Here is a 72089-nt window from a genome sequence, read left to right on the forward strand (position 1 = left end):
ACAACCGGCGAGCTGAAACAAAAACCACACATAGCCGCCACCGTGCGTTATTTATCCCAAAGAGGGAAAGGAAACGCTCAGAGTAAACCTGGGAAAAGCATGGCCTCGCGACCAAAGAGAAAGGGTAAGGGAGTCGGTTACGCAAGGGGAAGGTATTAGCACCCCTCACGTCCGTCGTACTCGACGGGATCCACGCTCAAAAGAAAGAAAAGGTTGCTAAACAAACATCACACACACACACACACCGAAGACAACACAGGTGGGGGAAAGGAGGAGAGGGCTCGCTAGGACATCGCGTCCTATGCCTACGTATCTCGTCTGGAACGAGAATCAGAGCTGCCGCAGTTCGGCTCACGCACGCCAAACAAGACACACACAAACACAGGCAAACCTGGAACCCGAATGCCAATCGCTGGACTTACATCGGCTTCCGAACCAAACAAACACCATCAGGATACGGACAGCCAATCGCTGGACTTACATCCATATCCTGACACACAAGAGAATACAAACAACAAGCTACTAGGGAGTCGGGAACTCGAGCCTAGCAACTGTCAAGCAAACACACACAAGAAAGAAAAAAGGTGCCCGGAGAGACCTCGCACGGTCTCCTGCCTACGTACCTCATCTGGTATGAGGATCAGGGCGACGTAGTTCCCCTGAACGGGAAAGAAATTCTAACCAGATACAAAGGGAGACACACTACTAGGGAGCTGTACTCGAGCCTAGGTGTTATCATGCATCATTGCCCTATGTTATGGTTTCTATCTACTTGCACAACAGCAAGCTAATCCTAACCAGGAAAAAGCACAGCATGCAAGCATAAGCAAAATAAAGCAAACATTTCACATTTAGCACACACTATATCCAGTCAAGTGAGGCTCAAACAAGGGTCAGACTGCCAAGGCAAGTCATCTGTACAAGGGTGGTGTTTAGCTCTTAACCCTGACATTGAGAGTCAGGGTGAAGCCAGATGAAAGGTGAGTGAAGAAGAGACTTCACAGCTCTTATCCCTGACCAGGGAGAGCTTCAGACAAAGGAGTGTGGGTTCAGAATGGAGGAACCCTTCTACACTCAAGACTCAGACTCGACTGTACAAATGTACAAGATCTTGGGTTAATGTCCCAATGCATCAACACAGTGGTGTGAGCAGAGGGACGACTCAACAGAATAGCGGGGTATGGATTGCACATCTCTTTGATCCGCCAATTGCCTCATAGAGGTCTTTACCTGCTTGGGGACAAAGTTAAACAATCACAAACATCGCCTCTTAAGGAGGACTTCAGACAGTTGCCTGGCTAAATAACAAGCCAGGTCTTCCAGACTACATGGAGACAAGAGAGTCTACCTCAACTGGTTTATACAACCAAGCAGCAGCGCAGCAAGTTCTTAAAGAACTAAAGCGACTATGGTACCTGAAATCAATCTAGTACAGTCAGTATTCAAGTCACAAAGTCAAACAGCAAAGTTAACAGTTAATATGTACAGTCAATGCCATGTGCAAAGCACAATCAACTCAATTGAGCCAAGCATCCTACAAAACACACAAATTAGTTCACAACAAGCAACCAAACTCAATTTAATCAACTTGCATTTCTCCTTAAAGCCTTTGCATCTCTTCCTGAAACACAATTCAAAAGTGAGAAACAAGACCACTAGGCCAAGCCTAGGGTCCAAAGGGGATGAAAAATCCAAAACAGCAATGAAAATTAATCAAAATCACAATCAAACAAATTAGAAACAAAGCCAATTGGTCCCATGCTCATACCATTCACCATTATCATTTTATGAAAGAAAAGGCATCAAACATGCAATTTGCAACCTCAAAGGACCAAACAGAATGATCATCATCAAAAGCATACCAAAACACTTCAATAAATTCCACAAAAATTCAAGTCTAAACAGAACATATCCAATGAATAGCATATCAATTTTCAGCTCATTTGGACACGTGGAAGTAGGGAAATTAAATTCATAAAGTTCAGACAATTTCAAACAAACCAACACAAAGCATCCACACAAGCAACAACTTCCAAAAATCATAAAACAGTGACAATACATGATAAATGAATGGGATCAAAACCACAATGACCTATAATGTGTCTACAATGCTCATACCAAATTTCACACTCATACAATCAATAACCAGAATTTCACAAATCAAATGCCAACATGTGTCACAAAAAATCACAAAATGACCAAACAGAGGGAAAAATTCCAATCAAATAGGAAATGCCATCAATAAATCCAGAAAAATTCACATGGATTCTCAACATACATATGCTCATTCATGCAAAATTTTGGCTCAATCCAATGTCCCTAAGCACCTCAAATAAAATAATGAAATGCATTAAGCTTGGTGTGACACAAATTGTCACACCTCTAATCAAAAATTCATATCTCCTCAACCAGAGATCCAAAAATTACAAACTACATACCAAAATTACCATCAAAGAGTCCATAATAAGCACAAAAAATTTCATGACTTTATTTGGAAGCATCATCATTTCATGAGTGAAAAGGCAAAGCATGTACAAATTGCATACATCCAAACAATCCTTAAGCATTTTATTTTTTCACACGTGCAAAAAAATCATAAAAATCACCATTAAAAACTACACATCATAAGGAGAACAATGCAAAAAACCTCACCAAATTTGGACAAGAAATGAATTAGTTATGGATTTTCTAAGATCATGTATCAAAGTGAAATGAAATTGAAAAAGAAAATGAAATGAATTATGAATTAATTGCTGAAAATGGCATTTGCGTAATTTTTAACCACAAGAGCAAAACGACGTCGTTGGCATTAATTTAGTGGCGCGCTCTGATTGTCTCTGAGGCACGGGAAACAACTATTTCGAATGCAGGCAAAGGAATTTTGGATCAAACGCGCCTCTGAACACGTTCTTCGTCCAGAACGTCAACAACAATGTCCAGAAATCCGTTACGAGCATTTCTCAACCAAAACGCACATGCCATACATCAAAATCACCATCTCTCAACCTAGATCATGGACATGCATTCCATTTTTCCTAATTCTGAACCTATCAACGGGATCGATCGGAAGAAACTTCCTAGGTCAAAGTTCAAATCACGATATCTCTCTCTACACTCAACCAAATCAAAAACCACGAGCATCATGATAATCTACATTGGAAGATCTACACAAACCACCTAACAATTCATGCAATTAAGAATTTCGAAGAATTACCTCTTGAAGATGGCAGTGCTCGATTCTTGCTTTTCCAGGTGTAAGAAGGTGAAACAGATGAAGATTATTGATGAGGAAGATGATTGGAGTGATTAGGTTAGCTCGAAACAGCACCAGTTGCAAGAATCTTCAAAACTCCATTGATGAGCAAGCTTCCAACAGTTGCAATTTGGCAAGGTTATGGCATGGATTTGATGAAACAGATCTTCAATAAGCCTTATAGAAGATGAATCCAAAGAGCACGAGCAAGATTGATGAAGAATTGTGATGAAATTGATGAAAAATGTTGAAGAAGCTTTGGAGAATTTTGAGAGGATTTGGATGAAAAAGTTTGTTAGATCTTGGAATGTGCAATGTAATTAGCAATTTCTGTTACAGTTAAGGCTTTATACCACTGCTTAATCAACTTCTTAATCCAAATTATCAAAATCAAAGTGATTAGCAAAAATGAGTTTTCAAGTGAAAGTCCAAAAAGTCCTTTTGCATTTTAGGCCAATATGACAGCAAATGACAGTCCACACAACTTCTAAATGGTATTTGTGAAGTGTTAGAAAAGGCCTTGTGTGCAAAATCCCTGTATTTCACAAAGTCACTTATTTTCCCACCAATTTTCAAAGTGATCACTTGAAAAATGACTTTTTGCCATGCTTATTTTTGATGAATTTTGACCATGCATCATGAAAGTACATGTGAAATGGGGTTTGCTCAAAGAAAGATCACCCAAATTGGCCATTCCATGTGAAAGTTATGCCACTTTGATTTTAGGCATTTTTGGAAAATGATTTGATCATATCTTGCCAACCATTCATGAGAAATTCAAGTTCTTGGACTTTTTGGAAAGGTGAGAGCAAGATCTACAACTTTCATGTTGAACAAAATTTCATTTGAATCATTTTTGGACATGTAATTTTGAGGTGAAAAACTTTCCATTTTTGGAAACTTTCATTACAAGTCACTTTCTATTTTTGGAAACTTTTCTCCTGACTTTATTTTCTTCATTCTTGATGTTTGAGATGTCAAATGAAACTTGTTTCAACATGAATGAAGTGTATCCAACCTTCTCCCACCTCCAAAACCATCAATTCAAGCCCAGTTGACCATAGTTGACTTTTCTGATTGATAGATGAATCTGGCTGTGCACTGATCAAGCTGAGCCTCAAACTCCTGATGAAATGGCTCAATGATGAAACCCTAGCTTCCATAAGCTCAATATAATCATGAAATGATCCCCATATCCATTGTAGACCCCATCTCCTTGTCATGCCCTGATTGGCCCAATGCAACTGATTCAACTGATTAGGGTTGACCAGTGGTCAAAACCCTAATCTCAAGGTATCTGATCAATCACTTGGTGATGACAAAACCATGATGATGATGATGTACCATTTCAACCAAGATAAATACCAATCTCCTTGAGAAATCATGAAACCCTAATTTGAATCACCACCCTCAGATAGTTAGTGATCAGTCCATGAACCCTCAGCTTGCATATTTCAACCTCTTTATCTCCTGATCAAGACTTAGGAGGATGAATTGCACAAAGTTTCCATATGATATGCAATTATGCAATGCCTAATGACCTAAAAAAAATGAAATGCAATATGTTAAGCTAGTCCCAAGAGAGGAGGGCAAATTTTGAGGTGTTACAATGATTGATTGAGAAACAATGATTCCCTCCAGACAAAAAGAGAGTCTGGAGTCTTAAAGAATTCACTATATTGTTGTGGTTGTTGGCCAACAAATTATACATGGGAGAAAGATTCACAAACAAAAACTAACAAAAAGAAAAAAGTCCTTTCCAAAAACCTAAAAACTTCATATCAAGAGAAGGAATTATCCACTGAACACTTTTTAAATGCAGACCAGACAAACAGTTATTTTTTACAGATAAAATCCCCCTTAATAAAATGCAATTTGGGTACCAAAGGTGAAACCTTAGTATGTTTTTACAGGGATGCTTTACAACTTTTATAAAGCCTTAGTGAATATTAAATGAAATTTTGTAAATAAAAAAGTTTACTCTAGAGTATACATTAGTTTGAATTGAAGTTTATGATCCCATGTTGTTCATGGACGGTGTATATCAATGATCGTGCTCAATGAAAGCCTTTGCTGAGGATGGTCTCAACATCTTTGATCTATGATGATCATCTAACCTCCTAGTAGGTTGAGAAAATAACATTGTGGTGGACATATTTATCTCGTATTTTAACCAAATCTTGTATCCAATTATCTTTAGAGAATAAAATTCCATATTATGTTGGAATTCTCTCCAAAGAGGGAGTTTTTATCAAGAAAATTTGGTAATCAATGCAGTATATTATTTAAAGATTGAATGATCAGAAAATTTAGATTAAGCCCTTAACATAGTGCCTTTAATAATTTGACCTTCCTTAAAATATATTTCCTCTAACTAGATAAATGACTTTTTAAGTATTTGGCAAGAAAAGGGGTGCAAATAGTGAACATAGGTGCAAAAAGTTAGAAAGACAAAGCATAATCCAACTCAAGGCCCAAAAGAGCACCAAGGAGACTGAATTGCAAAATCCTAATCGATTGGGGCCACAAGCCAATTGATTGTATTACCTTCACGTCTTAATTTTTAAATCAATATAGATAGAAACATCACTTCTAAGTGAATCAAATTCGTTCGTTATTGGAAAACACGCGAGATCCTTGAAAATATCAGGATCCAATTGATTGGAGCCTTAATCCAGTTGATTAGATAGGCCAGTTTGGGAAGATTTGGCTCTAATCTTTATTCAAAAAAAAATCCTATAAATAGGTAACTTTTTTTTATTCTCTTGTATCTCATATTTTCTCCTTTATTGTTTTATGAATTTGTCTCCTTGCAGTAAGTATCATTATAGCCTCATTAAAAAGCCACCAATTTGTAGGGAATAATAACAAGAACTCAATAAAGAAAGATGATGATCAACCGAAGAGTGATTCAACCATATTTTATGGAGGAAAGCTTCATGAGGAGCCACAAACCATGCATTCATATTTATCAAGGATCTCTAAGAGAATTCTTCATTAAGGTACATGGTAGAATATTTCCAAACCTTATGAAACAAGTTTACTCAAACCTAATGATTGTTGGTACATCTTTAAAGTCAACCATAAAAGGAGTTGAAATAAATATCCATAGAGATAATTTTGGAAAGATGTTTGAGTTTCCCATACAAGGGACATCCTACACCTACGAATCACCAAAAAAAGTTTAAAAAGTTTAAGCACTTTATTCTTGTATACTCTTTTGTTATGAATCCCATGGAGGAAAGGAAACTTCCTATTAAGGTGAGCTTCCTAAAATAAAAGGGCAGTGTTGCTCACTATCTACTCACAAGGATACTCCTACCAAGGAACATCAACCTCAATATTATCATCAAGAATGATATTATTTCTCTTTGTACTATAACCTAAGAGTTTCAAACTAATTGGGTTAAGGGAATGTTTCTTCACATGAACCACTATAAACAGACTCGGGCAACAGGACTTTCGTATGGGCCTTAATCAAATAAGTTATAGCTTCCTTTGGAATCATCACTATGGGAGAAGAAATAGATTCATCAAGCAATAAGATAGATCACTCCTCGATTAGAAAAATTAATATATGTCTATATCATGGAGAATTGTGGAGGAAAAATACACAACACAACTAGACGTAGAAAACACAATAATAAACAGTATTATAGAGATGTGCCAACTGAATGTTCTATCCATAAAGAACACGACCAAAGAAGAACACATCAAGGAATGATGATTTATTTCAACGAGTAATTCTGCCTATGTGTCTTAGTCTTTAAGTGTGTTAGATTTCCAGTTTCCTTTTGCATTACTTAAATTCATGCAATTTCCATTTTTTTATACTTTGAATGATGCTATAATTTGATTCAATGAAGTATTTTCTTTTACCTTTCTAAATTCTTATTTGACTATGTTCTTTCATATTTAAATTTCCGTGAGAGAAGTGTCGTCATCATCAAAAAAAGGGGAGAATGTAGAACTATGTGCTTGTAGGTTTAATGAGTAAGTGGTTAAAGCTAAGCAAGACGTTCCTAGACCCATTGTGGTTTTGATGATGAGAAATCATGAAGATGAAAAATGAATTTGATATCAACAAATCATAAATACAATTAATCTCTAAAATCATCTCAAGCATACAAATATGCATTAGGTTATTTGATCAAGCTCTTCCTCCAAATAAAGCCGAAGAGTTAAGGTTTAATGATCACCCATGATATTCTCTAATGAATGTGTCTGAATTGAAGATATCTCAAGCCTCATATCAAATAATATTTAATTGAAGTGCTTGTGTAATTGGTGTATTGTACAAAAGACTTGAAGCTTTAGAGTGTGAAAGAGAGGAAATGTGAAATCTCGTCTGATCATTTCTGAGTGATCTATGTTTTTTTAAAAATACAAGGAAATTTTCGTAAAGTAATATGGATAAATTACTCGCTAGCAAAAAATATTTTTAAAGGCTCTATTTCTCAAATAAAATCACCTAAAATTGTATTGGAGCCTGGTCGGATGAGTTGGAAATTCTCAAAATGATTATGACATGTTTTGAACTGTCTAATCGATTGGACCATATACCTAAGATCAGAGAAGGGGAAATGAGTATATATTAACTGTGACACTGTCTTATTGAAGGGTAAGAACTCTTGATATAATCCTTCCAAAATGGGCACACATAATCGATTATTTAGGTCATCTAATCGATTGGATCATTTTCTTTTATGAACCAACCTTTGGCCTATAAATAGAGGTATTCTCCTTAACATTTTCACATCCATAAGTGTCTGATATCTCACCTTCCTATTTCTATCTCTTTCTGTCCAAACTATTTTTTCTTTTTCTCACATAAATTTGGTTGTAGTGCTTTGGGAAAGGTTTTTGTGTTTAATTGAGGATGTTGTTTAGAAAGGGTTAAAGGTGAGAAAAACAAAAGAAGATGGGGGTTGAATTGTGTTAGAATTTTTCATTATTTTTAAAGCTCTAGTTATATTCTAAACACAAAGTATAGAATCTTAATCAGAGGTAAGTGATAGGAAGAAGATAAGAAATGAAAGAAAGAAGAGAGACACACAAAGTTATCTTGGTTCCTCTAACAAATCGAGAGTAATACGATCCCGTTATACATACAAGAGATTTTCACTATAATCACACAAGATTACAATTTGTTCAAGCACACAAACAAGAGACTTCCAATGCTCAAACACTAAGTCAGATACTTCTATGCTTAAGAACACAAGCAAGAGACTTTCAATGCTCAAGCACACAAGCAAGAGACTTTTATGCTCAATCACACAAGAAAGAGACTTCATATGGTCAAACACAAAGTAATAGACTTTAAAAAAACAACCTAACATATAAAAGATTGTTTGGGATAATACATTTGATATACTATCATATGTGTGGACAAAATACAAGACATGGAGACTCTTTAAGACTTAGGGATTTCTAGAATATACAAGGATAATGAATCTGAAGTTAAACTTTTGATTTTGTTTTGAAAGAATAACTGCTTTTTGAATGTCAATAGTTGATTGTTTATTCTTCATATATTCAGTTCCTTGTATATATGAGGAAAAGAGTCATTGTAGAGTTTGCACAAAAGAGCCTTTGAGAAGCTTGAATAGAGACGTTGAGATGTTTCATTAAATGGTTAATATCAATGAAAGCCTATTTGAAATTCCTTTACAACAAAAGGAATTATCAGTTATATCCCAACTGACTCTAAAAAAAGCTTAGGTCTTCACTTGATCAGAAGAAGACAAACTAGCCACAGAGTGTGACAGTGACCTATCATAGTCACCTTGGTATTTGCGCTTTGATTGGCTTCAGGTTCTAATCATCGGGGGAAGACTTCTTAAGACTCCAGTCTTCAGGTGTTGACCTCTTTAGAGTCTGGTCTTCAAATGTTGACTTATGATCCTTCAGATTATGATCTTTAAGCTTCTCTTTAGATGTTCACTATCAGAACCAATACTTAGATTATTCTTGAAATTTTTGTATATGGTTCTCCACACTTGAGCAAATATTAGTATACCCAATTATTCTTTAAATACTTTGTTATCATCAAAATCCTAAGGGATAAGGTACAAAGTAATTTTTTTCTGAATAATCTCCCTCTTTTTTATGATGACAAACACAAGTATTTAGAAACAATGGTTGTTAACTTAATTAACAAGTTGACTTTAGGGTCTGGGGTTTATAAGCTCCCCCCAAGTCTAGTAGTCCAAAGGGTGAGGTTTTTAAGATCTCACTAAGTCTAATAGTACTAAGGGTGAGATTTGTAAGCTCCCCATAAGTTATATCCATGTTAATTAAGTTTAAGCTTTAAAGCTCAGTTAATAATTCTTCAAAATTTAAGCATTATTAATAATTGTCAGATTTTTAGGTGCTTAAATACTTCTATATCTACTCCCCCTTTTGTCATCAACAAAAATAAAGGAAATAGAAAAGATAATAAATAAAATATTTTATTAACCACAAAAGAAGAGAGTCAGTCCAAAAACATGTTCGGAAAAAAATGAGAAGACAAAAAATGGTTTGCTTAATCCTAAAGCCTGAGTTTTATGCTTTAGAAGCTCCAGGATAGCTTTGAGATCAGAACCCATGATATCTTGCCTAGTAATCACAACCTTCATCTAAACATATGTCTCTTATTGATTAGAAGTCATAACCTCTTGTGTGGCAACACCATATGCCAATTTCTCTTTTAAGTGTTAATGCTTCTGACTGGAAGAAGCTACAGATTCAAATGAGGAAGACTTCAGATTTTATATAACTATTGATAACCATGAAACTTACAGCATTTTCCTACTCGATACACATGCATTTTCATCCATTTTATATTTGTATATAGTGTTATGTTGGTATTTTGTTTGTGTTACAAATATTCTCCAAGTAGGAGTTAGCACAAGGGAAAATGAAGCCAAATCGGCCAAAAGTGGAGAAAAGGATACATCAGCATGAAGAAAGTAAAAACAAGAGACATTTTTAGCTTATGGCATTTTCCACAAGGGCATGACGCTCGTCATGGCCCCCTTGCCACCCATGTTCCCCATATTGGACTCATGGCATTCACCATGAAGTGTGACGCTCGCCATGGCCTTCATACCCAGAATCTCAGGAACATAAATTGCCCAGTGTTCTCCCACTCCCACATATTTATATCAACTGAACTCTACAAGATTTCAGTCCATATTCAACATATGGAACACTATATATAAACTTAGTTTTTAGGTGTTTAGCATCCAATTTTTCTAGCATTAAGTAGGCATATAATATCACTGTGTAAAAAGTACTGAATTGTTCACACCAGGCAATAAGTACATCATTGCTTTAAGTATTCTAAAGTTCTCTGCTTGTACTTGGATCATTTGCTGTGTAAGGTGCTGTTATTTTAATTCCAGAAGTTTTCTTTCAAATTTTATGGTTTTCAAGTTTTGCATTGCGTTTATTTTCTATAAGCATTTTCTCCTTTAATTTTTATGCACTTATTTACTTTAAATCTTAATATTGTTATTATTGTTGTTAATTGGTTAATCCGTTCCAATTGATGGTACTCACATCTGAGTTGGAAAATATAAATTAAATTGGGATTCGTTTTTGGGGCTGATCTTTATACTATTTTAAATTAGATAAATTTACTGCAAAAGCGTTAAATTTAAAGATATTGGTTCCGTTTCAAAAGAGAGGAACTTGTATCATAGATGAAAAATATAAAAATTAGATTTTAATTAAATCAAGAGCGACAACAAAGGTTATTTAAAATTGCAAAACCAATCATTTTCAAAAATAGAGTTTATAGGAATAGATGTGCTGCGACAACACGCAACTGTAACTTTGAACTCCGGTGCTACGCGAGCGAAAACCAGTATCACCTTTAAATATGTTTTTCACCCGAAATGACTTTTTAATTAATTAGAAGTTCTTAATTTTCAAAATATAAGTTTTATACTTTAACAAGCTAAACCGCGATAGCGGTAGTGTAGAATTTAGAATAAAACTAGGTTCCCATTTAGCGAAAGCAAATTGTTCATTTAAATTAAGCTTCTTCCTATTAAAGAAAAATATTGTCCTAATTCAATTAATTAATCTAACTTAGGTGTGAGTACTATTGATTGACGCAAGCCATATTCCGATCTCGCTTTTAATTGCTTTTATAAAAAAACTTGTTTTATTTTCCATTTTAATTCCCCTTCTCATCAAAAATCCGATCAACCTTAAATTTACATAGCAACAGTAGATAGTGGTTAAGTTGACTATAATTTCCCTATGTTTTTGACAACCTTTTATACCCTAAGAGAAGGAAAATAAGAAGCACATCAAGTTTTTGGCGCCGTTGTCGAGGAAATTTATTAGTCAACATCGTAACTCCATTGTTGCGCCGTATAAATTAAGGCATTTTATTTTATTTTTACTGATTGTATTCCTAACACTCACTATAACACATAGGAGTTAGAATAACTGATCCTTGAAGTCGAGCATTATATTCATATCAAACTCCGAATACATGAACTTAGAGCCATATGTGAACCTATGGCTGAAACCGATAACCGTCCACTCAAGGATTTTGCAGTTCTGTCTCAGGAAAAACCACACTCAAGCATCGTTCCACCTGCAATCCAAGTGAACACCTTTGAATTGAAACCATCTCTGGTGCAAATCGTGCAACAGAACCAGTTCTCTGAAAATCCCACCGAGGACCCAAATCTTCATTCATCAGTGTTTGTATAGAATGCAGACACATTAAAGAGTAGTGAAGCTAATCCAGAAGCCATTAGACTACGTTTATTTCCATTTTCCCTGAGAGATACAGCCATATCATAGCTACAATATGTACCCATGAACTCAAGCATCACATGGAATGAACCCAAGAGGGTATTCATAGCCAGATATTTCCCACCAAGCAAAATAGTTGTATTCATAAATCATAAAACTACGCTTAAAAAACCCGAAGAAGAATCATTTTTGGATGCATGGGAAAGATATAAAGATATGATAAGACTATCTCATCATCACAGTTTAGAGCAATGTCTTATCGTTCATACTTTCTACAATGGTATATTATACAATACCAGAATGACCATAGATACTGCTGCTGGCGGAGGCTGAATGAATAAACCCTTCGAGGAAGCCTACCAACTTATCAAAAACATGACCCTAAATCATTAATAATGGAGGTGACCTTTGGCAGCGGAGGAGCTCATATGACCTTCCTAATCACATCACCAAAATATAATTCTTGCCCATAATCACAAATACACCTCAATTCTAACCAAAACTCAACCAACAATTCAGATTTCATAACCATCAATAAGAACCCTAAGATTCCTAAACAAAATTAAATGGAAGTCACTCATGGATTCAAATTGAACGCTCGGGGCTATTGATCCCTAGGATGTCAGCTACGTAGTGGTAACAAGTTTGAGAGGAACTGAGACAGAAAGAATTACCTCCGAAGTGAAGATTTTCTTCGGCGATGGTTGAATCGGAGAAGAAGCTTACAACGATAGAAAATCACTTGAATCAGGTAATTCTTTCTCATATCCTCTTCTTCTTTCTTACGTTTCACTTCTTCTTCTTCCACCTTCTGAGATCGAGTGAGATTGAAGAGATTCCGAGTGACGAACGTGTGAGGTTGAAGAAATTGCATAAGAGAATTTCGAGTGATGAGATTTCTCTGAGACTCGTGAATGAAAGCATGAGATTTTGAGGTTGAGCTCTACTCCATTGAAGCTTCAATGTGGAGTTTTAATGGAGTATTTCAAAGAAGCTTTGTGTGAGCGTGAGGAGAGGTTCTGAGATGGAGAGGGAGAATGAAGTGTTGAATCTGAGTTGATGAAGTTGAGAATGAATGAAAATCCATGAGATTATGAAGGTTGAACTGTACTTATAGGGGAGGAGTTAATAGATGGATTAAACTATGTTAACTCAGTTAGATGGAAATGATCCAAAGTTTTTTGAAGTTAAATCACGGTGTTAGTTTAAGCTATAAGTTTGTTGAAAGTTAGTTATGTTTTTTTTAGTTAGTTATGTGAACTGTTAAAATGATTTATGAATGAAGTTGGTTAAAAACTCGATTTCTGTTATTGAAAAGTGAAATGTTAAACCTGTTAGTGAAAACATGATTTGTTAGTTGGTTAAATGATGAGAAACAATTATGAAAGTTAATTGTTATATGAAATGATTTGGATTGTTATGCCTTTGGTATGTATGCATTGCTCTACTGCTGATGTGTGTTGAACTAGAAGCAATGAGTGTGTTTGTGTATCCATGCTATGTTGAATTGTTTTGTATGTGATGATATTTACCTATTATTGTTATTGCATTGCCTTTCTATTTGGTCTACTTATGTTATGAATGATGTATAATTGTGATGTCATTGTGAATTAGTATGCATAGGCTGATGCGACCATGTTTTTGATGCTTTGGCTATGATGTAATGCATTGGTTAATTTGCTGCTAGCTAATATGATGATGATGCATGATGTATGCGGGTTGCTTTTATGGTGTAAGTTGACTCGTGGCCTTCTCGTGCTCATAGGATAATTTCTCTGGATGGTCATGGTGTATATTGAGGCAAGGCAATGTTTTGTTGATGTTGCAATGTTAGGTATGCAACTGCTAGTTGTTGTGAAGCATGCTTGGTGCAGGTTTGTTCATGTATGTGCAACTGTTTGTATGCATGTTTCAGGCTTGTTCATGATGCCATTGTTTGATGCAGGTCATGTGATGTTGCAACTGTTTGTAGGGAAATGCTACAGGCTTGTCATGGTTGCCCTATGATTTGTGGTTTGCAACTGTTTGTAGTGTATTTGCAATAGGCATGCTCATTTTTTTCAATGGTATCATGAAAATTTGAATAGTCAGTGGTTTGTTAGGGCTGTAAGCTTTGTTTGGTCATGAAGGTATGTGGCTGCAATTGATGATATGCCATGCTTGAGATATTTACACTTGCCTAGTAAATGATAATTTTGTATAAGGTATGATGTATGTGTATGCTAGGTCATGACATGTTTGGATTCATGGTTCTTTGGTTAACATGGTTACTTATGAATGTTGATTTTGTGTTAAGTGTAGGGCTATTGGCTTGGATTGAACATTGTTGCAAGGCAAGGCAACACATGGCAAGGTTTCAAAGCATGACCAAAACCAACTTTGGCATAAATTGAAGTTTCTTATTCATGAAGCAAGTTAATGATGGAACCACATGAAAGAATGAAGATGCAATGTACATTAGGGTTTAAAGGATGAAAAAATATTAGTTGACTTTGATCAATTGGTTGACCAAAAAACCAACAGTTGGCCAAAAGTCAACTTTTGCAAAAGTTGTATTTTTTGTATTTTTTTTGCATGGACAATGTATGATGAATGAACCTTTATTTTGAATAAAAATGATCTTTATGATTGAATGAAAACATGCTTGATCTTCAATTTGAACTTTCCCCAAAATCCATGTTTAGGTTATAGCTTGAAATGAATGATCCATGGCCATTAATACACTTGAATCAAAAGGATGTGGAATGCATGATAATACATGAACGAATGGACTAAAACAAGTGGACTATGAATCAATAACAATAGAATAGACAACAAGATCCAATGCACTAAGAATATCCCATAGAGTATGAAGCAATGAATGCAAGAAATACTTGACTCAATGGACTTGGATATTTGAATGAGACATTCCCCTTAGAATGAGGACTTTGAATGAATTATGAACCATGAACTAATGAATATGAAGCATGGACCTTAGGACTTGAATGCACCATAGGCCTAGAATTAATGGACTAGAAATGGAAAAATAGAATGCACATGACATGGGCGAAAGCTTGAAAGAGTCCTTGAATTAGATGAATCATCAAGCATATAGGCATGTAGATCCAATGATCAAATTGATGAATGACTTCCATGAACAAAAGAAAACTTTATGATTGATGATGAATGACACGGTAATCAAGTACCTACCTCCAATGAATTAGGGTCTTTGTGCACAGGTGAACACCATGATTGCAATCTTCATGAATGAAGGCCCCAAGCAACAAGAAATTAGGGTTTCACCCCTTTTGATTCCAAATTATGAGCATCACAACAATCCTCAGGACTTGATCCTCAAGAAAACCCTAGATTTTGTTAGGAATAAATAACCATAAAATTTGAATCTATGATGATTATTTGAAAGTGTCAACATGAAATGAATGATGCACATGCACGAGGCATGAATGAACACAGATGAACCCCAAGACAAAAGTTAGATGAAAAGTGAAAAGGGGAGGGAAAATTTTAGGGAATAACAGTTATCCCTATTTAATCATCTTAAACCTGAATGCACGAATTGGGAAGGCTTTTCAGGTGTTTAAGGTAGAAGAGGATTAAATACCAAAATATCCAAATATTTACCCCTTGAGAATGGTTGTAATGTGAGAAAGGTAAGTGTATTGGGAATACGAAATGACATGTAGACTTTTATAGGTTCGTCTACTGGGGATTGATTGAAATACTCTGTGGGGAAATATGTCAATCATAAAGGAAAATCATGATATGTATGCCATATGCGATGTATGTTTGATTTTTATGAGGCATGAAGCCATGTATGCTATGTAGCAATGTGGTTGGATATAGACTTTGGCTTTGGTATAGTAGTGAACTGAATCAAGGAGCCCATAAATTGAGAAAGTTTTAGAATACCCTTACAGTTGGAAGTTTCAATTGAATCCTTTCTGATAGGGATGTCAAATTATTGTAAGTAAATCATCAATATAAAAATTAGAAACAAGGTTATCAACCATGGAGGTTAAAAAAAAGATTACCAATCATGAAGGCTGGAAATAAAGATCATCAACCATGAAGGTTGGAAACAACAAGATCATCAACCACGAAGGCTGGAAACAAAAGGGTCTTCAATCATGAAGGTTGGAAACAAAGAATCATCAACCATGAAGGATGGAAATAAAAGGTCATCAACCATGGAGGTTGGAAATAGAGGTCATCAACCATGAAGTTTAGAAAAAGGATTACCAACCATGAAGGTTGGAAATAAAAGATCATCAACCATGGGGGTTGGAAACAAAAGTCATCAACCATGAAGGTTGGAAATAAATGGTCATCAACCATGGGGGTTGGAAATAAAAGTCATCAACCATGAAGGTTGGAAACAAAAGGTCATTAACCATGGGGGTTAGAAACAGAAGTCATTAACCATGAAGGTTGAAAACAAAAGGTCATTAACCATGAAGGTTAGAAAAGAGGATCATCAACCATGACGGTTGGAACCAATATTACTAACCATTGAGGTTATACCAAGCCAACTTGGCTTTAAAAGATGCTAAGCAAGTTGGGTTTTAAGAGAGGTGCCAAACAACACTAGGTTTTAAAAGGTACCAAGCAAGTTTGGGGTTTGGAAGTGCCAATAAATATTGGGCTTTAGCTTCTCTGGTTGGTATGACAAGGCTTCATGATATCCTAGATGAATGATATGCATGAGTGAAGCGATGTGATTAATGCATGATGATGATTTATGCAATGGTTAACCAGATGCTCATATGGTGGGAAGTGAGAGCTTTAAGGCTAGGATAAGGGTCATAAATGCGTGATTCTCCGACACCTATTTTAGGCTCAACAGTTGTTGTCTCACTTATGCATTTGATTTGAAACATGGAGAGAGTTTTTATCTTCGTAGCCTGCCTCTGCCCTAGCCTGTTGGGTATCTGCATGAATTGCCCCGGTCACCAGTTATGAAGCAGGCTTGTTATTGAAAGATCTCAATTTGGCTTCCCCCTAGTATCTTGAAATTGTATTCTCCCGATTAACCGTTTCCGGGAGTAATTGACTTCTCATGCTCTTGAGGTGACCTGCCTCATAATGAGCCTTGAAGTGATTTTGCCTATGTCTGGCTGGTCTCAGAGAGATTTCTCAAATATCTACGTGATTGCCCCAGATTTACTGAATTTTGAAGAGATTTGGGCTTCAGAGTGATTAATCTTCCCATTTTGTAAGCTTTCTTGATGTCAAGTACCCGTTCGCAAGTAAAAATGCTCATTTTGAAAATGATAATTATAATTTTTTGCTCATGTCAATTTTGAAATTCAAGTATGTTCCTTGAGATTATGACATATAGTGAATGAATCACTAGTTAGAATGCCATATCAGTACCAATACAAATGACAAGCAAATCTTTAAGAGTCAGCTTTAACGTGATCTTACCGTAGTATGCTTTCTAAATAAATCATGCTTCAATTCTGTAAAATATCTCAGTTTATTTGGAGACTAACCGCTCGAAGTTGTCTGTTGTTTGGCATGAAAACTAACTTCTTCATTTTGTTGTTCGTTGTTTGGTTAAAAGTAAACTTGAGACTTCATTTTTCCTTGTATAAGGGGGTTCGTGAGCTAAACCTTCTAAAATATCATAATCATTATTGGGAACTCTCAAGATCAATTCTTCGAGAGAGGAGTAGTTCACTTCATTTAGATCAAGTCTCTATAAATCTTTGGTGTCATCTCTTTTCCCTTATCTATTTACTTTCCGCATATTTTCCTTACATTATTTTTTTTATAAATATTTTTAAGTTCTGATTTAGAAAAATAATAATTTAAGCTAACATTTTTCAAACCCTCACAATTCACACTCATCCAGTTGTTTGTGGATTCACATGTTCAACGGACATGACTATTCAATTTCTTCTTATTATTGAAAACTTTAATATGCGGTCAACTTGGTATCTCATTTTTATTTAAGGAAGTCCGTTAATTTGATAGAATAAAACCACCAGAGAACCTTGAAATAAAAGCTTTCACTTTAGCATTGTTGGATGGCAATGTTGACTTCAAAATAATATATTGATAAAAAATTATGGTACCGAAAGCTTCTTCGACCGCATGAGCTATCTTTAAGAGATAAGGACTTTCCTAGACATAGTTGGATATTAGATGTTGTCATTATCAAAACTAAACAATTGATTGTAACTTTGCTATCAGCAAACTTCACCACAGTGGACCCCCTTAAATATACCTGGTAGCACGTAAATCCACAAGATGGACATGTGTGAATGAATCTCTGGTTGACATGCAAGTTGGCATATGTGGGGTTAGAATGGACATTAGGGGTCCCTATAAACATTTTGACACTAAAGTTTGTAAGAAAAGAAAGAGTAAGAGGTGAGATGTGAAAAATTGTGTACCTTAAACTATGATTAAGAGGATTTATAAAGTTATTCTAGGGAGACCATAGTTATGGGTGAAATTATGAGCATTGATGGCCTGTAAGATTATTGTCATTGTTTGAGGCGATGTCTATGCCCCGACCTTGTGTTGTTCGTTGAGGATTGGTCCATCCATGGGCTTGTTATCATGATGGATTGGGTTTCACTTTTTTTTTTTGCATTGATTCCTTGGTTGATAATAAAGTGCAATTAGTTTTTATTTCCTAACAAATATAAAATAATAGATCTTTTATTTTATCGTATGAGTGCGACATTATTTTGTTCTTCGTTTTGGCGAGACATTGTTTGATTTCTCTTTTTGTCATGATGTATATTTTGGTTCAGGTTTTCAAATCCACTCCCATCAATTACATATTCAATAATTAACATCGGCATCAGCGTTACTATAATAATGATAAACATTACCCTTAGCATCATTGAATCGATTTCTAAAAAGAGATTAAAGATAGTGCACTGTCAGTGTAAATTTTATTTAAATCATCATCCAATAGAATTATAACGTTCTACCATGTCATATCAATATTTTAAAATTAAATATAAGATTCGGCGGGATGCACGTCTCTCATTAGTTTACAGTTTAAAAATATTTTACACTCTAAATGCATAATGGATAGTCTTTTTTCTTTTCTAAAAAATGTTTTTCTAGTTTTCTATATAAATTGATTTGAATCGACGTTTAGGCATGCATTGAATTAAGACTTTTGGGCATGATTCAAATAATACTAACTCTTATACTTTAAAACTTTGGGAACCAATATATAAAATGCTAGAGAGAAAATGGTTCTTGGAGTTGTGAAGTTTTAAAATTGAATCTTTCTTTATTGAAGTGAGATCATTGTGGATTAAGAGAAAAACACTTTAAATAACAATTATGGATTTAAAACATTGGGAGTATATATATATATATATATATATATATATATATATATATATATATATATATATATATATATATATATATATATATATATATATATATATAATTTTTTGAAATTTTTTCTCTTAAAAAATATCTATTTTTTTATATTCATATTACACAAATCAATTACTATTAACTAAAAAGTAAGAACCTAACTTTTATATAACATTGATGAAATAAATACAAATTAACTATCAATAACATTTTCTCTTTTTTTTTCTTAAATAGATACAATTTCTTTGTCAAAAGAAATTAAAACTAAATTGTCAAAACACTGATGTCTAATTAATCCAACACCAATACAAATAACTATCAAATATTATGGCTATTTCCAACGAACATAAAACTACAAAATTTTAAGAAACATATGATCTGTATAATTAATATGAAATAAAACTTAAAATTATCAATTTATAAAAAAAAGTGGAAAAAAAACACAATCTAATTTAACCCTTTTTTGAGTTAAATATAATTGATTTAAGGATTTTTTTAACTCAAATTTATTTAAGTAATTTTTAGTTAAGAAATATTTTAAAAATTATTTTATAAGAAAAGAATTAATTTAATATAGTTAAGAAATTTTTTAAATCAATTTATTATTACAAAAATAGTTGTGCGCTATTTATAACTAAAGACCCCGGTAAGATATGCAAGAATACATAAAGAGAGAGAGAGAGCAACCGAGAGATGCTTCAATGGCTATGTTAAGAGTCCCACATCGGATAATATATGGTCTGAACATGAGTTTATAAATGGGGGCAATCCTCACTCTATTGACCGGTTTTGTAGGGTTGAGTTAGGCCTAACCACATTTCAACATGGTATCAAAGCCTCGTTTAAGATCCGGTGGACCATCTATTATGGTTTCCGCTATCGGACTACCCACCATTTATTTCCACGCTCCAGATGTCCAGTCCTGGACGTGAGAGGGTGTGTTAAGGGTTTTGTAGGGTTGAGTTAAGCCCAACCACATATCAAAAGACTAAACTTGAATGGTGGAAACAAATTTCTTCCATTTGTGAGAATGATCCTACCTGTTTTAGCACAAAGTTGAAGCTTGGTTGCGATTAAAGTTTCTTTCTTGCTTTTTAGTTAGAATTACTTTTTTTCTTAGTTTATGATTTCCCTATTTTTAGGCAGGATTTATATATTTTTTTTATAGTTTTGATGTTGTTGAGTCCGCGTATGTGATGTCGAGTCTTTATGTATGTGACTTATGTATGTGTACCCCCTACTATTATGAAAAGATTAGTTGATAACATGTTAAGAAAATATATCGAACCTAAACGCGGGAAGACTAAGATTAAGGAAGTCAGAATTTTTTTAACAAAACTCGTATTGTCTGAACACTTAAAGTCTCTCAAATTTGGATATCGATTTAAATATCCATTGTGCCATAGTCTCTGAATTTTTTCCGTAGTAATCCCCAAGTAGTTTATCTATCCAGTTGGACATTTTTTAGATTCACACACTAAGCTAGTCAACCAATGAAAATTTTGAAAAATAAAAGCAAAAATAAAATGGCGGTAAATGGCCACTGCACCTACTAGGTTAGGTAACCCTCACCCGGTTACTCAACCCAACAGTGGTTGAATCCCAATGTTTAAGAAAAACATGTGCATTTATGATCAAAAGTCTAGTTGCACAATATGACAAAAAACGATTTCCAGTTTTTCTAACTTGCGTGTATGATGATCATATATATTTAAATGTCTTAATGTGACTATCTTGAATGAAAAAGAATGGAAGAAATATGATATTGAGACTAAAGTACACCGCTATGATTTAAATTAGTGACCAAGGAGGAGTATTTAGTATGTAACGCACGGTTCGTGCTCTTATAGTGCTTATGGTGTTATTCTGAGTACCGAAAGAATTAACATTTAACAGACCCAAGTTTGAGTTCATGTATGAGTAATAACTTTGTTATTTGTATAAGTATTTCTCATTTACATTGTTGTTGCATTTTCATTTTCAGTATGCAAGCAAAAGTTGCTTGAGGACAAACAACATTCTATGTGTGTGGGAGTTTGATAACATGCATTTTTATCATGTATTTAACTTGATTTCACCTTGTTTTAGGACCATTTCGTGTACTTTTATTGGGTTATGCTGGTTTTGTGCTCTATATTTCAGGTACTGGTCAATCTGCGACATCTGTGATGAAAACTGGCAAAAATGGAAAGTTTTATACTGTCCTGACGAGTACACAAGGTGTGACGTCCATTATGCTTCATCCAATCCAAGTCGTCAAATAGAAGAAAAAAAGATAAGTCATTACTACAAATAATACATTTTATGACAAAACTTTCACCTCAGCCAACAAATAACCGAGATGTAAACCATAGACGCGCCACATTTTTTTAAATACTACCTATTCCCTCGGTTGAGCTGAAAACCAAGGAAATTTTTTTGATCAACCCCTTCTTCGAATCCCAACAACTGCATTTAACACACTTTTTATATGACCTATATTACCTTGGTTATTTTAGCAACCAGAGGGAAAAGTAGTTTTGATAAACTCCTTCAAATCCCAACAATTGCATTTTAATCAACAACTGCATTAATTCACATGAAAAATCAGTGATCATCATGAAAATCTCGCTAGTTAATCAAAAAATGAATGACATAATGATCCATCTTGGATGGAAAGTCATGATATGTAAACTTAATATAATGAAAACAATGATAATGAAAGTAGTTGCATGAAGTACAACACTATTCTCTATGATGAACTTCAATTGAAGGAAAACGTTTCAAGGTTGAATCTTTAATGTAGTCTTTTCTCTTGTAATTTCTTGTTAAAAATGTTTACTGTACGTAAATTAATAATGTTAGTTGCTGTTGTTGTGTAATGTAAAATGTGTAATGTTGTTGTTGTTGTTGTTGTTGTTGCGTCAAGTAAAATGTGTAATGTTGTTGTTGTTGTTGGAATTTAATGTTTAAAGATTCTATTAATTTTGTTGTTGTTGTTGAGATTTAATGTTAAATGATTCTAATGATTTTGTTTGTTGTTGTTGTTGTTATTGAAATGTAATGTTTAAAGATTCTATTGATTTTGTTGTTGTTGTTGTTGTTGTTGTCGTCGTCGTTGATGATGAAGACGAAGATTCAGAATTTGTTAACACAAAATTGATATTTTGCAGATTGAAAAGAAAAAGAAGTAGGTTAAACAAAAAAAAACAGTACATTTCCCCTCGGATATTATTAAAACTGAGGTGAAAAGTGCACACTTTTTTCAATTTTGAAAAACCAAAAAAATGCAGTTGTAGTGATCAAATCCATGTGCTGATAACTCTGGCCTCAATTATTGACAAACCGAGGGATAAAGTGGCAGGTGTTCATGATGCTCTTTGTTACCTACCTTGTGTAACCGAGGTTAAATCCATTTTGCATATGAGGTTAAATATGTTTTTTATTTTAGTGAGAACATGCTTTAAGACCATGATGGACAGGCTGTCATCCTCGCTGACGTCCGCCGCGGGCCCACGATCTAGACTCTCTTTCCATGCGTTATGACGGGAAGACCATCAGCCGCATGATGCCCAATCTCAAAATTTTCAGACTTTTCTCAATTGAATGCTCCACAATCCCAACTCGGTTTTACACTATTTCTGCGCGTTTTGAGACATTTTGAGAGTTCGAATTAGTCTATAAATACACTTGTAATGCATTGTAGAAGGAATCCACGTTTATTTTACAACACTATATTCATTAATTAGAGTATAAAGATCTCATATTATGGTTTTTATGCAACTTTAATTTTATGCACTTGGAGCAATTATATTGTAGCTGTTTTATTCTGATGTTGTTGTTTTATTATTTTCTGCACTGCTGTTTTAATTTTTACTTGTACCAAAACAAAGTCTCCCTTTTTAACAAATAAATAATGCAAGCTTCAGTTTTTATTCACTTTTCGGATTCATTATCTTTGCTAAATTTTATTATGTCCTCATCAAATATATGCTCTTTAATTGTTTAATTTGCCATGTTTAAGTAGTCCAATTTAGTCCGAAAGATGATGAGTATTTTACCGATTTATTTTCTACGAGTTGTTTAAATATTTAATTGTAAGGAGAATAAAACTCTATTTTGTAACTTCTGTTTTTAAAATAGAAAATAAGAATGCAGAGATATTGTTTACATATTGAAAGGGCAAAAAATAGTATTTGACCTTGTGATTTTTTTTTTTAAAATAACCAGGTTTTTCAAAAAAAAAACGAAAATAACCATCTTTGGGAGAGGATGCGCCGGGGGAGTTGGCGCCCAAAAAAATAAAAGGAGGCGCCAGATGCATGTGGCTTCATGAAGAGGCGCCAATGCAGCTGACGCCTGTGTGTTTCTTTTGAAAAGAAAATTTAATTTTGCGGCCAACAAGAATCAAATACACAACCTTTGGTTTAATAGTGAAACAAGTTACCATTACACCACAGACCCTTCATGTTAATTTGTTTCATCATATATTTAATATACCGTGTATAATTATAATAGATTAATAAATTAATTAAACTTAGTTGGACCACGTGCATGAAATTCTGAAACAACACAAACAACAAGTAATTATTTTTATTAACTTCCAATATTCCAATACTATCTCATACAAATTGCTATTTCCATTTTAAATTATATGTTACTCCTATTTTGTAAAATATTTTGTTTTATATTTTAAGTTGTTTTGCAATATAAATTAAATATTAATAAGTTTTTCTTATCATACTATCTACTATTTATATTATTCTTTTATTTCATCATCTTTTTATATCATTAATAAATGATATATAATTTATTTATTTTTATAAAATTAATTATAATCTAAATTTGTGTGAAATATCATAAAGAAATTATTGTTTAGGACGAAGAAAGTATCTCATTTAAGTTATGCACGATTTTTAAAAAATAATTGATAGTATTTATTTTATTATTAAAATAAATCTAATTTATTATAATGTTTTATTTTTAAAAAACATATTGTTCTTTTTTCATTTTATTAAATTTTATCTCTATTCTTTAATTTTTAAAAATATTATATATTAATATATTCAAATTAATATTCAATTATTTTGTGTTTTATTTTATAATGTATTTATATTTTATTAAATTTTTTATATATTAAATATTTAAGCATTATTTTATATAACTTAGACATGTATTAATATATTATATTATTTATAAAAAGTAATATAATATTTAAAAATATATTATATTTAAAATAATATAACTTTTCAATTGTATTGATAATAAATATTATGAAGTTTTATTTGAATTTTTGTGTAAAAATTAATATAAAAAATAATATGTTTAAGGTTGGATAATTCAAAAAATTTAAAGAGGGGTAATAATTTTTAAACGCATAATACAATGTAAACAACCCTATAAAATTCAAGATAGTTTGAATTGGTGTATTTAATATCGAATAATTTATTTTTGATGTATTTAATATCGAATAATCCATTTTTGGTGTATTTAATATCGAATAACCCGTTTTATCAGCTATACATACTCGGTCGAAAGGTGTTGGATAGTTTTTTGATTATAAATAAATTATATAAATATTGAAGAATATAATTCATATATTTAAGATATTAAAATTTAAAATAAAAATTTAGTGTCTTTCTCTTATGATCTAAGAACAATGACTCATTAAATATATGATGAAACAAATTAACATGAATGGTCTGTGGTGCAATGGTAACGTGTTTAACTATTGATCCAAAGGTTGTGTGTTTGACTCTTGTTGATTTCAAAATTAAATTTTCTTTTCACAAGCAACACACAGGCGCTAGCTGCATTGGCGCCTCCTCTTATTTTTTGGGGATGCGCCAACTCCCCCGGCGCATCCTCTCCCAAAGTTGGTTATTTTGGAAATTTTTTTGAAAAGATGGTTATTTTCGTATTTTTTTTGAAAAACCTGGTTATTTTAAAAAAAAAATCTTGACCTTGTTCTTCAAACTTTTAATTTAAAAATAGAGAAAACATTTTTAAACTAACCATAAACTATTATCAACTCATAAAAGAAATTTTAAACTCTATCTTTTACACTTCGAAGCTGGTATTTTGAGGGTTTAAAATCATGTGACGCGTCGACGAAATGGGTGTTCCACTTGTTAATATTTTCTATGGATAATAAAATTCTCCTTATAATTAAATCTTACAATTTATATGAATAAAACTGGTAAATATGAGTATTTTTTTCGTGTGTCGTTATTAAAGTTGATTTAAATCTATTATTTTCTGTTTTTTTTTGCTTAAAACAAATCATTTGAGTAGCCTTAGCTAGACATAAGGATGATACATAACGATAATTTTAGTTGGTCTCTATGGATTTGACAATCTTTTATATTAATATGATATAGTCCTATACTTGCGGCATATGACTTGCTTGACGCACATGTTTAAGGGGAATGAATTTCACTCTAACATGATTTAGAGCTTTTCGATTCAATCAAAGATTTGATTTAAAGCGCGTTCTTATGTGAAAAATATTTTATTCATAATCCTTTTCCAGAAAGATTGGAATTCCTATTTATTTCTAATTAAAATTTAATTATATTTGAGTTTAATCAAGATTCATAATTTGCATTATGAAAATTGATTTTCCTAGCTCTTTCTGGAATCCAATCTTTCTCGTGCCAAAAACTACTAGGATTTTATGTTGGATGTTATTGCTATTTAAGTAGACGTTCTATCTTTTGTGAAGATTCTGTACTTTTAAGTTTGGTGTAGTTCCCATTTAGTCTTTTGTTTATGGTTTGTAATAATCTATTTCAAGGGTTATCTTTCGAAGCTACATATATTTATGTAGTGTTTGAGTAAAAGTGAGAGGGGTTTCAGATTTAAGGAAAGTCTGGATTGAAGTTCACGAGTAGTATTAGAAAAAATGATAATGAATTAAGAGAGTCCAAATGAAATCGTCGTGTACTATTGACTACTAAGAATGAATTTCCTTTCATCATGTTGATGTTCTCCCAACATTAAAACTTTGAACCGAACTAAATCAATAATTACTTATGCTATTTATTATTTTTGTTACGACATCTTTTTGTCATACAAATTATTCCAACATTATTCGAACATTATGTGAGACATCTTATCATCTATCCAACAAATTTTCAAAATCCCACAATAAATTCATTATGGATTAAGAAAACAAAAGAGAATTTAGGAATTGTTGATCGTGAACAATAGTGGTTAATTTTTTAGTAAAGATTCATTGATAGTCAATAAGAAAGTTGATCTCTTATGCACATGCTCCATTTTTTTAGGGCCAAATTGAGTCAACGATTAACGATGTTATTTGTCTACTCTATCTTTATCTTTAGATTAATTGTTTGGAATCTCATTCACATAAGTTTTAGATTCGTTTTTGGTTGAGTCTTCATGTGCTTATAGTATAATTTAGTTGTCATTGTTATTTATTTGTTTTTTCTAATTAATCTACTAAACAGTAACAACTTCGGAGTAACTGGTATTTAGATTCACTTTGATTTTATATTTGTAGACATTTTCCATTTTATTCTATTACTTTTTGATGCTGTGAATTCATGAGTAGAGTTGTTATTTTCGGTTTTAGCGACATTAAATTTGTGTTGTTGTCATGTATTCTACAAAATTTGAATTAATTTATATTTTTTTATATAAAAAACTCATATAGATTATCAAAAAGTGATTATATATTTTTTATATTAAAAAATTATGGTTTAGTATTAGTAGTTGAGCTACTTTTTAGTAGCAAACAAGATTAAATATGTTTTATGAAAGTAAACTAATTCTGCACTATCAGCATAAAATAGTATAATTACAACTTTACAAGTCAATATGTCGTTTGAGAGAGAGAAACTAAAAGGCATAGAGAAGGAGAGAGAAAGACAGAGAGATGCTTCAATGGCTAAACTTGAATGGCACAAACAAATTTCTACCATTTGTGGGAATGATCATAGCTGTTTTAGCACAAAGTGGAAGCTTGGTTGTGATCAAAGTTGCAACAAAAAATGGAATTAACAAATATGTAATGGTTGTTTATTCCATGGCACTTTCCACCATCTTGCTTCTTCCCTTAGCTTTCTTTAACAACAGGTTCCTCTTTTTTTTTTTTTTTTTTTTTTTTTAATTTTTATATCTCTGTGTATAATGGAAGGAACTAATTATTGTTTCTAAATAAAATTAAAGTTTAATTTTTTTTATTTTCCCTTTTTTTTCATTTGCAGGTCACAGTGTCCTCCTCTCAGCTTCTCTATACTTTGCAGCTTCTTTTTCCTTGCTCTATTAGGGTTAGTATTTCAATTTTAATTTGTTAATTTTTTGTGTCGGTTAATTACTTGCTATTAAATTATATTCACTGCATTTATTATGAAGGAATGGATTTAATTTATATTTCGTTTAAATATATTGATTATTTAATATATTTTATAAAAATCATAGTAAAGATGAGAAATCAAATATTATGTTTTTTACTTTTTCTTTTTAATTTTTATTTTTAAGATTAGATTGCTTGTTAATTGCCACACCACTCAAAACTATCAAAGGTTTTTTCTTTTACAAAACTATCAAAGGTTACGTGGACGTATTCAACATATAATCATAAAATTTCAATTTAAAGAAAATATAAGTTCATTTAATTGGTTCCACACAAGTCATATTTCATTGGAGTCACGTCAATCTACTTTTTATTTTGTTGTTGATAAGTATTGATACCTTAAATTTGACTTGTCTTTCACACTGACACCCAAAAAAGAAAGAAATAAAGTACCAATAATACATAAAGATACAAATTAGGTTGGTTCTCTAGTTTGATGTGATTTTTTTACCATACTACTCCATATTTGAAATTTTAATCTCAAATTATCCTAATTTAAAAAAAAAAATCCTAAAATACCCTACTTCTAACATACATTCGTCTAATATCCTAAAATACCCTACTTCTAACATACATTCGTCTAATGAAAAGATGAGTCCATGAAAAAAAATTCGGAAGGTAGGAATTCGGCCAATGGATGAAAGAGTGATTGAAGGACTTTCAATTTTTTTTTTTAATTTTAATTAATTACTATGAGGACAATAAATATTATATATAATTTAATTAATTACTATTTAAAAATATTGATGTTATGTAGAATTTTTTATGAGGATAATAAAATGCATTTAATGAATTTGAGTGTCTTAATGCATACAAATATGATGACAAAGAGTAAATAATAGGACAATATTGACTGAATTCATTGGCCGAATTCCTATATTCAAAAATTCATTTTTCAGAGATTCGTCCATTTATTGACTGAGTTCCTACATTCAAAATTCTCTCTTCAATGACTCGTCCATTCATTGGACGAGTGTGTTCTAAAAGTAGGGTATTATGAGATTTTTTTTAAACTAGGGTAATTTGGGATTAAAATTTCAAAAAGGGGACAGTAGGATAAAAAAAGTCCTTTGATGTCCTCTTATCTTAAATAGTTATGAAACATATCAAAAACACTCACATTAACTGATACGTTAATTAATGTCATCATCAATATACGAGTTTTGATTTTTTTTCAATACATCCTTGTGTTCAACATGTTTTGAGCTTGATACACGTATACAAATGGTGAGTGAGTCGAATCGATAGACTCAAGAATTTGACCTAATTCAATCTTAAAAAGGTGGTTTCTAAGATCAATGATGTCACTTTATATAAATTATATCTTTAACCAATATAAAATTTGGATTTTTTTCAATAATTTTAATAATAATTTAAAAAATTAATTAATTAAATGTAATTACAAATATTTATCTCATTTAAAATATCAGCACGAACATCGACACAAATGGACATTCCCTTCTGATCCATTTAGAATAAATTAGTGTTCTAAAATGAATAATCCATTTCAATTTTCAATGCATCTTTTACATTTTTATCCTTTGATTAATATTACTTTTATCATTTTTAATAAATTATAAGAATAATTTAATAAATATATTTTTTTTAATTTGTATAAAATGACCAATTAGATCAATTATTATAGGACGGGGGAGAGAATAGTTTTTCGGAAGTTTCAATACTATATTTTGTTTCATAATTTGAGATCAAGTTCGAAATCTAGGGTGAGATTTCTATTTGTTCTAATGCTTTTGTATGTGGAATCCACTTGTGTTTTTAAGCTCTTGAACACACATCTTTTGATTTTTTATGTGGTGATATGTTTTGTACTCCTTATGATAACAATTATCTTTCTTTTTGTACTAGTGATTTTCATCTATTTCCTAATATATTTTTGTGATAGGATATAAAATTCATTATTTCTTTTATTTCAAACATTAATTTTTGCATAAATGCATTTCTCCTTAGATTGAGTTATTTTAATGTGCAGAACTTCAGGACAAATAATGTCTTATGGAGGCATAGAACTAAGTTCACCTACTCTTGCATCAGCAATGCTTAATCTCATCCCAGCTTTCACTTTTGTGCTTGCTCTCATTTTCAGGTTCGGTGAAAGTTTTCTCTATACTTTAATTAAAACCAATAAAAAACTCAGTTCATCCACACTCTTACTCCAACTCCAGCAAATTTATAGTCTATAACTAATATTTATGATTTTTTTAAAGATTTTTATTAAATTAAAAATATGTATATTCTTTTATTAAATAAAATAATTATTGATTTTTTTTATATTTTAATTAAAGAGTGCAGTGTACGCGGGCTTTTGCTGACACGTACATTTACATAAATTTTTGCATTTTTAGACTTAAAGAGTGCAGTGTCCGCGGGTTTTCTCCGCCCTGCCCTCACGTTTTTGCAGGACGGATCTAAGTTTTAGGCCCACATCCTCAACTATGACCGCCCCGCCCTGCCTTATTTTTTTGCGGGCTTTTGCGGGACGAGCCTAAACGGGGCGGGGCAGGACAAACACATTAGAGGGTGAGAGCCTAAATCCTTGGCCCACCCCACAAAAAAGTGCGGGAAAAACAGGCATGCCCAACGGGCCGGACGCATTTTGCCACCCCTTGGTAGAAGGTGAGCTTTAGAACTCATTATGATTTTATGATTAAGATTCAATGAGATTTTATGACTTCGGTGTATTTAGTGTTGTAATTAATAATTATTAATGATTATTGGTATATTTTAAAATGACAAAAAAAACTTACAAGTGAGTAAATAAACATTCAATGTATGGAAAATAGTCTCATATGAAAAGTTAAACTCACTTTAATGTTCTTTATATAGAGTTATATTTATTAACTCAACAAAAGAGCAAGACGATGAAGAGTCACATGGACAAGTGTGAGGTCTCAAGTCTTATGCCATTTGTTATCTTCACACTCTCACTTGTTGGTGTCGTCGATGACACTGGCTCCGTCACCGAGACGTGGGCGTAGAGACGCTAGTGGCGGTTTGTATGTGGCACTTGGGTGTGTTTCATCAAGGGTTGCAAACTTTATCTTACAACTTAATATGATCTCAAATAATGGCTATCAAAGCTTTAGTTTCAAGTATCAAAGTGATGAACCAAGATCTTGTTAAGTTGGATCATTTCAATGAAAAAACAATTACTCGATGTCAAGACAAATGATTTTCCTCCTGCTTGCCTTGAAGATTCATTATGTCTTGGATCCTGATCTTGAAGCAATTCTAGAACTGCAAGATGACTATGAGGAACTCAAAAGAATGTGAGAAAAGAAATAAGGATGAATTGCTATATCGTAGATACATTCTAAACACTTTGTCTGACCGTCTCTACGATCTATACACAAAGAAATAATTGGCAATAGAAATCTGGAAGGCACCAGAATTCAAATTTCGTGTTTAGGAGGAAGGTAATAAAAAATTTCAAATTTCTAAATATTTGATTTTAAAATGTTGGATACAAAGCTCATTCTTGCACTAGTGCACGAGTTACAGACTCTTATAAATAAACTAAAGGTTGTAAAGATCAATATTCTTGAAGCTTTCCAAGTTGGTTTAATTATAACAAAAGTGTCATCTTCATAAAAAAGCTATAGGAAGAAATTGATGCATAATCCAAGGGTTTCTCATTGGAAAAAATCTAGAAACATCTCTGAATCGAGAAGGAATTGAAAGATAGAGAGAAATTTGAGGTTGTTGGATATTTCAAGGCTAATGCAGTGATCGCAAAAGCGAAGAAGAAACATGATGGTAAGAAAACCTGTATTCGACTTAAGTAGGAACAAAATAAGTTCAAAAGTCCTAGGGGATCAAAGGGCCATAAAGGCGGTTGTTATGTGTGTGGAAAAATAGGTCATCATGCTCGAGATTGTAGGCACAATAAGTCCAAAAATGAGACAAATTTTGTTCAAGCATATGATAACATAACTACTAGTCTACTAGTGTGCACAAAATTATGGCGATCAAAGGCAAAGTACAAGGATGGGTGTGTGATACTTGTGGTACTGTCCATGTGTACTGTGACAAAACAACATCCAAAACATATTCTGAAGTCAATGATGGACAAGAGGTTCAAATGGGAAATGAAGGATTGTCAAGTGTCATTGGAATGGGAACCGTGGAACTCAACTTCACTTCGGGAAATAAAGTTACTCTTGTCAATTTACTTCATGTTTCCGAAATGAATCTGAACATTGTTAGTGTGAATCTTTTGGAAAAACAGGATATTAAATCTGTGTATGAGTCGGCTAAGTTAATCTAGACTTATAAATGTGTCTTAATATTATGGAAAAGGGTTATTCCGTTGAGGGAATGATTATGCTTTGTACTACTGACAATATTATCAATAAAATATCTATTTCTTCTTATATGATTGAGTCTGTTTCCTTATGGCATAATAGATTAGCCTATATAGGCATTGTCACTATGAAAAGATTAATTAAATCTGGTTTAATTTTGTATTATGTTAATAATTTTGAAGAATGTGAATTTTTTGTTAAATCAAAGATGATTAAGAAACATTTTCATAATATAGAAATTTACACAAATCTTATTACGAAGGATAAGAAATATGAGATTCCCACAAAGTAAGAATTTTGTGAGGAAGGTTTTCAAAGGATTGTTGAAACACAATCCGAAAGTTTTTCACATACTTTTGAAACACAACCCGAGCTTAGGATAATCAAGAGAGACGAAAGGCTAAGGATCTAGGACCAAACGAAATTGATTCTCAACTTATTTATTTTTATCTAGTAGAAGGAAATAATAAGAATTTTGTTCAAAAGATTCCTATTATTCTTCAAGTGGAATATGATCCTAAGATTTATAAAGAAGAAATAGATTCAAATGACTGTTCTCTTTGAAATGATTCCATCCAAGATGAAATGGATTCAATTATGTAAAACTACATTTGGGAACTTGTTGATCTACCTAAGGGATCAATGCCAATTGAATGCAAGTGGGTGTTTAGAAAGAAGTATCATAGTGATGATACACTAAAAACCTACAATGCTATATTAGTAGCAAAATGTTTTAGACAAAAATACAGTGTTGATTATTTTAACACATATGCACCAGTTTCAAGGATACCGACAATTAGATTATTATTTGCATCAACTTCTTTGCATGATATTATAGTTTATCAAATTCATGTATACCAACATTCTTAAATGGAGATATCGATGGGAAAATCTAAATGGAGAAACAAGAAGGTTATTTGCTTCCTGGAAATGAACAAAAGGTGTGAAAGCTTATCAAATCCTTGTATGGATTAAAACAAGCATTGAAACAATGGCATCAAAAGTTTGACAATCTCATACTTTCAAATGTACTAGTTCCCAATTCTTGTAACATGTGTTTGTACACAAAGGTGCATGGAAACATTGTAATATTTACGTCTCTATGTTGATAACATGTTGATCATTAGCAACGAGATGAATGAAATTTTAGAAACAAAGAGGTTTCTAACATCCACGTTTAAGATGGAAAGATCTTGGACTAGTTGACATTTTTTTAGGATCAAAGTAAAGAAAAATATTGGGGGTTATTAACTTAATCAAACACACTATGTTTAAAAAATTCTTGATAAGTTCAAACACTTATGTTTTAAGGAATTGAACACTTCATTTGATCCTAGTGTCAAACTTCAAAAGAATGATGGAGGAGTTATGACTCAATTGGAATATGCAAGTGCAATTGGTTGTCTAATGTATTCGATGAAATGTACTAGACTTGACATAGCATTTTCAGGTAGTAAAGTGAGTAAATTTACTAGAAATCCAAATGGTGTACATTTGAATGCAATCATAAGGATTTTCAGCGATCATTTGAAAACCAAATATCTTGGCCTTCATTATGGTAGGTTTATACTAGAAGGATATACTGATGTGAGTTAGATATCATATGTTGGATATCTTAAACATGTATCACTCTGTCAACCATGGAATTAGAGTTCGTGGCTCTTGCTTCCACTGGTCAAGAAGCTAAATAGTTTAGGGACCTCTAGGAAAGTTTTATTGGCTAAAGACAATGTTTCAAAGGTGTTGATACATTGCTTTAGTCAAGCCATTTTAGCTAAAGCATACAGTGAAGTATACAATGGAAAGTCTAAGAACATAAGTCTTAGACATTCCTCCGTAAGAAAATTTATTAAGGATGAAATCACCTCACTCACATATACACATTCAAGCTATAATTTTAGTTGATCCATTTACTAAACCACTGACCATAGATTTATTAAAGACTACCTCGAGAGGTATGTAATTAAAACTTCTAAAGTAAGAGTTTCAACCATGGTAGCAACTCAATATAACGTTAAGAAAATATTAAACACAATATTCAATGGATAAGAACAAGATGTTGGTTTGGATGTTTGTTCAACATTATGTAATAATTTTGACTATTGCATTTAAAGGGTTAAGTTTTTCAAACTCTTAATGAATTTCAATATAGAGAGTATGTATCTCAAGCAAAGTAGATACAATATGAACTTCATCTATGTAAATTTTGAGATAGTGTCGTCTCAAAGTGATAATTAGAGTTTCTCTCGTGATAAATTCAAGAAACAGGAAAAACACATGGTCATAAATACTGCTAGGAGTGAGATGTACGCGAAGAACTTTTAAAGAGTTTGTGTACGATAACGATGGTCTAATCACAAGGAATAATAGGTTTAAATCATTTCTACTTTAAATTCGATTTGATTATGTGTTGTTTTTACTAAGGTTAAAATTCAAACTGAAAGATTTATCTCTACCAACATTCTTTGTTTCCTTTTCTAAAATCGATCTTTTCATTATTAGAACAAGAAGGGGATTATTGTAACTAATAATTATTAATGACCATTGGTGTGTTCCAAAATGATAAAAAAACTTGCATGTGAGTAAAGGAATATTCAGTGTATAGTAAATAATCCCACGTGGAAAGTTTAAATCACTTTAATGTTTCTTATATGGAGTTATATTTATTAACTCAACAAAGGATCTAAAGAAAATAAAGTGCCACATGAAAAAGTGTGGTGGTCTCCATCGATGGTGTCACCACTGGAAACATCGAATATGACACTAGGGTTAGGGGCGTGGGTGTAGAGGCGCCAGTGATAACTTGTAGGCGCTTTTGTATGGTGGTATACGATGACACTTTGGTGGCCAGCCTTCGGCCCGGCTCGTGGCAGAAATTCGCCGGTTGTGGTCGTTCCTACAATGTTTTGTAGTTGTTGCTTTATTTTATTATTTTTGAATTTGAAAATGACAACGCTTTGTGAAGTGTTTCAGTACTTGGTGAAAGGTGAAAAGTTGCAACACTTAGTGCAAAGTATTACTGAAAGGGTGTGTTTTATCAAGTTCGTAACATTGTGAAATAAGACAACTTAGGCTAAAAATATGTCATTTCTGATTCTAAAAATTACATAACATTAATCTATCATCTTCAATAAAAATTCTAGATTTCCATCTTCCATGCATTTGAGTTTTTATTTGTTTTGTGCAAACTTGAATATCGGCTCAATTATCATGGATATTCTTACGCGTAGACTCTAAGACATATACATAATATTTGAAATACTATTAGAAAATTGATTACATGCGCGATTTAAACTTAGATCCATTCAACATAGAAACTTTATCTAATATTTAGGAGATGAATGTATAATTAAAATAATACTGTTTATTGAATAAAATATTGAATTTATTTTCCAAACTTTATCTAATAAACTTTATCTTTGAAAACTTTAATGCCATTTGAGGCTCTTCGTAAATATTTTATTTCAAGAAGTTTTCTCCTATCTCTACTAGAGCAACTTTCTTCATATTGTAGTTTTGCAATTTCCACTCTCTTTTACTAGTCGCGTTATCAACATGAAATGATCTTAATGCACAATTGTATTTTTATATTACGATTTGATTAACTTTAAAGTCTTGACAACCATAATAGATTAAATAGATTTTACGAAAATCTCCTTACTCATATTCATCTTTTCATATGTGTATAAATTACTATGAAGAGAGTTTGTCTATCTACTAATCACTTGTTTGGTTGATTTGAAGCTTTCATATAAATTTATTTTTTAAAAGTATAACTAAGCAGTATAATGATGAAATATAATTGAATATTTTGACCAATATGGCTCCAATCATAGTGTAAAAAGAGCCATGTAAGGTCCCAATATGATATTTTATCTAGTTATATATTATTTAATATCTTTTAATTCTAGTATCTCAATTATCAATATATTATCAAATCAATGGTTTAGAGTGGAAAAAATATATTGGAGACATTATAGAAGCCAAGCTAAAGTGATAGGAACTATAGTATCAATGGGAGGAGCATTTGTTGTCATATTGTACAAGGGTCCACCAATCTTCAAGATACATTCATCAAGTTCTTACAACACACTTCAATTTTCACCAAATTTGAACTGGATTTTGGGAGGGTTGTTAAGTGCTGGAGATTCTTTACTTTCATCCATATGGTATATATATCAGGTTGTGATAATTATGTCCTACACTTCTTTACATTTTACATCTATCTTTTGCGTAATGTGTTTTTTTTCATGTAAAATGACTCTTCTTTTTCTTGCTGTTTGTTTTAGGTTTCGGTAACAAAGAGATACCCTGCTGTAATAGTGATAGTCTTCTTTCAAGTATTTTTCATCACAATTCAGTCTGGAGTATTTGCTTTAATTGTGGTTAGAGATCCAAGTGCATGGGAACTAAAGTTTGATATGGGATTGATTGTCATTTTATATCAGGTAATAATACACTTTCGTCTTTAAACAAATTAAATAGTTTATTATTTATGGTTGGAGCAAAACTCTAACCACAAAATAAAATGATGAACATGAACAGGAGAATAGTAGAGTGAGAGAATTAAGGTGAAAATGACAATTCTTCATTAGCAACCCAACATGAATAATATATACAACAATACACAAGTGTATAGCTAACCAACTAAAAGAAGAAGAAAATTTCTAACCATGTATTCGTTTTCATAAAACCTGTAACTGCTTATAAACTCTATTGTCTTGAAAAATATCAAAATCTGTAGGGTGGTAATCGATTACACAAAACTTGTAACTAGTTACTAACCCCACTATTTTGATATTTCTACTGCTGGAAGAGGTGGTAATCAGTTACATCCTACTGTAATCGGTTACGTCTTGAATTACCAAAAATCACACCACATAACATTAATTTAAGTCCTCAAAGTCTTCCAAACTCATGTGCTTCTTCAACTTCTTGAACACTTAAGTTGTCACTCTTTTCGTTAGCAAATTGCCTACTTGATCTTCACTTTACTTTTGCAATACTCCAATTTCAATTTTCGTTCACTAACAAGCTCTCTCAAATAGTGAAATGTCATCTCTATATGCTTGCTTCTCCCATGTGCAATGAGATTAGAGGTAACACTGTCTATCATTAGTGTCATGGCTTCACGCTCTTCGTTGCACATTTCCTTCATTAGATTCATCAACCATACAAATTTACACGCACACATAGATGTTGCAATGTACTTAGCCACACAAGAAGAGATCGCTAAAACTAATTCCTGCTTAGGACACCAAGAGATTGGTGTTTCTCCATACATAAAGATGTATCAAATAGTGTACTTTCCATCATCTTTATCTCCACACCAGTTTGATTCGGTATAATCGAGCAATTTATAGCTTCTACCTTTATCCATTGCGAGAAACAGAATTCTGCAGCTAATCGGACCTTTGAGATATCTCAAAATTCTCTTTAACGATGCCAAGTGTGATGCCTTTGACTTCCCCATAAATTTTCTCACTATATCCGCACTATATCCCAAGTTTGATCTTGTATTGCACAAGTATCTCAATGATCGAATCAACCTCCTATACTGCGTTGGATTAATATCCTTCACATCCTAATTCTTTGACAATTGCAATCTTGGTTATGCAGGGGTAATGACCACATTACAATGCTCCATTTTGAACCTCTTCAATATCTCAAATGCATATCTCTTTTGATGCATAACTAGTCCCTTTTTGATCTTGTGAAACTTAACTCCAAGGAAATATGTCATGAGACCAAGGTCGGTCATCTCAAACTCCTTCATTAAATCACCTTTCAATTCGGTAGTGTAGTCTTCACTGTTGGCCTTAATCAGTAAATCATCGATGTAGATAGATAGGATGATCACTCCTTTAGTTGTATCCTTATTCACATATACACCATGTTTGGATACACATTTATCAAACCCTATCTTGAAGGTGGCGAGAAACACAAGAAATGGGGGTTGAGGGTTTGAGTTGGATTTCTAAAAACAAAATCTTTTTCTACCCAACACAACAAATAGAAAACAAAGAACAAATATAATGAAACAATTTTTATCTTGGTTCTTTGTTAAATAAGATACCTCCAGTCCACCCGCCAAGACAATTTTGCCTTATCAACAAGGACTTAATCCACTATAGTCAAACTTGATTACAACACAAAAACCAACTGTCAATGTCTTCTTGAGTATACAGACTAAACCCTAGTCACCGAAGGAAAATACAATCAAACATATTGAAATACAAAATATGTTTACAAAGTACTTATAAGAAAGCAGAATACACAAATGAATAACAAGTATATCCCAAAAAAGATATTTAATGAAGAGTATGAACAGAAGTTCACAAATGATCTTATGTTGAATATTCAGAGGCTTTTGATAGATAGTTGATGAAGCATGCATAAGAGAAGAGTAGGAATATTGTGGAGAGAATATTTAAAAACTTGGTCTTCAAAGTCTTAATTCAGTTCATCAGAACCTGATCTCCAGAGTCTACTGAAATAATTCATAGTTCTTTTGAGCGCAGGGCTTCAGAGAAAATCAGCTTCAGAAGCTTTAGAGTTGCAAAGCTTTGGATGATAAGAAATCAGAAGCGTTGAATACAGAATCCAGAGATTGATTATCTTGTAAATCACGTATATCAGAGTCATAGTGCACTAGGTTCTAATCCGGTGACATCACATGTCATTCACTCAGAGTCAGAACTTGTATCTTAGTATCTGCACACTAAACAAAATTATTAGAGTACAAAATTGTTTTCTAAGAGTCTATGAATTGTTATCTTCAAAATGTAAGGCTATATGCAAAACGATTTCTTGTTCTTACAATCTCCCCTTTTTTGATGATGACAAAACCATACATTTTGATGAACACTTTTTACTTGGTTTAATCACATAAAAACATCAGAGTAAGGTTTGTAATCCCCCCTGAATCTTATGCTATTAAAATTATTTTCTCAACTCAAAACTTCAGAGTAAGGTTTGCAAGCTCCCCTTGAGTTTATATTTTAAAATAATTTTAACACATAAAATATTTCAATCAACATGAAAGAAATAACTTCCCTGAATGGGGAAGCCTGGTTAAAATATCTTCCATTCTTTCTTGATTTCAAGTATCAGAAAATATGGTTATTAGAAGACTATCTTGTTAGAGTATTGATTGAACTTGTATCAGAACTTGATTACAATTCCTTAATATCTTGTATCAAAGTCTGGTTGGAAACTTTCTTTACTCAGAACTTAGTTTAAAGACCATATATTCTTGGTTAACGCTTTTCTGATTATAGAGTTCTGGAATTTTTGAACTACCTATGTAGCTTGATTACAAAAATAATTATAATGGTGAAATTATTCAAAGTTCCCAGATTAGGGATCAGATTCAGAAAATAGAAGTCTTAGAATCAAATGTTTAGGATTCAGAAAGGAAATAAGTATATCAAAATTGTGTCCACTCTTCTCCCCCTTTGTCATTAATAAAAAAGAAAAACAGAAAGATAAACACAAAGTATAAACACAACAGCAACCTCATATCATTCAGAATGAAAAAAAGTACATGAAATAAAGCAAGAAATAAAATTTAAAGAAATAAAGCAACAAGTTTTTAAAATAGGGTTTCTATGATGGGGGTGTTAATCTAGACAAAATGGCTTGAAGCATCCCTTCAATCTTGGTGTTCGTTTGAGTCTGTTCTTTAAAAATGTCATCTTGCCTATCCAGAAGAGACATAACCACTTCATCTTCTTGCTTCAACTCTTGTAGAGTCCGCACCACCAAAGGAATATGTTCAACTTCTTCCACTGGCCTTGTCCCAGAGATGGTTGCAATTGCAGTTTCTGAAGAAGGAATAAGAGGAACTTCTATTTCAGCTTCATCTTCATTTTCAACCACAACTTCAGCTTCAGGAGTGGGATGTGGCTTTGGAGTAAACATCTCCACAAGCGGCTCAATAAATCTACCTAGCTTATCATCAAACCTCTTCTCAACAACCTTGTAGTTAAGTTCCTTCAGATCCCAGGAGCCGAAGTTCACCCATCTTCTGAACTCATACCATACAGAGTCACTCTAAGTAGGGTTTACACATTCGATGAATTCATGCATCAGAGAGTGAAGATGCTCATTCACTTCTTCCTCAAATTTCCTGAATAAGTCATTTATTTCCTCAGGGTCAATGACATGTTCATATTCAGGTTCATTTTCAGAGGAGATATGGATGGTTTGGTCAGATGAGTAAGGGGTAGATGGTTCATTGGTTCTAACGCATTCCATGAATGTATTAAAGATTGGTTCATTAATTTGGTTAGGTTAAGAGGGTGGAATTGATGGTGTTCGTGTGTATTCTGGAAAGGCATAAACTTCTGGTATAGTGATATGAACTGGAGATGCGGTAGACTTGATTGTATCAAAAGATGAGTTTTCTAGAATATTTGGTTGAGGGATAATGGGGATTGGTTCAGTAGTTGGTGTTGGTGTTGTTTCAGATGGTTGTTTAGTTGTTATAGTGGGGTTTGTTCATATGAGGTGTTTTCATTTGGATTAAAGATTTGGAAGAGAAGAATTTGAGGTTTTTGCGGTGAATTTATTTTTGTGGTTACTAGGGCAGTAGTTATAGTTGATTTAGAAATAATTGGAACAGTAGTAGTGATGGTTGATTCAGATATTGTTGGGAATTGTATTAGGATTGTTATAGAAAAAATTGGTAGAGGGGTGGTGATTGTTACAGATGTACTTGGTTGGTTGGAAGTGGAAGTTGATATGGGTCCCAAAGGAATTGAGAGTGATGTTGGTGGAATCGGTTAAAGAGGAGTAGATGAAATAGTAAAAGTAGAGCAAGCAAAATTGAAAGGAGTCTCAGTCATAGGAGACTTACCATGAGATGTGATATGAGGAGTAGTCACTTCAGCAGGCCTAGCATTCTCAGAAACAATAGCTTCTGCTTCTGGTCCCACTGTGTTCCTCAGGATCTCAGAAGTTCTGGAAATCTTAGTTGGGGGCCTCGTTGTTCAAAAAGGTCCTTCACTAGTTTATTTTTACTTCCTCTTTCTCTTGAGTGAGTAAACATCATGAGCATGATCTGGGAGTTCATCAAATAATATAAACAACTGGAGTTAAACATGTTCCCAGAAAATTAGCGATGTAGGTTTCCGAAAGTTCTTAAGGATCTTCCTTGGTGAAGATAGGATAGTCAATGATTGGAATTCTTCTGGATGCAACTGTAGTAGTGTCCATAGTTTGTGAAGAGTCAATGACAATAATTATCAGAGACATATTCTTTAAATTCCTTCCATTGAAGGTCTTTCGAACATCAAATTCCACTTCCTTTTTTAAACCTACTTCGACCAGCGTTTGAACTCACTTTCTCTCAAAAAGAATATCAGAGATCAATCTTCCCAGAGGTATCCATTTTTGGGGCTTTGGAGAACCATCTCTTGTTTCTCTGACCATCTCCCTCAGATACTTGAAAATTATATGAGGTAAGTTCATCTTAACTCTAGATGAAAGATAATACTACATGTCTTTCTGATGCATGTTGATGTAATTAGAAGATTTTGTTGAGGGCCTGTGATCAATACAACCCATAAGAATCTTAAACCAAACTCGAAGATGACTATGCAGATTCTTAGCATTCGAAGAGTTATTCCTATCCTAGAAAATAACTTCAGCAATAACATTCAATCTTTCCTTTTTAGCAAGAATCTCAAAGCATCTTTTCTTACAGCCATCATGTTTAAGTAGCTTTGCTATTGATTACTTAGAGATGGTGATCTTGTGCCCTAACACAAACAAAGTAATTTGAATATTTATAGCTAAAGAAAGAATCCAAAATTGCTTCACTAACTCAAGATAGACATGTCCTTTTAGATGATCAAAGAACCCTTCACAGTTTTGAGTTTTAACTCCATCTGTGAGATCAAACCCGTTTTCTTTGAGATTATCAAAATCAACAAGCAGGTCATAAAGAACTTCTAACTGCGTGAATGCAGTAGAAAGAGCATGTTCCCAAATTCCTTCGTTCATATGTTCTTGTTTTTTGATTTGATTGTTGTTCTTGAGTAGCTTGTTGTTGTTGTTGAGATTCTTGTTGAGATTGAGCCATGATGATGATGAAGAACAAGGTTTAGGGTTACAGAGAAATTTTTGGTTTGAAAGAGAGAAAGTGTAGGAGAAAGGTAGTGTAAGTGTGTGAAATGTGAGTGAAGTGGGTTTTATAAATGTTTTGCAATCATGACAGAATCTTGATCAGTGAAATAATTATGATAAGAGGGAATGCATAGAGAGATTTTACTTATTCCGAAGAAATCTCTTCACTCAATGCTTTAATTAGTCGTCAAAATTTGTATCTTAGCATCTGCACACAAAATAAAATGATTAGGATACAAAATTGTTTTATCATCAAAATATAAGGCTAGATGCAGAACCAAATCTTGTCCTTATGTATCTCCTTTAGAAACACATCATTTCTCTTATTCCACACTCTTGGCACTTTTTGTAGCCCATGCAACGCCTTCCCGAATCTATAAAACTTGAATTCCTTTTTTTTATAAATAAAACCAGATGGTTGTGCCACATACACTTCCTCTTCTAAATGACCATCCAAAAACACATATTTGACATTCATTTGGTAGATGGACAGAATTTTCTTTTTTATTTTCAAAACTAATAACTAGCCTAATGGTTTCAATCTTAGCCACTAGTGTAAATACTTCTTCAAAGTGTATGCCTTCTTCTTCTGAAAATCCCTTTGCCACTAGTCGAGTCTTATGCTTGATTATTTCACCTTTTGGATTTTCCTTCACTTTGTATACCCATCTTACACCAATTGGCTTCTTTCCTTGAGGTAGATCAACTTGTTCCCATGTCTTATTTTTCTATATTGTTCCAACTCCTCCTTCATTTCACATATCCACTTTGGATCACTCAATGTATCCTCTATTTTCACCGATTCAGAGTTAGCCATGAGCGTAAAATTGACAAGATGACCATTGTGTTTACTTCATTATCCAGGAACAACGCACAATCATGCAATCTCGTAGGCGTGCCTCTTTACCTTGTTGATCTTCTTACATTTTATTCAACTTGAACTTCACTAGATGCAGTTTTTTCCCTTTCAAACACTGTAGGAACATTTCCAACAATGTCGTAACATATTACATATGGATGGTAGTCGGTTACAACATGCTTCAAGTCCCTTAATTTATCAAAAATATCATCCATATTGATTACAATTCTCTTGTTAACTGTGTCATAGACTTTGTAGCCACACTTTGAGTGATACCCAATATGTATAATTTGTTCTCCCTTGTCATCTAGCTTCTTTCTAAGTTGAACCATAACATGTCTATATGCAACCGAACCAAGTACCTTCAAGTGAGACATATTTTGATTGAAACTGGACCATGATTCTCTAGGTGTAATATTTTTCTGCTTCTTTGTTGGACACCTATTCACAAATATGCAGTTGTGGACACTATTTCTCCCCATAATTATTTAGGAAAGTGATTCCCTTTCAACATGCTTCCACCATGTTCGTAATTGATCGATTCTTCCTCTTGACAACTCCATTATGGTGAGGAGTATAGGCTGGAACTACCTCATGTACAATGCCCTCTTAATCACAAAATTTTCCTAAATCATTTGAGAAATATTCACCTTCACCATCTGTTTTTAGAGTTTTGATTTTGTGATCACTATGTCTTTCTACCATAGATTTGAACTTCTTGAACACTTCCAGCACCTCATGTTTTCTTTTGATCAAGTAACTCCATAAATTTCTACAAAAATCCACAATGAAAGTGACAAAGTACTTATTTCCGCAGATTTAGTCGACTTGCATCGGTCCACAAACATCTTAATATACCACCTCAATATGACACTTGGTTATACATTATGCATCTTTGCTAAAGTTTCCTCTGTGTTGCTTTACATGCACACACTCTTCACATACATCAGTTGGCATATTGAAGATAATGTAACCCCCATAACAATGTTATTTTCTAAATAACATTCAGATCTTTGAAATTCAAATGCCCAAGCCCATAATGCCATATCCATTCTTCCCTACTAGAATCTGTTGTATGACACATATACTTCATTACTTTCAATTCAACTTTGATGGTTATGTTTTGAGCCATAGGGGTCTTTAGGATCAAAATCCCATTTGCATCCATAATGTTGAGCACTTCATTTTCCATGTGAATCTTGTAATTCCTTTCAAGCAATTGACCAATGCGTAAAATGATTATAGTTGATTCCAAGAATATACAACACATCTTTAATCAAATAATGATTACCATTCTTCCTCTTAATTTATGAATCATTAATCCCTTCAGATGCTAGTGTGATGTCATCCATGAATTTCACCTTGTTTTTCAATGCTTGATTAACTTTTACAAAATAATCCTTCCTTCCAATCATGTGCGTTGAACATCTGGAGTTAAGGTACCATTGATTGTTTCATTCTGCATCTTCTCGTGTAGTCAGCGTCAAAATTTCAACGCATGGTAATTAGTTACGCTCTGCTTGAAACTGGTTACAATTTCCTTTTCTTGTGTGGTTTTCATGTTCAAAAATCACCATCAATAATGTGTTGTCATTATCTTCTTGCCTTGCAATATTTTCTTTAGTTTCTTGTGGATCATTCTTGTTGGCATTATAATCATGATAAGAATGTCAAAGCTTTTGACACTTGTTGCATTAATGGATGTTGCTGACATCATTTTTCCTTCTTCCTTATCTTCCTATATAATTTCCACCTTTATAATTAGTTTATCCACCACCTCTATTTTTATTGCTTTCACCCTTTTGGAGTATTGAATTTTTTGAATTTTAGGAGTCCTTTCCACCATTGTTTTTATAGTATCCTCTACCTCTATTCACATACCATTTACCCTTCATTTTCTTGTATTTTCCAATGAAATAGCCTGCAAAGCAATTTCAGCCTTTACTTTGTCAACATTCCTCTCCTCCATTATCTACTAATGAGCCTTGAGAGAAATTTGCAACTCTTCTTTGCTCATGGTTGAAAGATCCATGGCTCTTCAAATGCAATCATTACGCTATTGAATCTTGATTCACAAATATTTTGATTCTTGTAGTAAATTCATTAATGGTTTTCTTTGCTTTCATCTGAATTAATTACAGGTGCCTCTTGTGAGTTTGTAACTTCACCGCTTTTTCCTTATCAACTCTTGCATAAATTTTCTCAAATATTTCTCAAGCTTCCTTTGAGGATGTGTGAAGCTAGCTTAAATATGCCCACCGAACGCATCGCACGCTCGAAGGTAAAATAGAGTCTCCACTAAACTTTATCTATCCCAAAAGAGGGATCAAAAAAACACCAAGAAAACCTAAGGGGAAAAAATAAACACAGAGAAACGGGTAAGGGAATCGGTTATGCAAGGGGAATGTATTAGCACCCCTCACATCCATGATACTCCATGGGACCCGTTTTGAATTCTCTTTCTTGGATGGATGTTTCTATCTTCATGTACCTGAAAAACATAAAAGGGTTACAAGAAGAGTGCTTGAGGAGGATTGGGGCCCTCATGCCTACGTATTCTCATAGTGCAATGAGAAAGTCAGAGCTCCGTAGTTCAGAGAATCAGAGAGAGAAAGGGGGGAAATGAAGAAACGTGCTCGCCAAGGATTCACATCCTTGTGCCTACGTATCCTTATAGTGCAATAGAAAGTCAAAGTTCCGTAGTTCAGAGCACAAAGACTGAGAAAGAGAAAAAGTAGAAAAGTGCTCGCCAAGGATTCACAACCTCGTGCCTACGTATCCTCATAGTGCAATGAAAAAGTCAGAGCTCCATAGCTCAGAGGATAAAGACTAATAAAGAGATAAGATTGGGGGGAGGGAGGGTTAATCCAAAAGAGAAGATAAGGGTTAACCATAAAGGTGTGTCCCAAAAAGAAAAGGAATTGCAAGTGTGTTTAAACCAACAAAAAGGAAACTTATCAAAGCCAGAGACTCACATGACAAAGGTCTTACCAAAGCACTGGATCTGACATGGTAAGGGAAAAGAACAAAAACTTGTCAAAGCCGGAGACTCTCGTGACAAGGGTCTTTCCAAAGCACCTAGTCTAGCATGGTAAGGGAAGCAGAAGTCTGTCAAAACACCGAGTCTCACATGACAGGGACCTTACCAAGGCACTAGGACTAAATGGTAAGGAAGAGGGAATAACCATAAAGGCTTCAACTCTGCAAATGGTGTTTAAACCAACATGAAACCTTCCAAAGCTGGAGACTCATATGACAAGGGTGTTACCAAAGCACATAGACTTATATGGTAAGGAAAGGGGAATAACCATAAATGTGTCAACCTAGGGAATAACCATAAAGCTGTCAACTTATAAAGAAATGATTTTAAATGGTGTTAAAACCAAGAATATCTGAAGAGATGAGCCACAAAGGCTAGGGGCAGACTTGACAATAAACTAACTAGAATTGCACTAAAGTCTAATGAATAGAGGCAAATATTATGAGCAACTAGGTCATTTGTCCTGTACTCATAGATATTCTAGACAAGTGTAGGGAAGATCCATTATCCTCATTCTCTATTTCTTAAGACTCATGAAAGTGGAGATGAGTCAGATGAACGACTGCTGATGAAATATATGGTCCATTAAGGGTCTTAAAGAAGATGAAGCTCCAAAGTAACAGAGGCAAGTCTTATCAAGTGACCAAGGGACTTATGGTCACCTGACAAAGACAAAGGGGAATGTAACAGATGAAGGGATTTAGTATATCAAATCTGAATTTGATCAAGCCCAAATTAGAGGAATATGATTGATAGACAAACAAGGGTGCATGAACATACAAAGCTAACTTAAGGTCTCATTGTCAGGTAGCCCAAGAGAAAGCCATGTGGGTGCAAAGGGTACTATCTTATGTCTCATTGTTAGGTAGCCCAAGAGAAAGCCATGTGTGTGTATGAGCGTGATAATCCTATGTAGATGAATACAATAGGTAATAGTCATAAAGCAGATGGAACAACACACAAAAACCCAAAGATTCAACGAACAAGAGCAAGTCAGAGTGTTCACTAGGTCTCAGGGTCCAATATCACTCCATGTCAAGCAAAGGGCCTAAATCTTAGGTCAAAGTCCAAAGTCTAGAAGGTTTTTAATAATCCAAATCATGCATATGATTAAGATTAGGTCCAAGTTACTATATTATTGTTTTGATTCATTAAAATTAACAAGCAAGTAACCAAACACAATAAAAGCAACATATGAATATGAAAAGATGAAATGATATGATGATAATGGGACACGAAATTAAAGTGCATTAAGTAAATGACATAAACTTAAATGATTTGAATTAAATGACAATAATGTAAAATGGAAATAAGGTAAAAAGCATGATTAACGTTAGGAGTTAATAGTTAGTTAATGGTGTCGGGACAATGACAATGTATGTGTCAGAAAAATTAGAGAATTAACACAAAGTTAATCTCAAATAACATGGGATCATCATATCCTCAAATCAAAGGACTCAAAATATGGCGCGTCGAGGGTTAAACTATCATTGATGCAAAGTATTGAAGATGATTCATAATCATCTATCAACAATTTTGGATCAAAGAAGGTTGATCAACCTCAAGTCCATTTATCAATGATTTGAGATGAGGAAGAGCACATCAACCAAGCAATCAAGTCAACTCAAAACATCAAGAGGTCAACAAAACTCAAAATTAAATGAATTAAAATGATTTAATATTTATTAAATAAAGAAAATAAAAGGAAAAATCTCAAAGAGAGGTTAAAGCATCAAATAAAAGTCTAAGAAAAAGGTGGAAGGTCAACAAAAATATGAGAAGCTTGACCTCAAAAGTTGGGGTCAAAAAGTTTTTAAAATTATTAAAATAAAAATACAAAAAGAAAATTAAGTGAAAAATAAAAGAAAAGAATCATTTAATGCAAAAAATGATATTAAAAAATGCAAAAATAACATCTGATAGAAAATATTTTTACGGAATTATGAAAAAAAGTTGGACTAAAAAATAATAAAGGATCTATTTAAAATCAATTTTGGAAGAAAAAGGAATCAAAAACAAAATAAGACTATAATTAAAACAAGTGAAAAATAAGAGTTACTAAATCTGACTACTAAAGTCTAGTCAGCTAATCACGTGGCCAAGGTTCAAAGTCAAAACACGCTCATCATGGGGATCACTACACCGGATCACAACAGACATAAATATTTGAAAAAAACACGCGCTGCAACCTGATTGGTCAGATATTTGAAAATTGGAGCAAAATGTTTGGAACACGAGGGAAGTGTGGTCGTCTTCAACCTCTGTTCAGAATTTTACGAAGTCATGAACTCGTGTTTTTACCATGAATCAAGCATGGATTTACATGTGAAACACTTCATCATTCATGTCTCCATGCATTAGAGCAATTTATTTTCTCTGAACAGGGAGAATTTGCTAAAAAAATCAAAGAACCCTAGTTCTTCAAAGTAAAATTAAATGGTTAATATAAAAAATAAATGGCAAAGAGGTTGGGGCTTTTGATTAGTGGAACCTCACAAATAGAATGGTAACTTGTTTGCTTGAAATGGTAACTCGTAGCTACCTTCTCGATTGAAGCTTCAGATGTCAACAATGGTGGATCCAAAAACAAGGTTGTAGAAGGATTCAAACCAAAGCAAAGCTTCAAACACCTTCAGAGGATGCCGATGAAGGATTCTGGGCAAAGAATTGGAAGGAAAAAAGCTTGAATAAAAAAAGAGAGTGTCTGGTTATTTGAGGTATCAGGCTCTAAGTGTTTCAGAGTTTTCTTGGCTTTTAAAGATTGAAAATGAATAAAATAGCTTCCACTGTTTATAGGGATTGAAATGGGATCAAAATATATGTGGAATTTAGCACGAATTAATGTGAATCGAGTGTGATAATTTCAGATCCCGAACGTGTGAAAGTGTGAGGCAAAAATCGTGCATTTGAAGTTTTTCAGGTTGTTTCAAGTTGACATCAAATGCGTTTGGTCATGTGTAATTGATTTGCATGCGTGATGCGTGGTCCTAAAGTGTTTTGTGCAAGTTTTAACATTTTAGTTCACGGTCAAAAACAGAGTTGGATCACCAAGTTCAAGCTTAGGCCAAATTTAATCGACTAGTGCGTTACGTAATTTTCTTTGAGCCAAATGTTCACTTCATGGAGTAGAAGAAGATGCAAAAAGAATCAATCCAAGAGGAGCTTTGAGATGAAAGTTATGAGCTTGCAAAGTTGAGGTCATGACCTGAAAAATGAGCCAAGCAAATGGTCAATCACCTTGCAGCATACTAGGTCATATTGAGGTCTAATGTTCATGGTGCCATAAATTTTAATTCTCTTGTGCATTTTTAGCCAAACTTGGGCCAAATGATCTTTGCAATAAGCTTAACACAATGAAGAAGGAATAAGGTCAAAAGGATAATTGAGCTGAGAATGGAAAGGGTGGAAAGTAAGGGTCATGACATGGTTTTGGCCCAAATTGGCAACTTGGCCACTGGCACAAATGAGGTCTTAAATGGATGAATTGATGTTTGACCCTTGAATCAGAGTTGTATAGGACCCCAAAATTCACATTTGGATCAAAGAAGCATGTCATTTGGATGAAAATTGAAGAAGATATGGAGCTTGAACCAAAAGTAGGGCATACTTGCAAATTAAGTCAACCGCACTTGTACACCTGTTGCAAACTTTATGTTTTCATTCATTTCAAGCTATGATGATGATGTAATGAGAAACCTTTGATTAAATCTTGATTAGGGCTTGAGTGAGCTTGAAGATAGCTTGAAAATTGAGTGATCTGGTATGGAAATAAACATATGAACCACCTTTGAATCAAATGGAGCAATCTTGTATTTCCCTTTACCAAAAGACCTTGTCTTGCCTTGATTTGAAACATGGTTGACTACAGGATTAACAAGAGAAAATAAGCACCATATCTTAATGGAATTAGAGTTAGTTGACAAATAAAACAAAGTGAAATCCTAGTGTTAAGATACAAACCACAATGTGGCCATGCTTGAATCCATGACCAAATGCAATGGTCATGTATGATATGTTTTGGATGTATGCAAATGAGATATGCACAAAGGGAAAAATGGGGGTAAATTTTTGGGTATGACAATGTGCAATCACTAACCTTCTCAAAAGTTATCAACATCAACACATTAATGGGTGAGATACAAAGCTTTTAAATCTTCCATCTTCTATTCCTTGTGCACAGTTCTTTGTGCATATGTTGCACCTTCTACAAGTGGATTAACATAAATCTTGATCACTTCAAGAACATCTTGATAACCAAACAAAACATTCATCTGTTTGCACCACTTATCATAATTCTTCACATTGAGAATTGAGAGATTTATACGGATACGTTCATTGGAGATGGAAAGCCTTTTCGCACACTAAATGTCTGATTAAACGACCATGTTCTTGATGTCAAAATGTTGGGGTAAAACCCCAATCACAAGATAGAATGATGAACACGAGAATAATGGAGTGAGTGAGATAATTAGATAGAATTAGGGTGAAAATGGTGGTTCTTCATTAACAACACAACATGGGGTATATATACAATAATGCACAAGTGTATAACTAACCAACTAAAAGAAAAAACAAATTTTCCAACCATGTAACCGGTTACATAAAATCAGTAACCAGTTACAAATGATCCATTGTCTTGAAAAATATCAAAATATAGAGGGTGGTAATCGGTTACGCAAAATTTATAACCGACTACAAACCCCATAGTTTTGATATTTTTGGTGCTGGAAGGGGTGGTAACCAATTACACCCCAAGTGTAATCAATTACATAATATTGAATTAAAAATCACAACATTTATTAATTAAGTTTACTTAAACAGGCAATAGCTGCAATAGGAGTTCGATACTGTTTACAAACATGGTGCGTACAAAGGGCTGGTCCTCTTTTTTGTGCTATGTTCAAACCAATAGGAATCATCTTCACCGTTTTATTGGGTTTTATATTTCTTGGAGATGACTTTTATCTTGGAAGGTAAATACTCAAAACTATTCAATCATTTTAAGTAACATAGTTAACTAGTATTTTTTCACGTAACATTGAAAATTCATTTTGCAAATGTCTTTTTGCAGTTTGATTGGTGCAGTTATAATAGTGGTAGGATTTTATAGTGTGCAATGGGGGAAAGCTTCAGAAGAGAATACTGAACGAGTGATTGAAAACTTGGAAAGGTCATGCAACATTGTTCCATTATTACAAAATAAAGAATAACTAAGTTATATAAATAATGTTCAAACACCCTTTCTATAAGACATAATTAAATATATTTCTCCATATTAATTAAAATTTATTAGTACAAGGATCTAAAATACATATAATTTATCTGGAAATCCTAACTCAACTTGCATAAGTCGATATTGTTTGGTTGGACCATATTATCAAAGTTCGAATATTGGTACTCATGATTGTGTGTGTGAGTTTTTAGTAATTATTACAATTTCATCTACCATCCCTAAAAAAAATACACATAGTTTATAACAAATATTAAATTACATTTTGATACTGAGTTTTATTTCTATTTTTAATTTCCTTTTTGAAAATGTCTACTAAGGTGTGGAAGATAATAATCAACTATCAAGTATATAACTACTAAAATAACATGATATCAAACTATCTTAATTGCCTTTTTGTTTAAAAATCATTAAACTTCAAAAAGGACATTTCAGTCATTTTATAATGTCCAATTTAATCACACAAGTTATTGAATCATCTTATTACATGTGTCCCTTATTCTCTCTCTTCCCCTTCAAATTGTTTCCCCTCATTATTAAGATACTCAAATTTTAAATTTCAAATTACGTTCAATTTTATGTTATTATTTTTTTTCTCCTTTCATTCATACTTACTCTTCATTCCTTCTTCTAATTTTTTACTATGTCATTTTATTTTATTCACACTTTTTTTTTCAAATTTCAAATCTCTTTCACATTTATTTTTCCCACACTTTCTCACTTTCGTTTTTAATTTTTTAACACTTCATTTTTTCTTTCTTTCTAAGTATCAACTATCTTTCTATTGAAATTAACTACCACCAAACTAGTTAAATTTCTCTTTTCTTTACATTGATTTACATTAATAACAACTTTAAAAAAATAAATAAATAATGTCTCAATTTTTTTCCAAGTGACACATTGTCATACCCCAATTTTGTCCTACCATTAATTTGAATTGCATTTTCTGTTCATCTGCATCAATATGGTCATTATATTTGGTCATGCATTTTTTTCATCAGTTAAAAAAAAAGACATGCACCAGCATACATGAGTTTCATCTGCATCATTGACTATTGCATTTGGTCAAACTTATTCATTAGTCAAAACTCTTCCTTTGCAAACAGTTGGAAAAAGTCAACCAAAAACATTTCAAGTCTATATGCCCTAGTGGAACTTTTACACTTTCATATTAGGGGTTTTCGTGGTTGCATTCATCATTTCATTTTTGATTCATACATCCGACCTTTGCTTTAAATTTAATTTGCATCTCATTAAGTCATGTTGCATCTTTATAAAAATTTGTTTGATTTTTAGGACATGCTAATTTTACCTCACTCATATCACGTACCATTTTTTTCATTAATAAAAAATTGAGTTCTAAGCATGTTTTGGAACTAAATGAGAATTCTTTTACATAGTCCGTTACATTATTCACATTTAGGGCCAAGACCCAGAAAAGGAGCCCATTTGGACTTAATTCAAATCTTGGGTATCAATTTCTATGTTACCACTTTCTTAAAGAAGAAACCAATTTATAATACAACCTTGAATCACAATTGCTTCTTATTCATCGATTTTCAAGTAGTAACTCATAAGGCCAATAAATAAGTGGATTCAAGAGTGAGTTTTCTTTACAATTCAAATCCTATTTGATTTGAATACCATTTCTAATTAAACTACCAAAAGAGAGTAAACAAGAGGAATGTTTCTAACTTGAATTTAGCGGGAATTGCTACAATACCAGTTTTACCCCTTTTGAATTACATGTAATGTCTAAAAAATACAAGTTTACACTTGATTCATAAAATCACCAAGTCTAAAGCTACAAGGAACCATTTGAATTACAAGTGTAAATACAATGTCTGACTTCAATGGTGAAAAGCTTCCCATAACCTAACTCGTAGTTGATCTTCATCATGGAACTTTCGCTTTACAAACCCGATCCTCCCTAAATTACCAAACATGAAGGGAAATGGCTAGGCATCAAACTTAAGAGTTGTAGAAGCACATGATGTTAAGCCACCCAAGTAAGATATTTAACCTACAAAACATTGTAAGACGCATAAGCATCAAGTATAAAAAATCCAAATGAGCATCAAGTTATTTTCCAAGTTAAAAGGCGTAAGGTTCATGTAACATTACATCAAGGCATCCAAAGGATTCGAAACAAATGCAAACAGAAATCAGGTGAAGAGGGCATTAAATTAGGGTGCCAACCAAGGGAATGCTAAAAATTTAAACATCAAAGAATTACAAGTATTTCCAATAGTATCAACATTGAGTAATCAAAGAATTCAAAGAGTAAGTAGGGACTTCAACACCAAGCCAACAACAACATCATTCAAAATCCAAAAAGAAACAACAAGAGAGATTCAATTCAACCCAAGTGTTCAAAATTGGTATCATTTAACTTTTATAGCAGCAGTAACATGTTTACAGTAGAAGTATCAAAAAAATCGTACGAGCAGCCATTCATGAGTTTCTAACTTTTAGGACCACCCAAGATACACCTCAGCGCACAACTAACTTTCCATCTCACAAATCACTATCAGAAAAACATCTATTTTATTTTAATTAATAATTTTTATTATTTGAGATAAACAATTCTTATTTCAAATGTCAAAATATCTCTTTTTCTCACGGACCACTATCAGCAAAATACATATTTTATTTTAATTAAAAATTGTCTTTATTTGAGACACAAAATTCTTATTTTCAAATGTCAAAATTGAGTTTATATTATCATTATTTACTTTATAATTAAATAACTCATTTCAAATTTACATGTATATCTAAATAAAATCTATGTCGTATTAAATAAATTTATCCGTGCGGACACACAGATACTTTTCTAGTTAGAATTTAAAGAAGATTCTTTTGGAGTATGGTGAATGGTGAATTTAAGATTTCTGGTGGGAAATTGTCTAGTGAGTGTAAGCATAAGCGGATAAGTGGTTGGGCATTTATGGTCTTCACAAATCAATTTTGTTATGGATTTAGTGACATACTGATATTCGTAATGAGGGATTTAAAATTCTGTCACAAATGGGAACATAATAAATCCTTCACTAATGGTATCATTCTGTCACAAAATACAACAACAACAACAACCAAAGCCTTATCTCATTAAGTGGGGTCGACTACATAGATCAACTTCTTATTCAGGACCATACTTTTACCTAAATTGTTAAGCTCGAGATCTTTCTTACTAACTTCTTTTATAATTTTCTTAGACTTCCTCTACCTCTAACTATTTAACACCTCTTCATTTAATATACTCTTCTTACCACATAATCTAATTGTTTTCTCTCTACATGTCCAAATCACTGAAGTCTATTCTCCACCATTTTTTATACTATAAATGCTACACTATAGAAGAAAAAATATTGAAGAGAAATTCATCTCAATCCATATTTCCGTCGGTAATTAGTGAGGGAATAATGAAGACCTTAGTAATTATGAGGGGTAAATTTGGTCATAAATTTTTGACAAAACCATTGTGTCGCTAAATTACATGATAATGATTTAGTGACTTTTATTTTCCGTCACTAAATTACATGATAATGATTTAGTGACTTTTATTTTCCGTCACTAATTAAATAGAATCAACAATATAAATCTCAATTAATATTAAATTTATGAAATTAATAGTGCAACTAAATAGAGAAAAAAGTATGAATTTTTTAAGCAAATGAATGTGATTATATAAATGAAAAGATTGATTGCAATGAAATCTAGTTCGTCGATAGTGCGTTATAGCGGCATTATAGCATAGTAGTACGAGACCTCGACGCCACGCTTTTGGGTTGTTAACTTCTATCTGCCATAGTGTAAATAGCATTCGCTATTTATGATGTCGTGGCGGCGCAATAGCAGCGCTATAGCGGTCCTGTAGTGGTTTACCGATCGCTATTGTGAAGATGAGAGCATTATTATAAGTTTAAATTTTTTTTCAAGGAAAAATGATATTTGACTAATATAAAAGCTCCTAGTGATGCTCTAGGTCATTTCCAAATCTCTCTTCACTCAAATCAGCATACGGTGGATCTAATTTGTTGTTCTCTCTCTTTGCAAAATTTCTTCTTCCACATTTTTCTCAACCTAAAAATCAGCAAGCGGTGGATCTTTCTCATCCATTTTTCCACATTCTTGTTCACCTATTCAGGATTATACTTTAGGCCATAACAATAAACAACACATGGTATTTTTTGTTGGCACAATGGCTCGTTGTTGGGCAAGATATGGTAGTAACTGAGCATATGGTACGGGGATCTGGTCATGTTGAGGATGTTTTTTGTCATTACGCCCGTCTTACCTATGATTTTTAGTTTTGTTGTCTTACGGAGGTCGCTGATTCTGGGAAACCTAAGCCTGTAGAGGCTACTGATATTGAGGTTGGTATAATGGTTGCTGATATTGAGCAGCAGCGATGTACGAATAAGGGTAGTATGATAAAGAAGTCAAAGGAGCTTGAACTTGAGAGTAGACATTTTCTATCACATCACTTGCCTCAACCTCCTTCTTCTTAGAAAAACCTTCAGACTTCTTGGCTGTAAGAACAAAACTGGTTCTACAATAGATTTCTAAGATTTTGATGGTAACAAAGGATGAAACCAAAAATGGCACTCTAACGAGAATTTTTCTAAGTATGCAGGACTCTGAACATTCATGCAGGAATCTGAACTTTCACGCTGGACTCTGAACAGTTATGAAGGACTCTGATCACATATCAGATAGAAACGTATGTCAGATACAAAATATTAAAGGATCAGACACCGTTGAGAAAGAAGTACGTCCAAGAAGTTCTGACTCTGATCAAAGAAAGACAACAAAAGAACCAGAAGCTCCAACAAACTACTGGTCTCAGACTCTGATGATCAAGAAGACTAGTACTCTTAGAAGCTCCGACGAATTCAGACGTGATCACCCTTTGAAGAATAACTCTAGTACAACAAGACTCTGATGAAGACCCACCTAGTCCAGAAAGCATAACGAAAATTATTCTCACTATGGAAAGGAAGTATTTTAAGAAAGAATTTAAAAGGGAGACAAAATGGTTATAACAAGAAACACGTAACTAATCACATTGAATACTCATCAAAGACCAAGAGTCTGTCATCACTCCAACGGTCCTTCTCACTACTATATAAAGGACAACCTACCTCATTGAGAGACACACCTGCAATGCACAGAAAATTCATTCATATTCTCTCTCATTTTTTCATGAGCTGCTGCTCTTACGTGAAAAACTCTTGCTCTAATACCTTGTTGTAATACTTGCTTACTGTTAGAAGCACCTTACATTACACATCTATTTTGCTTAAATTGCTTTTGTTCCTCAAGTGACTCTGCGCAGTCTGTATACTTGAGAGGGCTAAGAGATTATTCTCTTAGACGATTGGTTGTGTAATCTTTCAAGATTAGTGGATTAAGTCCTTTTTGAAGGCGAAATCAGCTTGGCCGGGTGGACTGGAGTAGCTTTGTTTTCTAAGCGAACCAGTATAAAATTCTGTATGTTCTTATTCTTTAAAAAGTTTTTATTTCCAAAACAATTCAAACCCCCTTTCTTGTTTTTCTCACCTTCAGTTGGTATCAGAGCTTCGGCTCTGTTATTGATTTTCTAATCAAACACTAAACAGTGTAGAGAGATCCAGAGTGAGAAAAACTATGGCCAACACCAATGAAAGAGATAGTTACAACGCTAAACCTCCAGTATTTGATGGAGAGAAATTCGATTATTGGAAAGACAGAATTGAAAGTTTCTTTCTGGGCTACGACGCTGATCTCTGGGACATTGTCACAATTGGCTACATACCACCTGTAACAGATGCTGGAGTTGCTATTCCCAGAAGCAAAATGTCAGATGATCAGAAACGTGAATTCAAGAACCATCACAAAGCCAGAACAATACTTCTCAATGCCATTTCCTACAATGAGTATGAAAAAATCACCAACGGGGAAACAACTAAAGAGATACTCGACTCCCTGAGGATGACTCACGAAGGAAACTCTCAAATCAAAGAAACGAAGGCTCTAGCTCTAATCCAGAAATATGAAGCCTTCAAAATAGAGGACGATGAAGCTGTAGAGGTAATGTTTTCTATACTCCAAACTTTAATTGCAGGACTCAAAGTGTTAGATAAAGGATATACAACTGCAGACCATGTCAAGAAGATCATCAAAAGCTTGCCAAAGAAATAGAGACCTATGGTCACATCCTTAAAACTATCAAAGGATCTGAACAACATCAGCCTTGAAGAACTTGTCAGTTAACTCAGAAGTCGCGAGATAGAACTAGAGGAAGATGAGCCTCAGAAGAAGATTAAGTCTGTTGCACTAAAGTCCAGATCAGAAAGGCGCAAGTCTGATAGAAACAAAGCCTTCCAGGCTGAAGAAGAGGAAGAATTATCCCTTTTAACCAAAAGAGTAAAACAACTCTGGAGAAAAAGGAATAATAACTTCAGAAAGCCAAGATCCAAAGGAGATCGATCAGAACCAACTTCAAAAGGTAAATCTAACAAAGATGTAACTTGTTATGAATGTAAAGAAACAGGTCATTACATAAACGAATATCACAAGTTGAAGAAAGAAAGCTCCAGAAAAGAGAACTTCAAGAAAAGTTCCTTCAGAACCAAAAAGGGACAGATGGCTACCTGGGACGACAGTGGATCTGACTCATCAGAATCAGACTCTGATGAACAGGCAAACGTAGCACTCATGGCTACCACCTCCAAGAATACTTCAGATGGAGAATCTGAATCCGAAGAGGTATTTTCTGATCTTTCTCGATCTGACCTATAATCATGACTATCTGAAACTCTAAACTTATATCAGAAACTTAAAGAAAAATTTAAAGCTATAAAAGAGGTGCTTGAAGAAACTCTAGAAGAATGTGGTAAACTTGAGATAATAATTTCAGACCTAAAAGATGAAAACCGAACTCTGACATTAGAAAGAGATTCCACAAATAAACAATGTTTAAAACTTGAAGAAGCATTATCTCAAGCTCCACAAACTTCAAACACAGTAATTTATGAATATGAAAAATCCTTTTAAAATTTTCTGAAGAATGGGATAGAGAGAAGCAGAATGGCATCCATGATTTATGGGGTCAGTCAGAACAATAGAAGAGGAATTGGGTATGATCCTAGTGAAGATAGAACTTCAACTAATGACAAACCTAAATCTCCGTTTTCCTATCACTATACACATACACAAGGTCAACGCTTTGATAATGCTAGAAAACCCAAAGTGTTAAGAAACTATGGGAAAACTAATCACAAAGGACCCAAAAGATTCTGGGTACCAAAGGATAAGATTGTTTATGTTGCAGATATCTTATGCAGCAGAGTTAAGACACCAATCATGGTACCTGGACTCTGGATGCTCGCGACACATTACGGGAAGAAAGTATATGTTCCAAAACCTGGAACTTAAAGATGCTGGATTCGTAGGTTTCGGAGGGAATCAGAAAGGAAGGATCAGAGGCCCCGGAACTATTGGTAATGGTACTCTTCCCTCTATATCTGATGTTCTCTATGTATAAGGATTAATGCATAATATGTTATCAATAAGTCAATTAAGTGATAACGGGTATGATGTAATCTTCATTCAAAAAACATGTAAAGCAATAAATCAGAACAGTGGAACAGTCCTATTCACTGGCAAGAGGAAAAATAATATTTATAAAATCAATCTTTCAGATTTAAAAGAACAAAATGTAAAATGTTTAATCTCTGTTCATGAAGAGCAATGGGTATGGCATATACGCTTGGGCCATATTAGCATGAGAAAGCTATCTCAGCTAAATAAACTCGAGTTAGTCAGAGGTCTACCCAAGCTGAAGTTTTCTTCAGATTCTCTATGTGAAGCATGTCAGAAAGGAACATTTTCAAAATCATCTTTTAAAAAGAAGAATATTGTTTCTACCTCTAAGCCTCTGGAACTTCTTCATATTGATCTGTTTGGTCCTGTGAAAACAGCATCAGTCAATAGGAAGAAATATGGACTAGTTATTGTTGATGATTTTAGTCACTGGACATGGGTAAAATTCTTAAAGCAAAAGAGTGAGTCTCACTCTGTATTCACTAGCTTCTGTTCCAAAGTGCAAAACGAATTTGACTCTAAAATCATCAGAGTCAGAAGTGATCATGGTGGAGAATTTGAAAATAAATTTTTTGAAGAATTATTTGATTCTAATGGAATAACCCATGATTTCTCCTGTCCTAGAACTCCACAACAAAATGGAGTTGTAGAAAGGAAGAATAAGACACTCCAAGAGATGGCCAGAACCATGATCAATGAAACAAATGTGGCTAAGCACTTTTGGGCTGAAGCAATAAATATAGCGTGTTATATTCAGAATAGAATCTCCATAAGACATATTCTGGAGAAGACTCCCTATGAACTGTGTAAAGGAAGAAAACCCAACATTTCTTATTTTCATCCTTTTGGATGCTCTTGCTTTATTCTGAATACTAAAGAACATCTGAACAAGTTTGATTCAAAAGCACAAAAAGGTATTATGTTAGGATACTCAGAACGTTTAAAGGCTATAGAGTATACAATCCAAAAACCAAAATTGTGGAAGAATCAATTCACGTCAGATTTGATGATAAGCTTGACCCTGAAAAGTCAAAGCTAGTTGAGAAGATCAAAGCACCATAAGTATCTGATCTACAAAGTTCAGAAGGAACAAAAGCCCCAGCGATCCAAAAGAAATCAAAAATTCGCCCCAATATATCTGAAGAGTTGATTCTGGGAAACAAGGATGAACCTATCCGAACTAGGTCAATCTTCAAGGTACCTGAAGAAACTCCTCTGGGACTAGTATCTCTGATCGAGCCTACTTCCTGTGATGAGGCACTTCAAGATGACGACTGGGTTCTAGCCATGCAAGAAGAGCTAGATCAGTTCTGAAAAAATGACGTCTGGGATCTTGTTCCTAAACCCAAAGGCACTCACATTATTGGAACCAGATGGGTGTTCAGAAACAAGCTAAATGAGAAAGGCGAAGTCGTCAGAAACAAAGCTCGACTGGTGGCTCAAGGGTACAGTCAACAAGAAGGCATTGACTACAATGAAACCTTTGCCCCAGTCGCCAGGTTAGAATCTATTCGCTTACTTGTTTCATTTGCTATAAATCATTCTATCAAACTGTATCAAATGGATGTCAAGAGCGCATTTCTTAATGGCTATATATCAGAAGAAGTGTATGTCAATCAACCTGCAGGTTTTGAAAATTCAAATTGTCCAGAACATGTTTTTAAACTTAAGAAATCTTTATACGGACTAAAACAAGCTCCTAGAGCTTGGTATGAAAGACTAAGTAATTTTCTTCTACAACATGATTTTATCAGAGGAAAAGTTGACTCTACACTCTTCTGTAAAAACATTAATAATGACCTCATGATATGCCAGATATATGTTGATGACATCATTTTTGGTTCAGTTAACCCCTCTGTATGTCAAGAATTCTCTGAGCTAATGCAGACAGAATTTGAAATGAGCTTAATGCAAGAACTAAAGTTCTTTCTAGGAATTCAAATCAATCAAGCTTCAGGAGTCACCTATGTTCATCAAAGTAAATACATAAAAGACATTCTGAAGAAAATCGAAATGGCTGAATGGAAACCTGCTAAGACACCCATGCATCCAACTTGCATTCTGGAAAAAGAAGAAGTTAGTCAGAAGGTTTGATAGAAGCTCTATCGTGGTATGATAGGCTCTCTTCTCTATCTGACTGTTACACGTCCTGATATTCTGTTTAGTGTTTGTCTCTGTGCCAGATTCTAATAAGATCCTAGAGAGTCTTATTTAACAGCTATTAAAAGAATACTCAGATATCTGAAAGAAACTCCTAACATGGGTCTGATGTATGAGAAAACATTAGAGTATAGACTATTTGGTTATTGTGATGCAGATTACGCAGGGGACAGAATGGAACGAAAAAGTTCATCTGGAAATTGTCAGCTCTTGGGAAAGAATCTGATATCCTGGGCCAGCAAAAGACAATCAACCATAGCCTTGTCCACTGCAGAAGCAAAATATATTTCAGCATCATTATGCACTACTCAGATGCTCTGGATGAAGAATCAACTAGAGGATCTTCAATTCCTATCTTTTGTGACAATACTGCTGCCATCTGTTTAAGTAAGAATCCTATTTTGCACTCCAGAGCTAAGCACATAGAAATAAAACATCATTTCATTAGAGACTATGTTCAGAAAGGGGTAGTAATGTTGAAATTTATTGATACAAACCATCAATAGGCTGACATCTTTACCAAACCCCTTGCTGAAGATAGATTCTCTTTTATCTTAAAGAATCTGAACATTCAAAATTGTCCTGAATAAAATGTGCCTCTGAGATAGCAAAATAAGATTTTGTTGTAAATAGTTGGATTCTGTATCTGACTCTGATGCTACTACCAGTTAGAAGTCATCTGAGTTAGAAATCTCCAGGAACCAACTCTTTGGTATTCTTGAAGATCAGATAAAGTAACACGTGGAGCATCATGCGTATGACCTTGGAACTTCTAGACATCTGTCTAGCAGTAATCAAGAAACAGTCTCTTGAGATATCCTCGAGCAGTGTGCTGATTTTGGGATTATGAGCTGTAATCATTCTCCCTCTAACGCGCGTACTTGGTTTTTGTGCTAAACTCAATTATGTGTGTCGTTTTGCATGCGCCCTAAGTTGAGTATTTAAAAGTTTCTTTTCACAATTGCACACTTTTCACTCACAAACACTCCTAACCCTCTCCTTAAGGTTTCCTCTCCCTCTCAAGGCATTTCTGCAGTGATTACTCAAGTTCTTCAACTTTCACCTCAAGTTCATCATCAATCTTCATGGATTCTCAACAATAGTGTGTGTACAACTTCTCTCAACATATGAACTCGAATGAGCAAGCTCCAAGTTCAAGCCATCCAAACCCAGCAGTCACCGGCATCGTCTCCACTCCCATTTACAAAGAACCGCACATTCTTGATCGTGAGCCTCATATCCATCTTGCAACACCCTTTGAAAAGCTGGAAGTGTTGTGTGAGACATTGGTAGATTTTGACAACATGAGAAGAAATGGTGTCGACCTCGCTGATGAATTGAAGAAGCAAGGATGGGAAAACTACTTCCAACGTCTCTATGGCCCAGTCTATACAAATCTGGTAAAAGAATTCTGGAGATTCGCTGACGTTGACGATCACTACATCGTCTCCTACATTCTGGGAGTCAAGATGGTCATCACAGAAAAATCTATTACTGCTCTTCAGGGCATGGAGAAGGCTGGAGGAAGACGCATTTAAAACATCAATCCTAGGGCAAAGTATCTGTCCCATGAGATAAACCCTACAATCTTTCAATAGAGTGCTGAAGGCAAGCACTCCAAGAACAAGGAACTGCATCAGAACCTCCGGGTATGGCTGAAGATCATCTTAGGCACCATCCATCATCGCCCAACCTCCAACTCCTCATATTATATCAACACAGACCAGAAATGCATTCTGTACTGCATTCACAAGGGTTTGAAGCTCTACCTTCCTGCACTCCTCTTCAAATATCTCAGAGACTCCGTGAGAGATACCAGAAACAACATGAAGACAAGAAATTACATTCCTCTAGGGAGGCTTATTTTCGATGTACTGATTGAAAGTGGCCTCGTGGACCATCTGATACAGTTCAGACTCATGGAAGACATGATGATAGACACTGGAAGACCTCTGAACGCTCGCAATCTGAAGAGCATGGGAATTATAAATCAAGTCAGGGTCAAACCAACTCTGGACACCTCCTGGGAATTAAAGATCAGAGGAAGATCCCAAATGGACTCTATCTGTTCTCAAAGATCGACCCTCCAGAGGTAGTCATGTACTACTTAGATGATCTACGCAAGCAAGGAGTAGACATCTCAGACTTCACCTTAGACTGGTTGCCAGAATTCCCTCCAGATTTCATGAAGAGGACACGAGAACCATCTGAGAAGACAAAGCAGGCGAAAAGAGAAAAGCTGTGAGAATCATCTAGATCAAGACCTCCAGTACCTCTGGTTGGATCACCTGGTAAGTTTGTATCTCTCCCTCCTTCTGTAATAATTAAACCAGTTGCTTCCTCACTCCCTCAACCTTCGCCCATATACACAGCCTCTGAAACTCCTCCCTTAACCTCCAGACCATCTAACCAACCCTCTCAAAAATTCAATCTTGCCACCACATCTCTACCCATTTCCGAAGCAGAAATGTTGAATGAAACCACTTCACCCTCCTCCTCATCATCTCTCGAATCCCCACCTTACTACACCCTTTCATCTGACACTGAACCCTCTGACCCTCACTCCCCAACTCTGGCTCAGCTTCAACACCGTGCTCTGGCCTCTCAACACCCAACATAATCTATCCCTGAACCAGAAGTTACCTCTCCACCCACAGAAAACCCAAACACAACCACCTCTGACCCTACACCATCCGAACCAATCCACGCTGAATCACAACCTTTCCAACCACAAAACTCTGAAACACCCCAACCAACTACCTCCGCTGACCCATAAACTCCCACACATAACTTAACCCCCCCCCCCACTTCTCCACCCATAACCTCTGAACCAGAAAACACCCTGCTGACCCTTGAGGAAGCAATAAAGGTGTTTGCAGAAGCTTCAGTTGACAAGGTCAAGTCTCTGACCATCAAGTCTGGCATCAGTGATGATCCCTCCGCTGTAAGGACTCGCTGGAACAAAGTGATAAGTTGGATGACCTCTGAAGCCTTCAAGCTGAAAGGCCTTTCTGAGCAAGTCCGTAACGACTTCATCAGAGACGATGAGATCAGACTCCAGGAGCGTCTAGCCAGAGAAGTTGAGGAGCGGGCAAGAAAGGAAGCTGAAGAGAAAGCAAGGCAAGAAGAACTTCAGCGAATCAAAAAGGTTGAGGCCAAAGCTCTAGCTGAGGCCGCTACTGCTGCTGAAGCTGAGGCAAAAGCCAAAGCTGCCACTGAAGAAGCAGCTCGTCTTGCTGAAGAGTCTGTTGCCAGGGTACGAAACAATGCATTAACTCAGGGGGAGTCCCCCACCTTCGTCCCTCTGGTCCTGAAGATCCTTGAAGAGCTGCAAAAAGAACAACAGGTAGTTCGAGCCAGACTGGACCAACAAGATTCTGTTAATGTCAACATTCAGAACATGTTGACCCAGCTGCTCCAGAGGATGCCTCCATCTCCAAACCCTTAGACACCTAGGATTTTCTGTGTTCTTTCTGATTTGCTTGTTGCTTTTATCTGATTTGCTTGTTGTTTTCTGCTTCTATGTTTGCCTTCTTCGTTTCTTGCCTCTGTAATTGCTATTTGTTAATATCAATCTTTTGCTCATATGTTTTTTTGCTAAGTCTTTTTGATTGTAACAAAACGGGGGAGAACTAAAAACAGCTCTGGTGAAAACATATCTAATTTCTGTCCAACTCTGCAAACATTATGACTTAAAGATATGCAGGAAAGTAACTAGAAACACCAAACCATGGAAGGTCCGGTAAGAACTTCTAAACTCCCAGATCTAACTCAAGGGGAGCTCACTAAATATCTGATCTAAAACTCTTCTCTGAAAATGTTTCATCTCTAAATTAAATTCTTTTGTCATCATCAAAAAGGGGGAGATTGTAAGAACAAAACTGGTTCTATAATAGATTTCTAAGATTTTGATGATAACAAAGGATGAAACCAAAAATGGAACTCTAACGAGAATTTTTCTAAGTATGCAGGACTCTGAACACTCATGCAGGAATCTGAACTTTCACGCTGGACTCTGAACAGTTATGAAGGACTCTGATCACATATCAGATGCAAACGTATGTCAGATACAAAATATTAAAGGATCAGACACCGCTGAGAAAGAAGTATGTCCAAGAAGTTCTGACTCTGATCAAAGAAAGACAGCAAAAGAACCAGAAGCTCCAACAAACTACTGGTCTCAGACTCTGATGATTAATAAGACTAGTACTCCGAGAAGCTCTGACGAATTCAGACGTGATCACTGTAGCAGGGTATTCGTTACCATTAGAGATATTGACTAAATCCAAGGTAAATCATACAAGTCGAGTCGCCACCACACTTCTATTTATCCAAAGGAATGGTTAGAAAGCGAACAAAAACCTAATAGTTTTAACAAAAACTAGTAAAAGAAATAGAGATCTGGGTAAGGGGGTTGGTTATGCAATGGGAAGGTGTTAGGCACCCAAAACATCCTAGGTACTCCTAGGGAGCCCTTTTCACACTTGTTGTAAAGGTTGTTGTCTTGTGAAAATTTGTTTGTGCAAACATGATTGAAGAGATGAGGAAAGAATATACAAGTTTATTTACATTTTGTGGTTGGATGGATAAACCCATTGCCTACGTACCATCTTATAAAAAGATTAGGATCAAAACCTCGTAGTTCGGGGTAAAAATCTCAAAACAAGTTGGTGAATTGATTGGTCCAAAAGCCTTAAGGTCTTTTGTTATCAAAGGGAGAAAACTCAACCAAACCACAAATCCACCATGTGAGGATAGCTTCAACATGCTAGTGAGGGGATAACCCTATAATAAGCATGGAAGACTCATTGTCCATCACTAAGGATATAAGTGAGTATTACATCTACCACAAAGATAACTCAAACCTAATAACTAAAGGTTATGGAAAATTTGATTAAGAAAGTGGCCATTGGAACCACAAAAAGAAATTTGAATGGGTTATATTTACCAATTAGAAGTATATACAAAAATGGTCAAAGTTGACTTAAAGGTTCAATTCAAAATAAGTGTTATGAAAAGAAAGTTTGAAAATCAAAAGCATAAGGCTTAGGTTTCTAATGTTTGAAAACAATGGTTAAATGTTTGCACAAAAGGTTTTGGCTTGGGTTAGAATGGAGAGAAGAAGAAGAATGGCTAAGTCCTAAGGAAAGCAAAAGATGAGGGATAAAGAAATAAAACCACAATGGAGTTCCTCTCTTGAGATCATATTGATGATCCAAGTAGCTCCCATCCTTTGGAATAAGCAAATCACAAAGCATAAGCAATCAAACAAGTCTCTTAAGAGATCCTCAATGTGTCTTGTATCTTTCACTTTGGATGAACATGGCAATGGTCCTTCAATTAAGCTCAAAGCATCCCCTAGCACAAAAGCACACACATCAAAAGTTCCATGAAGTAAATCAAGAATGGACAAGAGTGAGTTTAGAGATTTGGTCCTTCTAACCCTTCTTCATCATTAAGGTCCATTTACTCCAATTTTGCATAAGGAAAGTCCTAGAATCTAAGTCCAATTCTCCATTTCTTTGCATAGGGAAAGTCCTGGAAACTAAGTCCATTTCTTTGCATTTGGTTCACAACAATCAAAACAAAACACAAGCATAATAATATATACACAATTATGTGCTCAAGTGAGCAAAAGGAAAATGGCATTAACATAAACATGTGCTCAAGTGAGCAAAGAGAAAAGCAAATGGAGAATATGTACAAGAATAGTAAATTGCATAAAGTGAATGTTCATGGTTAATGGTTAGTGTTAGTAGTTAGTGTGCCATAAGGCAAATTTAGCGCTATGTTAAGCAATCGTAATTGGACTTATGTAGAAGTCACAACTATCTGAGGCCGGTCAATAATAATGTAGGCAACAACACAAGTTAGAAGTCTTGATTAGTGAACCAAGTTCCAACAACTTGCCATGCCAAAAAGAAAATGAGAATTGATCTTGTATTGGTTTAAGCCTTTTGCATGATTTAGAAAACAACCTATCCTTAATGCAAAGCCATTCACTTGATCAATTGATCAAGATGAATTAGATTTGAATCAAGGAAGATTAAGTCTCCCTAATCAACGCTAACTTATCAACCTTCAACTCATTGATCAAAAAGAAAGTTAAGAAGAAGAAGATGAAGAAGAAGATGAAGAAAGGATAAGGAAATGGAAAGATCAAAATGCATAAGATGAAATAATATGTACCAATCCATATGTATTGACCAAATGACATTGAAAGTCAAAGTCAAACAATGATAAATCAGAAATGAGATGAAGATTGGAGATCAAACAATAAGCATAATATTTTTGGCATTTTTAATATTAAAAATAAACTTGAATTAAAAATAATGGAAAGGTCAAACTTCAAAATTACTTCAAATCAACCTTGAAAGGTCCAAGTAATTTATCCCAAGTCCAACAAGGTCAAACAATGTTTGACAAAAAATTTCAGCATTTTTAAAAGTCAGAAACTATTTTTAATCAATTAAAAATGAATAAAAATAAAGTCATTGAACTAAAATCTCAAATAAATCTCAAATCAATTTAAAAATTGATGAGAATATTTTTCATAGATCCATCATCATTCAAATAGGTTAGGAAAATATTTTTGTATTTTTTGAATATCAAAAACTATTTAAAATGAATTAAAAATGACCAGAAAAGAGAAAATTCACAAAAAATATCAAATGACAAAATAAAAAAAAATTAAAAATCAGAAATAGAAACTAGAACTTATTTGGAGACTAATGCAATTGGTTCCATAATTTTTGGAATTAAAATGAGAGAGATATGATTTTTTGAAGTAAAAGGAATTAAAGAAAATAAAATCAGAAAATAGAAAATGCAAAAAAACAAGGAGCGTTAGATTTGAGCTCATTAATTGAGCTGGTAGATCACACGCTCCAGAGATGCGCTCCCACCATACGCCTTGGTCAACTGCACCACACGCAACATTAAAACAAGTCATAAGAAACAATGGCCAGGATTAGATCTGGACAACTCAATCCAATGGCTCAGATTCAAACTGGAGAGAGGCGGCCACCGGAGCCACCTTCTTCTTCGGTGAGCATGCGTTTTCCGGCCAAATTTGCAGAGATCCAAACCTTAATGAAAATGCACGATCTATACATCAAATTAAAGCTGGGGTGATGTACATCACCCCTGTAACCTTGAATCGCACTCAAGATTCCTATAGGTTGAGAAATCTGAGGTGGAAGATTCTGGTATGAAAAATGCAGATCAAAGAAAAGCGAAATTGAAGCTACCACTAGCTTGCCTCTCAAGTGAGGACTTCAGAAAACACAAGATCCAAGCAAATAGGTCAATGGATGATGAGATTCGAAGAAAATACCAGTTGAAGAGTAAGCTTGATTTCTGGAAACTTGAGCTCGATTCCTTGCTTTCTTTGCCAAAATAGAAGATCAGTGAGATGAATGATGAAGGTTTAGAAGCTTTTGATCCAAAGATTCAACCAGATGTAGTTGAATTTTGGATCTGAAAAATTTGAAGAAAATGAAATTGCTTCTTTGGTGAGAGGTTGGGTTTTGATTTCTGCAGCAATTCAGGTTGAATCAGGTCTCCCTTTTGAATGGCATAGGGTCTCTATTTATAGAGGGAATGGCAAGGAAATGATGAATTGATCCGTGTGCATGAATTTGGATAACACTTGCATGGGCTTGCATGATCATGCACAAGGACCAAAAACAATGCCAAATGCAAGCTGAGTTCAGTCTGGAATGAAATGGTCGTGCAATTTGCTTTGATTTTGCTTGTGCATGAAGTTTCAACATGAATTCCACAATTGTGCCTAAAACTTCATCTCTTCGAAAATGCCCATTAGAAAATCCAAACATGATCATGTGAGTAATGGTTGGAAAGGTCTTGATGTAAGGAACAATTGTTATGTTGGGCAAAAATACATTTGAAGTGTGGAAATTTATGAAATTTGAGTTTAAAGTGTGATGTGCAAAACATGTCAATGCAAGGTTTCTAAATTTGGCCAATGTTCAAGCCGTTCTGTTTTGATGATGCAAGCCCCAAATGAAAAAATCTCCAACATCAAAGTTGTAGATATCTTCAAGACAATCAAAATGGACTTAAATTGTGCATCATTTGGAGTTTTGATGAGGAAGTTATGGGCACTTGAAGTTGGACTTTTTTGCCTTTTAATGCATTTGGTCAAAAAGGACCTATAATGTCTTGCATTATCACATGTATTTCCTTTGAGATTTTGAAATTTTTCTCAACATAACATTTGAAGTAGACATCTAAATCTTTCCAATGCATTTGATCCCACCTCAAAATCATAAACAATTAATGAGTTATGTCCTTGGGAAGTTGACCCAAAATTAGGGTTTCAGTCAAAATGACCTATAATGTATTGGAATGACAGATGGCCTTCCAAGCTTCAAATAAATTTTTGATGATCATGAAAGTTGTTCATATTGTCCTTAAGATCATTTTTGCTTTTGGAACCATCTCCATTTGACCAACACATAAAAAGTTAGATCTCAGTGCATTTCAAAATAGTCAGATGAATTGACTGATCAACTTCTTAATCCTCAACCCATATCTTGATGAATTGATGATTGAGGACACTCAAATAAGTTCAAATATGCATGAAATGAAGAATTAAAGGACTTCCCTTGATTGTATTTGATCATGGGTTGAGGTTGCTTCAAGAGCAAGGCATTGTGGTGCACAGATGAATTAGGGTTTCTCTGAGGAACCAACCTCAAACCCTTTGACTTGCTTTGATCAAAATGATGAATTGAGATACTTGGGAGGCATATTTGATGGATGAGAGCTTTGGGAACCATTACCATGCTTGCTATCATCTCCTCTTGACCTTGTCATTGTACAAAAGATCTTCTAGAAGCTCTGGACCTTGTGATTGCTCAAGCTACAAACAAAAGATGTTAGTGACATATTTTTGTGCTTTTGGTTAGTAAACAAAATAAGAAAAGCAATGATATACAATTCAAACATGATTGGTGATCTCAAACCACTCACAAGGAGTCCCACCCAAAGGCAAGGGGAACCAAGATGCTTATGATCCTTGAGGCAATGCCAAATGCAATGTTTTGATGCCATGAGGGATCTTAGGGACAAAATTGGGGTCTTACAATCACCCTCTGAAGAATAACTCTGGTACAACAAGACTCTGATGAAGACTCACCTAGTCCAGAAAGCATAATGGAAATTATTCTCACTACGGAAAGGAAGTATTTTAAGAAAGAATTTAAAGGGGAGACAAAATGGTTATAACAAGAAACACAGAAGTAATGACATTAAATACTCATCAAAGACCAAGATTATGTCATCACTCCAACGGTCCTTCTCACTACTATATAAAGGACAGCCTACCTCACTGAGAGACACACATGCAACGCACAGAAAATTCATTCATATTCTCTCTCATTTTTTCACGAGTTGCTGCTCTTACGTGAAAAACTCTTGCTCTAATACCTTGCTGTAATATTTGCTTACTCTTAGAAGCACCTTACATTACAAATCTATTTTGCTTAAATTGTTTTTGTTCCTCAAGTGACTCTGCGCAGTCTGTATACTTGAGAGGGCTAAGAGATTATTCTCTTAGACGATTGGTTGTGTCATCTTTCAAGATTAGTGGATTAAGTCCTTTTTGAAGGCGAAATCACCTTGGTCGGGTGGACTGGAGTAACTTTGTTTTCTAAGTGAACTAGTATAAAATTCTATGTTCTTATTCTTTAAAAAGCTTTTATTTCCAAAATAATTCAAACCCCCCTTTCTTGTTTTCTTACCTTCATTGGCCACTATTTGATTATTAATGTTGACAATCTTCCCTGTTTTCAGCCCATTCTCAATGTGTTCTCTAATGGTTACTATATCAGCAAAGTTGGATGACGAACTACCCACAATCTTCTCATAATACATACCTTGAAGAGTTCTCATGAATATATCAACCAATTCACCATCTGTCATCGCAAGTCTAACTCGGGAAGCCATTTCACGCCCCCTCAAAGTTTATTCTTTGAATGTTTCACTACTCTTGCGGGCTTGATTTTGAAGTTGTAATCTGGTGGGAGCCATGTCCAGATTATACTTGTATTGCTTTAGGAAAGCTTCAGACAAGTCCTTTCAAGATCTGATTTTACCGCGCTCCAAGCTTATGTACCAATCCAAGGATACCCCAAATAGGTTGTCCTGAAAGCTATGGATAAGAAGCTCATCATTGTCAATGTAGGAAGCCATCTTCCTACAATACATAATAACATGACTTGTAGGACAACTTAAACCCTTGTACTTGGGCAAGTCCGGTACTTTGAATTTCAGGGGAACCACCATATTAGGAACCAAGCATAAATCCTTAACATCCATACCGTAAGCAGAGAAACCCTCAATGGATCTAATCCTTTCATCCAATAATCGATAGTCTGCCCGTTTATTCTGATATGTACCAAAAGTAATCTGATCGGAAATCTGAATATTAGTCCGATGATTGGGGAGTTGAACACCTTGAGAAGTTGCTTGAGCAAGGACCAGAGGAGAAGCAGACTTGGCATACATCTAATGATACATCATTCCAGGATTAACTATCTAACCAACAGTATGACCATACTGACCCCCGTATGGAGCATAGTGTGCCCTTTGATAAACAAGTGGAGGAGCAACAATAGAAGATGCCCCAATATAAGGAAGAAGAGGTATTTGAACACCTCGATTCAAATTTTGAAAAGTATGTGGAACAACCTGAGGTGGAACATGAAAATGAAGGATAAGACCTATGTATTCATCTTTGTTATCATCAAGAGTTTCAATAGTAACTAGCATAGAAGTCTGAAGAGCTTGTCCCTGATTGATCTCATGGTTGTCAGCACCAACCATCTGAGGAGAGTGAGTGGTCATGCCCCAAGGATATGAAACAAAGTTCCCATTGGCAGGAGGCACATCAAATGACTGATATGGCATACAAGTTTTCCCGTTAGCAAATTGGGGAGTAATGTTTGGAGGCAACCCCCATGGATAGGTACATGTCTGCTAGGACCAAGCTGATAGATTGCATGGCTCA

The 72089-nt window shown here is 34.2% G+C and overlaps 1 protein-coding gene across 1 annotated transcript; it reads left to right on the forward strand.

The window, feature by feature from the left end:
* The first annotated feature begins 27088 nt into the window (after positions 1 to 27088).
* Positions 27089 to 51447, forward strand: LOC127119350 (WAT1-related protein At3g28100). Its single transcript, XM_051049575.1, has 7 exons — positions 27089 to 27445; positions 27577 to 27639; positions 29716 to 29829; positions 35998 to 36229; positions 36337 to 36495; positions 50899 to 51050; positions 51149 to 51447. Exons 1-7 carry the CDS (start codon positions 27246 to 27248, stop codon positions 51285 to 51287), a joined length of 1059 nt encoding a protein of 352 aa, XP_050905532.1. The 5' UTR covers positions 27089 to 27245; the 3' UTR covers positions 51288 to 51447.
* The last annotated feature ends 20642 nt before the right edge of the window (positions 51448 to 72089 follow it).

The sequence above is a fragment of the Lathyrus oleraceus genome, chromosome 2 (assembly GCF_024323335.1).
Source record: "Lathyrus oleraceus cultivar Zhongwan6 chromosome 2, CAAS_Psat_ZW6_1.0, whole genome shotgun sequence".
Lineage (NCBI taxonomy): Eukaryota > Viridiplantae > Streptophyta > Magnoliopsida > Fabales > Fabaceae > Lathyrus > Lathyrus oleraceus.

Bases quoted from the DNA above. Each gene is read 5' to 3' on its own strand.
- LOC127119350 (XM_051049575.1), top strand. From the start codon at position 27,246: ATGCTTCAATGGCTAAACTTGAATGGCACAAACAAATTTCTACCATTT. The intron at 27,640-29,715 runs GTTAGTATTTCA...TTTAATGTGCAG, and splicing joins TTTTTCCTTGCTCTATTAGG to AACTTCAGGACAAATAATGT. The intron at 36,230-36,336 runs GTTGTGATAATT...TGTTTGTTTTAG, and splicing joins CCATATGGTATATATATCAG to GTTTCGGTAACAAAGAGATA.